This window comes from Apium graveolens, chromosome 2 (genome assembly GCF_009905375.1).
Source record: "Apium graveolens cultivar Ventura chromosome 2, ASM990537v1, whole genome shotgun sequence".
NCBI lineage: Eukaryota > Viridiplantae > Streptophyta > Magnoliopsida > Apiales > Apiaceae > Apium > Apium graveolens.
Window position 1 is genome coordinate 229,007,522 of NC_133648.1, and position 72,089 is coordinate 229,079,610.

Consider the following 72,089-nt stretch of genomic DNA (forward strand, 5'->3'; position numbering starts at 1 on the left):
ATCTAAGTCATTGTGCAATTTGCTTGAGAAGGATGTGCCTTTCAAATTTGATGATGAATGTTTGGCGGCATTCGAGACTCTCAAGAAGAGTTTGATAACTGCACCAGTTATTACGGTACCTGATTGGACAAAGCCTTTTGAGATGATGTGTGATGCGAGTGATTATGCGGTGGGAGTAGTTCTTGGGCAATGCAAGAATAATCTTTTTCATGTGGTCTACTATGCTAGTAAGACTCTAAATGGAGCTCAAATAAACTACACCACTACTGAGAAGGAGCTCTTAGCTATAGTCTTTGGTTTCAAAAAATTTCGATCTTATCTGCTTGGGACAAAGGTGACAGTATTCACTGATCATGCGGCCATTCGCTATTTGGTTTCCAAGAAGGATTCGAAGCCTAGACTTATTCATTGGGTGCTCTTGCTACAGGAATTTGAGTTAGAGATCAAGGATCGAAAGTACTGAGAATCAAGTAGTTGACCATCTCTCTAGATTGGAGAATCCCGATTCTACTTCACATGATAAGACATTGATCAACGAATCTTTTCCGGATGAGCAGTTGTTCGCAGTTCAGGAGGAAAAGCCATGGTTCGCAGATATTGTGAACTATCTTGTCAGCAATATAATGCCTCCTAATATGAATACAGCTCAAAAGAAGAAATTTCTACATGAGGTGAAGTGGTACATGTGGGATGAACCATATTTTTTTAGACAAGGAGCTGACCAGATCATCAGGAGATGTATCCCATTCTGTGAGACGGAGGGGATATTACGAGACTGCCATTCCACAATTTATGGTGGACATTATGGTGGTGAAAAGACAGCAGCTCGTATTCTGCAAGCAGGTTTTTTCTGGCCTACCTTGTTTAAGGATGCACATCAGTTCGTTTTAAGGTGTGATCGTTGCCAAAGAGTGGGGAATCTTACGAGGAAGGACGAGATGCCATTAAATATGATGCTTGAAGTCGAGGTCTTTGATGTTTGGGGAATCAATTTCATGGGACTATTCGTTTCTTCCTGTAATAATTAGTACATCTTGCTGGTAGTCGATTATGTCTCAAAATGGGTAGAAGTCAAGGCTCTACCGACAAATGATGCAAAGGTAGTGTTGAATTTTCTTCATAAGCAGATTTTTACAAGGTTTGGAATGCCACGAGTAATCATAAGTGATGAGGGGTCGCATTTCTGCAACCGTAAGTTCACTTCTATGATGCAGAGCTACAATATGAATCATCGTATGGCTACTGCCTATCATCCGCAAACGAATGGTCAAGCGAAAGTGTCTAATAGAGAGATCAAGCGCATTCTAGAGAAAGTTATTTGTCCGTCAAGGAAGGATTGGTCTTTAAAGCTCGATGAAGTTGTTTGGGCTTATAGAACAGCATACAAGACTCCACTTAGGATGTCCCCGTTTCAACTTGTTTATGGTAAGGGATGTCATTTACCTGCGAAGCTTGAGCATAAGGCTTATTGGGCATTGAAGAAGTTGAACCTTGATCTAGATGCAGCTGGGAAAAAGCGAATGCTTCAGTTAAATAAACTCGATGAATTTCGACTCCAAGCGTACGAGAACAACAAAATTTACAAGGAAAAAGTGAAAAGGTGGTTAGACAGGAAGCTATATCCTAAGTCATTTGTGCCAGGGCAGCAAGTTCTTTTATTCAACTCTCGTCTCTGACTTTTCCTGGAAAGTTGAAATCAAGGTGGTCTGGACCTTTTATTGTCAAAATTGTGTTTCCACATTGAGCGGTGGAGATATTTGAGAATGATCTGGGCCAAGCATTCAAGTTTAATGGTCAGCATTTGAAGCATTATTATGGGGACACGGCAAACCGGGAAGTGGTTAGTGCTGTTTTATTGTCAACTTGAGCATGGTACGCTACGTCAAGCTAATGACGTAAAAGAAGCGCTTTTTGGGAGGCAACCCAAGATTTGTTGTTATAGGAACCCTTAGAAATCATTAACCTATCAAAAACACAAAAAATCAGAAAAAAGGGCAAGAAAAAAAATCCAGTCACCATCTGGGCGCCCGCTCAGCTTTGCTAAGCGGCCGCTCAGCTTTGCTAAGAGGCCGCTCAGGATGCTGGGCGCCCGCTCAACTCCCGAATTCCTGAAAAAAATTTAGCCTTATAAAAATCCAAAAAAAATCAGAAAAACAAAAAAATAAAAACACAACCCACTGCCCGCGAATCCTTTTCCCATAAACCCACATTTTTAACCCTCAACCCCACTCCTAATCAAATTTTAACCCTAATCTTTACCCTATATATACATATAACTATTCCATATACTCCCCCATACACTTTCAACTTTAAAACTCTCTCCCATATTCCAAAACACAAATCTTAAACACTTTTTCTCAGTTTCAATGGCACCCAAGAGATCCAGGACTATTGATAGCAGCAGCACTGTTCCTACTGTTAATTCTTCGAGGGGTACTGCTGCGAGACCTCGTTTGTTTGATAGGGCTGCTGAGGAGGAGTATACTAGGCTTCTGGGTAAGCCGATTTTGAAGGAGAGGGGATTCTTACCATCGGGGAGGGATGGTGAGTTGTTGCCGATGATTGCCGAAAAGGATTAGATTTCTATTTGTGAGTCGCCGGAGGCGGTTCTGATGAGCGTGGTTCGCGAGTTCTATGCGAACGCAAAGGCTGAAAAGAATGGGTTTACTGTTGTTCGTGGGTTAACGATGGATTATCATCCTGATGCGATTCGCCATGTGATTGGGCAGCGACAGAGGAAGCCCACGTAGGAGAATAGGAATGAGAAGCCCTCCAAGGAGTTTTATTTGGATTTGATTTGTGCTACTCTCTGTCAACCGGGCACGGTTTGGAAGTTCAAGACTGGGACTAATGAGTATCGTTCTTTTCCGGCGATTGCGATGAACAGGTATGCCCGTGCATGGAATGCCTTTATTTGTGCTAATATTCTGCCTACTTCACATGCACATGAGGTTACAATTGAGCAAGCAAGGTTGTTATGGGGTATTTTGAATGAAGAGTATTATGTGGACCTTGGTGAGTTCATCTACCAAGGAATTCTGAAGTTTTTGAGTGGAGCGAAGCACATGAACATCCCTTATGCATCTACTGTCACAAAGCTATGCCGAGCAGTGGGAGTTCATTGGCCTTCTCACGAGCAGTTGTAGATGCCATCCGCTCCTATTGATTCATGAACTCTGAATGCGATGTAGGAGTGGACGGGTGGAGAGCCCGAGGAGCATGGGCTGGGTTATCATCTTCCAAGAGGACGTTTAGCAGCTGGTGCTACCATGGTTAGGCCAGATCGTGATGAGGCAGGCTCTTCTAGAGCTCAGGAGGGTGCTGGGATGGCTGATGCCCAGTATAGGAGGCTGTCGAGGAGGATGGATGCTATCTACGAGACGCAGAGTAGGTTTGCTCAGGAGCTCACCCTTGCACTTGGGACTACTTTTAGAGGCCTTGGAGCTGACATCCAGTGGCCCGTTTTTGGTGAGGACTGTGCTTACCTGCCTCCAGATACTCCACCCTCTGAGGGTGATGATGATGATTTCTCCGAGTAGGTATACCCTGTGTTTCTTTCTACTACCTTCATTGGGGACAGTGAAGATTTTATGTTTGGGGGTGGTAGTTAAGGAATATTTTTATGTGTCTCATATAGTTGCATATTCATGATAGTTTAGTTCATATAATTGCATATTTTTGTCATATAGTTTTTTTTTACTTTATTGCTTTATTTATCATGTCATTTAGCTCATGCATTTATCATGATCCCTTTTGCGTTGCTTTACCAATTGATTTGTGATATTGATGCGAGTGTGGTGATAGCGTTAGAGTGATGTTGAGTCTTGTAGGATGACATGCATGCTAGAAACACTTGTAATTTCACTAAGTCTTAAAGAATGCTTAAGGGATAGATTGTTGTCATGGTTTGATGGTTTTTGAGGTTAATCTATTGATTATGCTTAGAATTTATAATGGGTTCTTAATGTTAAAGGCATGAAAAGAAAAAATTGGAGTAAAAATTGGATTTCATTGCTAATTGTGGCTAGGCGTCAAATGGCTAGTAGCCGGCTCGTATTTTTATGCGAGTAGTCTAGGGTTGAGCAAGATAGAGCGAAACGCACTTGCTCAGAAATTTGAAAAAAAGAAAAGAGAAAAAATAAACAAAAAAAAAGAAACAAAAAAAGAAACAAAAAAATGTAATTAGTTTATGCATAATTGATCATGAGTGGGCTCTTTGGGATTCAAGTTATTAAGTTCTTAGGGGACTTTGTGCCAAGTGACCTAAGACTTTTATAGTATGGGATCCGCTAACCTAACGCTCGCTAAACGGATGCCATTGTATAAGTCTTTTGTGGACCTCATTCATTGCACAGTCAAATAAGCATTGTTGTTGTGTTGAATAAAAAGCACGATTCCGCAATAAACTCCAGTAATCTTGAAGTGTTTAAGTCATTTTGTGCCTAAGAATTTATTCTTCGTATAATCATGTGATTGCCTTAAGGATAGTCGAGTTATGATAATTGATCTAGTTTCAAAGCATATCTGTTAAGCATCCGCACACACCACGTTTCTGGTTGCATGTTAGTTTGCATGATTTGATTGATCTTTATTCGCCTAATTGCATTTGTTGAGATGTCATAAGTTGGTTGGTTTGGTCATAGTGAGGGGGATCGCTGCATTTCATATAGATTGCAGTCATGCATGTTTTTGTTTTGTTTTTGAGTCTATGACGCTTGAGGACAAGCATCGATCCAAGTTTGGGGGTGTGATAAGTGGCATTTTATACCACTTTGATCGTCTTATAATGGCTTGAATTGATGTCTTGAAATCAAGTATTTTGTGTATTTGATGCGTTTTTCTAGTGTTCGTGCATTTCAGGGAATTACTTGCATTTGTGGGGAGATTTCATCAAGAATAAGCCTTAGTTTGTGTTTGGCATTGCAAGTGGGAAGATCGGAGCAGAATGCAGCAAAGAACGGGAGCAGAATAGCAATTTTTCCAGAAAGGTGCTGGGCGCCCGCTCAGCCTGGCTGGGCGGCCGCTCAAGAAGCTGGGCGCCCGCTCAGGATTACTAGGCGGCCACTCAGGGACGTAATTTTTAATTCTGATTTTTAGAGTTCTTGTTCTGCTGGACTTCTGACTTCTTAGATGACTGGGTTTTGTGGGGCTTCTATATAAGTAGTTTTCAGAGACGTTTCACGTGTGTTGAATCGTAGTATCAATCGAGGAGCAAGGAGATAAGGAAGAAGACCGTTTTAGCACACCGCAACGAAGAGGAAGCATAGTTTCTTGTGATTCTTTTATTCGTTGTAACAGTGGATGCTAGTTTTCTTTGCTTTGAACATATTTACTCTTGTGACGTACTCTGGTTTAATATAAGTAGTTTTATTAATTATTCTCATGTGTTATTATCATGTTTTCATATGAACCCATTGTGACGATGAGTTCAGTCATGGGCTAATCCTGATCATGGGGTCGTAACGGATTTACTATGGAATTCTTTAGTTAGTTGTTTAATACCTTAGAGTGTGATTATTGTATGATATCTAGTATTGGTTGTGCTTATTTGTCTTATGTGCGTCGCAAACATATAAGATAGGGTGTTAATCTCTTGTGAATCGACGGTGGATCTTGAGATTTAGAACTTGCCATGCTAGCATAGGTTCATGTATGTGTATGCATGATTAGTGGGTATCTCTAACCGTTTTACTTTCCATGTGTAATTAAAAGGAATAACTTGTGCTTAAATCGTTATGTTGTCAAATTCTGTAGACATATAGGGTCTCAACATAATTGATGACTATTCAACTTCTATCTTAATTGTGGATGCTTGGTAGAATGGTATTGGTACAACGAAAGTTGGCTTTTATCAGTTTAGTGTTGTTCGATTAATATCATCACCGTTACAAGCTAAGGGTAATAACAATAACTATTGAAGGAAGTAGTAATGAAGTTATGATCTCATGTGTGTTTAACATTGTTAATTCAAGTGTCTGTTAAGTGTTTAATTCTCGTAGTTAATTATAGTTAATAATTAGTTAATCAAATTTACGTGTTATTGTCTTAACATTGAGAAGTAATTATACATTGGTGGGTGAGTGTTAATTGAGCATAATTAGTCTGAGTCTCTGTGGGAACGAACTAGAAAGTATTCTATATTACTTGCGAATGCGTATACTTGCGTGTATTATTAGCGCGTGTTTTCCGCCCTAACAGGCATCCTGAAGACTTATGAGCTTGAAATAGAGCAAGATGAGAGGATGGAGAGAGGAAAGAAGAAAGGAGGGTCCATTGCACTAGTTGCTGAGTTAGCGAAAGCGAAGGAGATGAAGATGGAAGCTGTTGAATCAACTTCAAAGGTCTGTGAAAATAAGGACAAGGGACTGGTAGCAGAAAATGAAGATTTTTTGAGCCAAGATGACATGGAAGATATTGATGAATATCTAACATTTCTTTCCAGAAGATTTGCCAAGCTCAAGTTCAAGAATAACTTTGGAGCAGCTAAGCCAAATAGAAACATGGTGGATAAATCAAAATTCAAATGTTTCAAATGTGGCTTAGCAGGGCACTTTGCCAGTGAGTGTAGAAAGTTAGATTTCAGCAAAAAGAAGTTTGAGCCTATTGATTATAAACAGAAATACTTTGAGTTTCTCAAACAAAAGGAAAGGCCTTTCATTACACAAGAGAATGACTGCGCAGCTGATGGTCTGGATGAGGATGAAGATGTCAGCTATGTCAATCTAGCCCTAATGGCCAAGTCTGATGAAACAGAGACAAGTTCTTCAAGTAATCGGGGAAATAGAAAGAATCTATGGTACTTGGATAGTGGTTGTTCAAGACACATGACTGGTGATTCTACCCTACTCACAGAGTTCAAGGAGAGAGCTGACCCAAGTATTACTTTTGGAGATGACAACAAGGGTTATACTGTGGGATATGGCTTGATTTCAAAAGACAATATCATCATTGAAGAGGTTGCCTTAGTGGATGGTCTCAAGCGTAATTTGCTGAGTATCAATCAGCTTTGTGATAAAGGCAATTCAGTAACCTTCAATTTAGAAGCCTGTATTGTGACTAACAAGAGGAGCAACAAAGTAGTTCTCACTGGTGTGAGAAAAGGAAATGTGTACCTAGCTGACTTCAACTCATCAAATGCAGAATCTGTTACTTGTCTTCTCAGCAAAGCAAGTCAGGATGAAAGTTGGTTATGGCACAAGAAGCTATCCCATTTAAACTTCAAGACCATGAATGAACTAGTAAAGAAAGAACTGGTTAGAGGCATTCCTCAAGTGGAGTTTTCTAAGGATGGATTTTGTGATGTCTGTCAAAAAGGAAAGCAGATCAAAGCATCATTCAGGAAGAAGCTTGATTCATCAATTGAAGAACCTTTGCAACTGCTACACATGGATTTGTTTGGACCAGTCAATGTATTGTCAATTTCAAGGAAAAGATTTTGCTTAGTTATTGTTGATGATTTCTCATCATTATCAATCACATAAGGCAAGTCAATAATCATCCTGATTTCAAAGTCAGAAGAATCAGGAGTGAAAATGGAACGGAGTTCAAGAATTCTACTATGAGAGCATTCTGTGAAGAAAATGGGATTATGCATGAGTTTTCAGTAGCAAAAACTCCACAACAAAATGGAGTTGTAAAAAGGAAGAACAGATCACTTATTGAAGCTGCAAGGATAATGCTTGAAGAGTCTAAGTTACCAACATATTTCTGGGCTGAAGCTGTAACTACTGCATGCTACACTCAGAATATTTCTCTAATTAATCAAGAAAAATACATGACTCCCTATCAATTGTTCAAGAACCAGAAGCCAACTCTAAATTTTCTTCATGTCTTTGGCTGCAAATGTTATATCTTAAGAAATCAAACTGATCAGAATGGGAAGTTTGATTCTAAAGCAGATGAAGGAATTTTTGTTGGATATGCTGTTGGTAAAGCATACATAATCTACAATCTGAGAACCAACATTGTTGTGGAATCAATACATGTTGTGTTTGATGATAAAAAGATTGAAGGACTACAAGATGGATGTAATAACCCCAATTTTTGGAAATTTTTGAAACCCTTATGAATAGTGTTTTTGCTGAATGAGAAAACTTTTCATGCCACACTATGTAGGGGTTCTATTATTGATCTTCTGGGATATTATTAGTACTCTATGTGGTATATAAGTGTATGTAAAGATCGTCAGAATCCAATTCCGAACACTTTGATTTTTCCCGGAAATCCACTAGATACGGAGAGAATTGAGTATAAGGTAACAGGATAAAAAGGATTTAAATTAAAGGATTATAATAGAGGATCATAAAAAGGAATATTATGTATGGAGAAAGGTTAAGGGAACCTAAGTAATAAGATCCCGGGTATGATCCTTCAAACGATAAATGAAAACGAAAGTTAAGCGAACCGTATAACAGATCAGCGGTCATTAGGCAAACAATTAGGAAGTTAATCAAAGGGATTAGAGAGAGTGATGTCACCCAACCAATGAGAAGAGGACAAGGAGGGAAAGATGACATTACAACATGACATAAACATGACATGGGAAGGAAGGAGATGTGGTGGATTATTAACCACACAAAATCAAGGTTAAATTGGTAATTAACCAAAAACAAAGCAAAACCAATCAACCAAGCCAAATAATTCATTCTTCATCAAAACAAAAAGAAACCAAGGCATTATTCTTCAATTGCTCTCGGCTTTTTACTATTCCAAAGGCAAGAAATTTCAAAAATTCAAGATCCAAGCTTCCTAAATTGGTGAGTTAATTCCCTAATCATCCTTATGCATAGTTAGGGCTACATCATGAGTTTAAGCCATCAATTCTTTCTCAATCTTCTTCATTAAATCAATGAAGAAGACAATGAATAGTGTTTTCAAGTTTTTAACTTGAAATTTTTCTTGTTTTCCTTTAAGATCCAAGCATTCCTAAGACTTCTCAAAGCTTCTTAAGGCTTCCTAGCTCCTCCCACCACTTCAAGGAAGGTATATCATCTCCAAACCCTAGATTCCTATGTTTAATAAGATGATTTTGATTATTATGGTGATATTGTAGATTAATGTTTGTGGTTTAGAGTTTGGGTTGAAGTGGTATTGAAATGGAATGGTAAATCTTGTTGTTTTGATTAAAAGAACTTAAGTATAGTTAAAGTTAAGCTTAGGCATAAGTATAAATGTTGGAATTGAATTGATTGGGGCTGTTATGATGTGATAAGGATGGATATTGGTTGTATGATTGATTTGAGGTTGAATTGGGATGGTTTTTGAATGGTTTAAAATTGGGAAATCGCGTAAACATAGCCGTCGTAACGTCCAATTTTCTTTAGACTGTTTTTGTGCATAACATTAGGACCCAAGAACCCCCTGCTAGATTATGACCATTGCCATGTCTAGATAGCTCGTGTTACGAGCTTCGTTTTGATATGTAGTTCGTTCAATTCCGATGCACGGTTTAGGAGAAACGACCGTTTCAAGTAACGGCGTTTCACGAACGAAACTTTTCCCCTCGCCTTACTTTGAAACATAGGTTAAAGACCAAAAGGGTTAATTAATGTATGAAACATTTATGGTAAGTGTGTTAGGCAGTTGGTAAGACACTCGCGAAGGAATCGCCTTAAAACTCGTAAAGGTTAAATTATTAAAAATGGTGGAGCCGAGGGTACCCGAGTGACTTAAGAAAATCAATAAGCGCAAAACAAGAGTTAGAGTCTAAGTTAGTCAAAGTATAGATTTACAAGTGACTTTGGTTTAATTCCAACTTACTTGTTATTTATAGGTTACCAGACTCGTCCCGAGCCTTTTATCACCCCAAGTCGCTCAAGCAAGTTTTCTACCCGATATACTGTTGTTGTGATGTAAATATATGTATATGCAATATCTTGTGATAGTGCATGATTGTTATTAGCAAATTTTGCGATATATTGGAGCATGCTGATATGGTATATATGCATGCATGTTTCATATTCTTGGATTATCTATCTGTTGATTTCAATGCTTATAGTTGCATAATACCTATGCTAGAAATAAGCAAGTAGTTGCGTATACCCTTAGTATAAGGGATAAAAGGTGAACATATTTCTAAACCGGGAGTCGATGTTCCCGAGTATATTATATATATATATGGATATAGTTTTTAAAACTGTTGATCGAATAAGGTTTATTCGATACCTTTATTTTACTTAATTGAATATTAATTCGAGTATTCATTCGAGGGCTTATGACTCAGTTTATTTTATTATTTGAATATTATTTGAATATTCATTCGAGGGCTTATGACTCAGTTTATATTATTATTGAATATTACTTGGATATTCATTTGAGGATGTATGACTCCTTTATTTTATGAATATTATTTATAGTATTCATTCGAGGTATTATGACTCCGCTTATTACTTAATAATATTCTTTATTGTATTAAAGAATAAGGTGTCGATAATCAAACTTATTTTTGATTATTCAAATAAAGATATTACTTTCGTATAAGTATATCTTTGATTATTTGCTATTCATTCGAGTATAAGTTTTTCAACTTCTACCTCCATTATTCTTTATGGGAATATTATTTAAATAATAATATTCAGATATTTCTTTCATATGGGGACTGATTTATTTCATAAATCAGCATTACTCCAAACATTCTTAAAAATGTTTTCGAGTCTTCAAAATGAATTTAAAAGGGGTAGAGCGGATCCCAAAACTTGTTTTCAAATTCAAGATCTTCCATTTTAAGGGGACTTGAATACTCGCTCAAAAATCTAAGGGATCCGGCTCTATGGTGTATTTTATATTCGCAACAAGGTTGCAGTTTTGGTAAATGAATTGATTACTTACCCAACACTCGGGAAGTAAGTCCATCTGTCGAGTCGGCATAAGCAACATGGGCTCAGTGGGCGTCCATGATAGTGTAAGTGGCTCAGTGGGAGTCCATCAAATGCATAAGTGGCTGAGTGGCAGTCCAACATAAGGTCCTATTACGACCAGGGTGATGACCAGTGGGGAATTCGTCCATCTACTAGTAGAAAAGGTTACTTATTGGTATCTTTGCCTGATCAGCAAGATATCAGGTTTATGCCAAGGTTTTCTCCTTTCCAAATTCATTGGATATTGCAACTCTGTTTATAATTTTCATAACAGAGGTTTTCAAGGAGTGTATGAAATGTATATATATATAGGTGTATATATATGTCGGGACTTAATGAAGTATCTCGTAACTTCATTATTTATATTGATATTCAAAGATTGAGTCTATTCAAATCTTGTCTTGTAGTCTCATCTATGTGATGAACTTTTGAAACTGATTATAACTTGAACGGGGGGTAGTTCAAGTAGTATTTGGGAAAGATTTAAGTATTTTGGGGTATCTTGTAACTTCATCTTTTAAACTTATATCTAATTAATAATTGTCTTATGAATGACAAAGATTTTCAGAAAAACGTTGAGACAAGGTTAGATATATGAGATCACCTTGCAACGATATTTTTTTATACAGTTATACACTGGAACTTCGTGTATATTATGCATGAAAGAGGACTTCCAATATTTTTAAAAGTATATATAAGTATATATATATATACTAAATATTTTGCGACTTCATCGCATTAAAATATCAAACTTGGTTCATTTCTTTTGACCAAGACTTTCATGAGTACTATGAGAAGGCTCATATATTGTTAATCATTATATATATTATTTTGGTGGGCTTGCTGCTCACCCTTGCTTTCTTCTTTCATCACACAACATCAGATAGACAAGATGAACCGGACCAAGCTCCCGATTCGCAAGAGGTTAGAAAACGTTCGGCAGTCTTCTGGAAGCGTTGATGCTGCTGTAGGTGAGGTAGGGACTACCAATAGGCTAGGCTTTCAACTTTTGATGTACCAGATTTATGTATATTTATGAATTGTAATAATGGCAAAGAAAATGTAAATTTATTCAGAAAACATTTTAAGGTGTATTGGCAGATAATTGTGGAATAAAATGACTTGTGGTTATTTTTTTTTGATGTTCATCTCTGAGACTATAACGTGTGGTGTGTGTGTTTATTGTGGGGTCACAGTAGTTGATTATTTATTAAGATTGGGTGTTATTAAGGGAAATGGAACTCGTGACAACCCGGATCCCCGACCCCGGATTTGGGGGTGTTACAGAAGTGGTATCAGAGCTAAGCGTTATAAACCTCATAGATGATGTGACGTTAAGATAATAAGTTCACTAAGATAATAAGAACTCTTGCCAAGTTCCTAGTCGGGCTACCTAACGTAGTACTGACAGTTAAAACCCTTATGGGAACCCTTATAAATATCGTGATAGAAGCGTAGTTCGTTATCGTATATGGTAGCGGGACTCCGAACCCTAAGGTTGAGAAGCAACAACGCGATGATGTTTTATTACTTATTGGAGATCAGATTATGGATCCGATAGAGCGTCCTAATGCGGGATCGGATGATGTTCATGTTGAGGATGTTGTCCTAGAAGGGATAGTTGCTGAGGAGGATCCCATGGAGGATCCTGACAAGAATGAATAAAGGACCACTGAGGAATTGATGACCATGGTTAGGTCGACTACCAGAGGTAGAATTGGTCGGTCACTATCGGAGGTTCGTTCAAGTTTGTAAAGATAGTAGCCCCTTTAACGCGGCTTACTCGTAAGACTGAGAAGTTCGAATAGACAGAGAAATGCGAGAACAGCTTTTAAGAACTAAAGCAAAGGTTGGTGACGGCCCCTATGTTGGCGTTGCCGGATGGAAAAAGGAGATTTTGTGATTTGTAAGTGACGCTTCGCATAAGGAATTAGGGTGCTTCTTATATAGCACAGCAAGATAATCGCGTCTGCGTCAAGACAATTAAGGGAATATAAAATTCGATATCCCCACCCATGAGCTTGGGCTCGTGGCAATAGTTTTGCCCTAAAGATTGGAGGCACTACTTGTATGGAGAGAAGTGCGAGATTTACCTAAGCCATAAGTACTCTAGTACATTTTCCCGTAGAGAGAGCTCAACATGCGCCAAATGAGGTGGTTAGAGCTAATCAAGAATTATGATTGGGAGATTCTTTATCATTCAGGGAAAGCCAATGTGGTGGCTGATGCCCTTAGTAAAAAAGGAGAGACTCAAGATGATCATGTCTTTGAGAGAGTTATAAGAGATTTTGAGAAAATGGAAATAGAAGTGAAGGTAACCGGAGCCGGTACCGAAAAGATGTTTGAGATTGCAATACAGTCCGAATTATCGGAAAAGATCATATTGTGCCAGAAAAAGTGATGAATGAAGGCAGAGAGCCAACAATTAGATAAAAGATTAATACCGAGAAAGATGATAAGGGAATAATGAGGTATTCCTACAGAATTTGGGTTCCAAAAGTTCAAGAGCTTAAGGATGAGAACTTAGATGAGAGCCATAGTTTGAGGAATAAGATTTAGGGCAAACCCAGAATGTGATAGTCAGGGAGGTTGCCATCAAGAAAGAAGGAGCCCATAACATAATGAAGTGAAAAACAAGGATTTTAATGTATAAGATAACCCCAAGTATGGGAGAAGGATGAAACATTTCATACTAAGGAAACAGAAAGTCGAGTAAGGAAAGGAGACCCGAGACGGCACTCCTATACGGCAATTCATGGACCTGTCTAAAAAGAACTTAGACTATTATCCCCAACCACCACCCTGAGGAGACAGTGCGGTGAGAAATTCTTTCAGGACCTTTAAGTCGCTAAGCTCTCAGAGTTCCATGGAACAAGCTGACCCAGCCGAGGCAAGAGCCTGGTTAAAGGAAATAGAGGAATCATTTGAGGTTCTAAATGATTGACGAACCACAAAGGACTGTTTTTGTCACTTACCCTCCTAAGAGAGAGGCCACCCGCTGGTGAAAGGCCAAGGAAGGCACGGAGCAAGAGATTATAATAAACTGATTTGAGTTCAGTAAATTGTTTTCGGGAAAGTAATTCCCAAGGTTATGGAGATAGTGTAAAAGCTTTAGAGTCAGAACAAAGGCAGACAAGTATGATAAATTATAAATCTAAGTTGTAAAAGTTGTCAAGATTCGTTCTGAGGACACGAATCCAGAATGACGGGATGTTTGAAATCAATGCTTATGTTGTGTTGGTTCATGAAATAACGATAAGAGAAAGGAAAATAAAAAGAAACTGAAGTGGAAAGGAATATAAAGGCAATAGAGTTTGAGGAATGATAAAGGAATTGGGTATGAGGAAACCCTAAAGACTCGTAGCAATAGAAATAGAAAAGTATGTAATCGTCAGGATGAGGGTGATTCACCATGAGTTAAAATTGATGGTTGAAGGCATAAGAGATACATATATTTTATCCCCTTTAAGTTGGGAGGATTCGAGGAAAACCTTGAGATAGTTCGAAGGATAAATAATGAGACACGGATAGACTGAGGAGACATGAAAGTAAGAAATTAGGAAAATTGAATGAAGGAAGTGACCTTCAAGAATGTGAAGTGTAAGACCGGTGGCTTGTTACCCAGAAAGGGAGACGCCAGGTATGAAAGATATCCCAACATTGAGATGACTGTTGAGATAAACAACAAAAGTAAATAAGGAATTATTAAGAAGAAGTTCACGTTGAACATGACCAATATCTTCCAGGTCATCCTTGTTATCGTTACCAAATTAGGCAAGAAAAGCGGATGACCATTGTTATCTTTTGGAGGCCATATGGATTGACCTCAATTTGAATAAGGATGCTATTATGAAATTAGGTATAGACTATCGAGGTGGGAATGATGAATAAGATAATCTGTCAAGGATATATGACTTGATTTATCCATCGATGGATGCAGGTACCTTTTAAAGGTGGAATTAAGGATAGAACATCGGTAACTTAAAATGAATCCTAGGGGAATGCATAAAGGTTGGCATTCCACCCTTAATAGGGACAGTATAAGTTTTGACAGTATGATTTGGAAAGGGTTAAGGTAACAACAACCTTTAAGAATCAGTGGAGAAATTTTTCAGAAGTCTATAGACAATGGTTTTAGTATTAGTAAATGGTATTTTGATATGCCCTGTATTTAGGGAATACAGGAGGAACGATTCAAGGATAACCTTAGAGGTTTTACAAGGAAAAAGGTAAAATTCAAAATTTTCAAGAATAGAAATGTTGATAAAGGAAATATGACGTAATTATATTGATGCCAAGTGAGGCACGTGTTAAACCATGAGAAAGTATGGATCGAACCAGTAATGGTCGAAATTGTTCAGGGCAATTAGGACTTAAGATAAAAGATGTCCTAATTATGATTGAGAGTCAGTCATGACAGTGATTAACCTCTAACGACTGAGGCAATAACTTATGGAAAAATGGTAATTTTTTTACTCATCAGATTTTAAGGAAAACATCTTCACATAAGCTGTGATTGAAATAAGGTAGAAAATTTATTTGGAGGTGGTTAAAATGACATTGACTGTAAGGAAATTTTACTATCAGGAAAGGCCAAAGAGGTGGCCGACACTTTAAAGGTAAGAGGATAATTATAGGCGCTTGTACCAAAGGAATACAATGATGATGGTTAAAGCTATGAAGGTTGTATTATGGTTTGGAAGATTGACATTCCTTCTGATGACTGTGCAATACCCAACCGTAATAGTAGTTCGGTAAAGGTTTAATTTGTGTAATCGCCAGGAGCGGGCTATCTATCTCATAAGGTACTATCTTGAGAATAATCCAGGACCATGTTTCAAAAAGGACTAAACGAACCTTTGAGTTAAGTCTTCTATTGAAGGCATATGATTAAGAATGGTATTAACCTGCTATCGTTGCCTTGATTGAAACTCTTCTGCAATTTTATCTGCTTCATGTCATGTATGTATGTCAGGATCAGGAGTGTTCTTCATGAATCATGAATGGTGATTATGTTACCTCCTTAGAAGGATTTGATACGAGATGTATGGACTCTGTATGGTTAGTTATTAAGACTTCAGGGAAAATGAATGACTACAGTGGGTCAGGGGTGGACCATAGGAAGGCAGCAATGATTCTGCGAGTGGTGAGCTGATTACAACCGTGAGAGTTATATTTGAATGGTTGTTGAGATTGAGGATTGAGTACCACTAATCGGGTCGTGGTAGTGTATAAGTTATCATTGATAGACTAATTAAGTAGAATATCTACCTAGTGAATATTTATTCTTTCATATCAATAGAGAGTCGTATTATTATACGAGGAAGGTTGCGGTACAAGCATAGAATTCTAGTAACGATGATGTCTAGAATGAGATCCCAGGTTCGATTTTCGATATCGAGGGAGTTTCAAAGGTGATTGTGTTTAAGCTCAAGGAAGAGCCTGGGTCCATAGAATGATGGACGGAATGGCGAAAATATTTAGGCATGTGAAATACGATGCGATAATACTTGATGTTGATATAAATACATATATATTTTGTTCTCCTATGACAAACCTCTATAGTTCAGAGGTAGGTTCCAAGCCAGATATTTTGTGGCAGTATATTTTTTTCATATATACAATTCTCTTCAATTCATTCTTTTCTCTTCTTTTCATTTCATGTAAGCTGAGAAGAACAACCCTTCCAGAAAGGGGAGGTATTGCCGAATGACTATCTATCTGTGTGATAGAAGCCTAGTAGGATACCATCTATTGTTTAATTGCTTGTCAAGTACTAAAGGCTGGCCACCTTTTGTACTAACTATGCAATGTAACAAGTGTTCATGATCATAGTGATCTCTCAACAAATTCCTTTACTTCTATATGATTGATCAAATTTTGGAAAATAGAAACAACTGAAAAAGGAGTAATAAAGTGGTGGTAGTATGCGGAATGGAAACACATTCGTGATACTAAGGTTGACGTGGTTATTAAAAGGTTATAGAACGCTAACGAGCAGAATTATAACCAGTATAATATTAGAAACGGAAGGTAGTAGCGACTACGAACTGGAAAATAATGGGTAGTGAGAAGCAAAAGCTATAATGCTAGAAGCTATAATGAGAGTATGTGCAATAGACTTGAAAGAATTTGGAATGATCACTTAACGCGGATTAAGTTATCTTACGACAATAGATCATATATCATTATCGAGATGTCGCCTTATGAGATCCTTGAGGGAAGACAATGTCGATCTCCCTTGTGTTAGGATGAAGATGTAGAGCGCAACATGCTCGGACCAGCAGTGGTCCAAAGGACCAAGGATTTAATAGATTTAATCAGAGGACGGCTGGTAGTAGCCCAAGACGGACATAAGAAGTATGTTGATTTGACACAAAAAGGACAAGGGATAGGAAGGAGGGGACCTAGTGTTGATATAGGTATTCCCTTGGAAAGGAAGGATGAGGTTCGGAAAGAAATGAAAGCTAAGTCCACGAATTGTTGGACCCTTGGATATATTAAGACGTATTGGGAGGATAGCATATGAGCTAGCCCTAACCCCGAACATGTAGCAGGTCGTAACGTGTTTCACGTATCAATATTAAGGAAGTGTAATTCAGATGCCAGATAAATAGGGGCATATGAGCGCATAGACATGTAACCCGACGTAACCTATATGGAGCAACCAGGAAGGGTTATAGAGTGAAAAGGAACAAGTGCTTAGGAGAAAGATTATCAAACTAGGCAGAGTTTGGTGGTAGGACCACAATGTGGGAAAATTTACTCGAGAGTTAGAAAGTGCAATGCTAAGAGAGTATCCCTATTCATTTTCTATCTGATTCTGGGACGGAATCCTTTTAAGGAGGGGAGACTGTAATAACCCCAATTTTTGGAAATTTTTGAAACCCTTATGAATAGTGTTTTTGCTGAATGAGAAAACTTTTCATGCCACACTATGTAGGGGTTCTGTTATTGATATTTTGGGATATTATTAGTACTCTATGTGGTATATAAGTGTATGTAAAGATCGTCAGAATCCAATTCCGAACACTTTGATTTTTCCCGGAAATCCACTAGATACAGAGAGAATTGAGTATAAGGTAACAGGATAAAAAGGATTTAAATTAAAGGATTATAATAGAGGATCATAAAAAGGAATATAATGTATTGAGAAAGGTTAAGGGAACCTAAGTAATAAGATCCCGGGTATGATCCTTCAAACGATAAATGAAAACGAAAGTTAAGCGAACCGTATAACAGATCAGCGGTCATTAGGCAAACAATTAGGAAGTTAATCAAAGGGATTAGAGAGAGTGATGTCACCCAACCAATGAGAAGAGGACAAGGAGGGAAAGATGACATCACAACATGACATAAGCATGACATGGGAAGGAAGGAGATGTGGTGGATTATTAACCACACAAAATCAAGGTTAAATTGGTAATTAACCAAAAACAAAGCAAAACCAATCAACCAAGCCAAATAATTCATTCTTCATCAAAACAAAAAGAAACCAAGGCATTATTCTTCAATTGCTCTCAGCTTTTTACTATTCCAAAGGCAAGAAATTTCAAAAATTCAAGATCCAAGCTTTCTAAATTGGAGAGTTAATTCCCTAATCATCCTTATGCATAGTTAGGGCTATATCATGAGTTTAAGCCATCAATTCTTTCTCAATCTTCTTCATTAAATCAATGAAGAAAACAATGAATAGTGTTTTCAAGTTTTTAACTTGAAATTTTTCTTGTTTTCCTTTAAGATCCAAGCATTCCTAAGACTTCTCAAAGCTTCTTAAGGCTTCCTAGATCCTCCCACCACTTCAAGGAAGGTATATCATCTCCAAACCCTAGATTCCTATGTTTAATAAGATGATTTTGATTATTATGGTGATATTGTAGCTTAATGTTTGTGGTTTAGAGTTTGGGTGGAAGTGGTATTGAAATGGAATGGTAAATCTTGCTGTTTTGATTAAAAGAACTTAAGTATAGTTAAAGTTAAGCTTAGGCATAAGTATAAATTTTGGAATTGAATTGATTGGGGCTTTTATGATGTGATAAGGATGGATGTTGGTTGTATGATTGATTTGAGGTTGAATTGGGATGGTTTTTGAATGGTTTAAAATTGGGAAATCGCGTAAACATAGCCGTCGTAACGTCTGATTTTCTTTAGACTGTTTTGTGCATAACATTAGGACCCGAGAACCCCCTGCTAGATTATGATCATTGCCATTTCTAGATAGCTCGTGTTACGAGCTTCGTTTTGATATGTAGTTCGTTCGATTCCGATGCACGGTTTAGGAGAAACGACCGTTTCAAGTAACGGCGTTTCGCGAACGAAACTTTTCCCCTCGCCTTACTTTGAAACATAGGTTAAAGATCAAAAAGGGTTAATTAATGTATGAAACATTTATGGTAAGTGTGTTAGGCAGTTGGTAAGACACTCGCGAAGGAATCTCCTTAAAACTCGTAAAGGTTAAATTATTAAAAATGGTGGAGCCGAGGGTACCCGAGTGACTTAAGAAAATCAATAAGCGCAAAACAAGCGTTAGAGTCTAAGTTAGTTAAAGTATAGATTTACAAGTGACTTTGGTTTAATTCCAACTTACTTGTTGTTTATAGGTTACCAGACTCGTCCCGAGCCTTTTATCACCTCAAGTCGCTCAGGCAAGTTTTCTACCCGATATACTGTTGTTGTGATGTAAATATATGTATATGCATTATCTTGTGATAGTGCATGATTGTTATTAGCAAATTTTGCGATATATTGGAGCATGCTGATATGGTATATATGCATGCATGTTTCATATTCTTGGATTATCTATCTGTTGATTTCAATGCTTATAGTTGCATAATACCTATGCTAGAAATAAGCAAGTAGTTGCGTATACCCTTAGTATAGGGGATAAAAGGTGAACATATTTCTAAACCGGGAGTCGATGTTCCCGAGTATATTATATATATATATATGGATATAGTTTTTAAAACTATTGATCGAATAAGGTTTATTCGATACCTTTATTTTACTTAATTGAATATTAATTCGAGTATTCATTCGAGGGCTTATGACTCAGTTTATTTTATTATTTGAATATTATTTGAATATTCATTCGAGGGCTTATGACTCAGTTTATATTATTATTGAATATTACTTGGATATTCATTTGAGGATGTATGACTCCTTTATTTTATGAATATTATTTATAGTATTCATTCGAGGTATTATGACTCCGCTTATTACTTAATAATATTCTTTATTGTATTAAAGAATAAGGTGTCGATAATCAAACTTATTTTTGATTATTCAAATAAAGATATTACTTTCGTATAAGTATATCTTTGATTATTTGCTATTCATTCGAGTATAATTTTTCCAACTTCTACCTCCATTATTCTTTATGGGAATATTATTTAAATAATAATATTCAGATATTTCTTTCATATGGGGACTGATTTATTTCATAAATCAGCATTACTCCAAACATTCTTAAAAATGTTTTCGAGTCTTCATAATGAATTTAAAAAGGGTAGAGCGGATCCCAAAACTTGTTTTCAAATTCAAGATCTTCCATTTTAAGGGGACTTGAATACTCGCTCAAAAATCTAAGGGATCCGGCTCTATGGTGTATTTTATATTCGCAACAAGGTTGCAGTTTTGGTAAATGAATTGATTACTTACCCAACACTCGGGAAGTAAGTCCATCTGTCGAGTCGGCATAAGCAACATGGGCTCAATGGGCGTCCATGATAGTGTAAGTGGCTCAGTGGGAGTCCATCAAATGCATAAGTGGCTGAGTGGCAGTCCAGCATAAGGTCCTATTACGACCAGGGTGATGACCAATGGGGAATTCGTCCATCTACTAGTAGAAAAGGTTACTTATTGGTATCTTTGCCTGATCAGAAAGATATCAGGTTTATGCCAAGGTTTTCTCCTTTCCAAATTCATTGGATATTGCAACTCTGTTTATAATTTTCATAACAGAGGTTTTCAAGGAGTGTATGAAATGTATATATATATATAGGTGTATATATATGTCGGGACTTAATGAAGTATCTCGTAACTTCATTATTTATATTGATATTCAAAGATTGAGTCTATTCAAATCTTGTCTTGTAGTCTCATCTATGTGATGAACTTTTGAAACTGATTATAACTTGAACGGGGGGTAGTTCAAGTAGTATTTGGGAAAGATATAAGTATTTTGGGGTATCTTGTAACTTCATCTTTTAAACTTATATCTAATTAATAATTGTCTTATGAATGACAAAGATTTTCAGAAAAACGTTTAGACAAGGTTAGATATATGAGATCACCTTGCAACGATATTTTTTTTATACAGTTATACACTGGAACTTTGTGTATATTATGCATGGAAGAGGACTTCCAATATTTTGAAAAGTATATATAAGTATATATGTATATATACTAAATATTTTGCGACTTCATCGCATTAAAATATCAATCTTGGTTCATTTCTTTTGACCAAGACTTTCATGAGTACTATGAGAAGGCTCATATATTGTTAATCATTATATATATTATTTTGGTGGGCTTGCTGCTCACCCTTGCTTTCTTCTTTCATCACACAACATCAGATAGACAAGATGAACCGGACCAAGCTCCCGATTCGCAAGAGGTTAGAAAACGTTCGGCAGTCTTCTGGAAGCGTTGATGCTGCTGTAGGTGAGGTAGGGACTACCAATAGGCTAGGCTTTCAACTTTTGATGTACCAGATTTATGTATATTTATGAATTGTAATAATGGCAAAGAAAATGTAAATTTATTCAGAAAACCTTTTAAGGTGTATTGGCAGATAATTGTGGAATAAAATGACTTGTGGTTATTTTTTTTTGATGTTCATCTCTGAGACTATAACGTGTGGTGTGTGTGTTTATTGTGGGGTCACAGTACAGAGTAGTTGATTATTTATTAAGATTGGGTGTTATTAAGGGAAATGGAACTCGTGACAACCCGGATCCCCGACCCCGGATTTGGGGGTGTTACAATGGAGATTACCATGAGAGCCTCAAATTTGACAATGTGGAGATGTTCAGTGATGACAGTGATGATGAAAGTCATCAAGAACCTACTACTAAGGATAGTGCAGGAAAATCTACCTTAAATGAAGCTGTTAACTCAACATCCATCGAGTTACAAAATGCATCATCCGTCGGTAGACAACCTGCATCATCCGTAGAGAGACAACCAGCCACATCCGTCGGTACTCAAAATTCACCATCCGTCGGGTTATCACAAAGAGCTGAAAATCAGAATAGATCACTTTCAGAAAATTCCCCTCTCTCAAATCAAAGATCCATAAACTCAAGGGGAGTTTCAAACAATCAAAACTCAATCACACATCAAGACAACAATGAGGCCTCTTCATCTAGAGCTAATCTACCTCAACAAAGGAAATGGACAAAGGATCATCATTTTAAGCTTATCATACGTGATGTATCTTCTAGAGTTCAAACAAGGAGAGCAACTCAAGAAGAATGCCTATACAGCAGCTTTCTTTATACGGAAGAACCAAAGAAGGTAGAAGAAGCTTTGTTGGATCCTGATTGGATTTTAGCTATGCAGGAAGAGCTAAACCAATTTGAGAGGAATAAGGTATAGAAGCTGGTGCCCAAGCCTAAAGGAAAGAATCCAATAGACACCAAATGGGTATTCAGAAACAAGATGGATGAAAATGGTATAGTGGTCAGGAATAAAGCTAGATTGGTTGCTAAGGGCTATTGTCAATAAGAAGGAATAGATTTTGATGAAACATTTGCTCCTGTTGCAAGACTTGAAGCCATCAGAATTTTCTTAGCCTATGCAGCCCGTGCCAATTTCAAGGTCTATCAATTGGATGTCAAGAGTGCCTTTCTAAATGGAGATTTGGAGGAGGAAGTCTATGTCAGTCGGCCTCCTGGTTTTGAAGACTCAAATTTCCCAGATTATTTTTACTATCTATTGAAAGCACTCTATGGATCGAAGCAAGCACCTAGATCCTGGTATGAAACTTTATCAAAGTTCCTTTTGGAAAATTACTTCACAAGAGGTACTGTTGATAAAACTTTATTCTTTAGAAATGTTAATGACTCTAATATACTTGTTCAAATTTATGTAGATGATATTATTTTTGGCTCTACAGATGAAAAACTTTGCAGAAAGTTTTCCAAATTGATGCAAAGTAAGTATGAAATGAGTATGATGGGAGAACTAACTTACTTTCTTGGTCTGCAAGTTAAGCAAGTTAGTGATGGAATATTCATTAATCAAACTAAATACATTTATGATCTTTTAAAGAAGTCTGATCTAATGGTGTTAGGAATATGTGTATTAGTTTGATGATCAGTTAAGCAAAACACTTAAGTAGAAATCTAGTGTTTGTAGCCTCAACGGATAAGACCATCTTGGTTATCCGTTGAAGGAGTAGCCGTACTTAGCAATAAGTTTGGTATTGTAGCACATTTCACTCTCTGGTTTCAAGCTGTAATTCTTAGATGTTGTTAAGAAATAATCAGTCATGTTGACTACTAATGGATGTACAAATAGGAGGGCTAATTGTAAATATTTCATGCCTTGTAATTTTGTATAAGTGAAGAAGTGTCAACGGATATTGAAGACCTTCAAAGGATAAGAAATAAAGCTTCAACGGATGTCTCTAATGCTTCAACGGATAATATCCATCAACGGATAAGTGCTTCAACGGATAAAGCTTCAACTGCTAGAGCATCAATGGATAAAGCCATCAACGGATGAAAGCTTCAACGGATGCTCAGTCTCATAGCAGTTGATAGTGGCAGTTAACAAAGCTGACAAAGGCACATGGATTGACAGAGATGTGGTAGCCTATTTCAGGAACAGCAGAAAAAGCAGCCATTTTTAGTCTGGTTCAAAATGGAAAGTCAACAGATAATTCCATATTACACTGGATAAAAATGGAATAGAAACAAGTGGAGAACTATTTTCTTATTGTACTCTATCTTTGTCTTCACTTGTAAACTTGGTGATATATAAACCAAGTAGTAGCTAGTAATTAGATGTGAATTTTCCCTGAGCTGTTTAGAAATATCAAGAGAGAAAATCATCTAGTTTGTACTAGGAAGCAGCTGTGATTTAATTTTGAATCACAGCTTTTCTGAAATAACACATCTCTGGTGGAACAACAAATCCACCAGAAAAGTTTTTAAGTTCTTTGTGTTCATTACATTTGTGTTTGAATATATATCTGTCTGCATCAGCTCCAAGCAATTCACACACATTTGATCACTCAAACGCTTAGCCTTACAAACTGCTCAAAACTTGAAAAAGTTTTGAGATTTACATTCAACCCCCCTTCTGTAAATCTCATTGTTAGTCCACTGGGAATAACAATTGGTATCAGAGCAAGCTCTTAACATATAAAGAGTTTAAAGATCTATTCTGCTAACATCATGAGTGCACAGAAGAACTCTCCTGTTACCATCATGAATAGGAAGGATATTGGTGTAAAGATTCCAGTCCTGGAAAAGGATAATTATCATCACTGGAAAGTGAAGATGCATTTACATCTTCTTTCTCAAGATGAAAGCTACATCAACTGTATTGAAAATGGTCCTCACATCCCTCACAAGGTAGCCACAGCTGCTACTGCAACAGTTGCTGTTGGACAGTCTATTCCCAAGCCAAGAGCAGAATGGACTATTGAAGACATGGAAGAAATCCGCAAGGATAAGAGAGCCATGAACATTTTGTTTAATGGCTTAGATCAAGATATGTTTGACAATGTCATCAATTGCCAAATTGCAAAGGAAGTTTGGGACACTGTACAAATCATCTGTGAAGGTACTGAGCAGGTCAGAGAGAACAAAATGCAGCTTCTTATTCAACAGTATGAATATTTTCACTTTGAAGAAGGTGAATCATTAAATGATACCTTTAACAGGTTTCAGAAACTGTTGAATGGATTGAAGCTGTATGGTAGAGTGTACCAAGTCAAGGATTCTAACTTAAAATTTCTTAGGTCTCTGCCAAAGGAATGGAAGCCCATGACTGTCTCTTTGAGAAACTCTCAAGATTATAAGAACTTCACACTTGAAAGATTATATGGAATTTTGAAGACTTATGAACTTGAAATGGAGCAGGATGAGCTGTTGGAAAAGGGAAAGAGAAAAGGAGGAACAGTTGCTCTTGTAGCTGACTGTGAGAAGATGGAAGCCAGGAACGAGGAGAAAATAATGCCAAGTCTCAAAGTTGGCATAAGCAAATCAGAATCAAGCAAGGGTAAAGAGCAAGTTGCTGAGGATGAAGACAATTCCAGTCAGGATGAATCTGATGATATTGAAGAACATTTGGCCTTTCTGTCCAGGAGGTTTGCAAAGATGAAGTTCAGGAAATACACAAAGTTCACTAAGCCAAACAAAAACATGGTGGACAAATCAAAGTTCAAATGTTACAACTGTGGCATTAGTGGACACTTTGCAAGTGAGTGTAGGAAGCCAAATTCTGAGAAAAAGAAATTTGAGCAAGTTGATTACAAAAAGAAGTATTTTGATTTGCTCAAACAATAGGAAAGAGCATTTCTCACTCAAGATGATTGGGCAGAAGATGGGGCAAACGAAGATGATGATGTGGAATATGTCAACCTAGCCCTGATGGCTAATTCTGATGAAAATGAAACTAGCTCATCAAGCAACCAGGTAATTACTACTGATCTCTCTCAGCTCTCTAAACATGAATGCAATGAAGCCATAAATGATATGACCAATAAATTATATCATTTGCGTGTTTCCCTTAAATCTCTAGCAAAAGAAAACACTAGGATCAAGGAAAATAATGTGTTTTTAAGTGATAGGAATGCTGTGTTAGAGGATCAGGTAATTGAGCTTGAAAAGATAAAACTTAAATGCCTGACTGTTGAGAGTGAACTAGCAGAAGCTGTTAAGAAAGTGGAAATTCTTTCTAAACAGTTAGAAAGTGAGCAAGAGGTAATCAAGGCCTGGAAAACATCTAGGGATGTCAGTGTTCAGATTGCAAAGGTCCAGGGAATTGAATCTTTCTGTGAGGATGCCTGGAAGAAAAACAAAAAGAAGTTAGAATTAATTGATGGATTGTCAACGGATGTGGAATCAACGGATGATGAAAGTTATCCGTTGAAGGAAGAAAAGGAGCATCCGTTGAAGGCTCATCAATTAAAACAGGCAAGTTCTTTTAAAAATAAAAGTCTAAATAAAAAGAATGATTCAACTCTCAAGAACTTTGTCAAAGAAGGAGCTAGCACATCCAGAGATGTTAGTAAGGTGAATATAGGACATATGACTTTAGATCAGCTAAAAGATCGACTTAAGTTGGTTGAGGATAAGAAGGAAACTAAAAGAAAATCTAAAAGAAATGGGAAGGTAGGGATTAATAAACATAACAATTACACACCTGATAGGTATGCTCCTAGAAAAAGCTGTGTGCATTGTAAAAGTGTTAATCACCTATCTGATAATTGCAAATCTGTTAAAAATGCTCCCATGCCTTCAAATCCCTCCATACCTAACATGTCTATGTCATCTCTGCATGTTATGCCTGTTATGTCTCACCAGAATCCCCATGCACATTTTGCAAACATGTCATACATTAATAATCCTTATTTTACTGCATTTAGTATGCCTCAAATGCCATACAGTATGCCTATGTGGAATAACATGCTTGCACAACATATGCCCTATCAAATTCAATCAAATGTGTTAAATGATTCTGTGACTAACCCTACACTTCAACCAACCACATCTGAGACCAAGGTTGACCCAAAGTTACCTAAGTCAAAAGATGCAGGAGGAATGAAGTCTAGGAAAAAGACTAACAAGGGTGGACCCAAGGAAACTTGGGTACCAAAATCAACTTGATTGATTTTGTTGTGTGCAGGGACAAAGAAGGAATCTATGGTACTTGGACAGTGGTTGTTCAAGACACATGACAGGAGATTTCACCCTGCTCACAGAGTTTAAGGAGAGAGCTGGCCCTAGCATAACCTTTGGAGATGACAGCAAAGGATTCACTATGGGATATGGCTTGATTTCAAGAGAAAATGTCATCATTGATGAAGTTGCATTGGTTGATGGTCTCAAACACAATTTATTGAGCATCAGTCAACTATGTAACAGAGGGAATACTGTTTCCTTCAATTCTGAAGCCTGTATTGTCACAGGTAAAAAGGACAATAAAGTGGTTCTAACTGGAGTTAGAAAAGGGAATGTGTACTTAGCTGATTTCAACTCTACAGATGCAGAATCCATTACTTGTCTTCTCAGCAAAGCAAGTCCAGTTGAAAGTTGGCTATGGCACAAGAAGCTGTCCCATTTGAATTTCAAGATAATGAATGATCTAGTCAAAAAGGACTTAGTTAGAGGAATGCCTCTAGTGGAATTCACAAGGGATGGACTGTGTGATGCTTGTCAGAAAGGAAAGCAAAAGAAAGTATCATTCAGTAAGAAGCTCGAATCTGCAATTGATGAACCACTGCAACTTCTACACATGGATCTTTTTGGACCAGTCAATGTATTGTCAATTTCAAGGAAAAGATACTGCCTACTGATTGTAGATGATTTCTCAAAGTTTTCATGGGTTTATTTTCTTGGATCAAAGGATGAAGCTAGTGAAATCATCATCAATCATATCAAGCAAGTCAACAATCATCCTGATTTCAAAGTAAGGAATATTAGGAGTGATAATTGAACTGAGTTCAAGAATTCAACCATGAAGATGTTCTGTGAAGAAAATGGGATCATGCATGAGTTCTCAGCTCCAAGAACTCCACAACAAAATGGTGTGGTGGAAAGGAAGAACAGATCACTAATTGAAGCTGCAAGGACAATGCTTGAGGAGTCAAAACTCCCAACTTATTTTTGGGCTGAGGCTGTTAACTGTGCATGTTACACTCAAAATATTTTTCTAATCAATCAAGCAAAATGCATGACTCCCTATCAATTATTCAAGAGAAGAAAACCAACTTTAAACTTTCTACATGTCTTTGGTTGCAAATGCTACATCTTAAGGAATCAATCTGATCACAAAGGAAAGTTTGATGCAAAGGCTGATGAAGGAATATTTGTTGGTTATTCTGCTGGAAAATCATATAGGGTCTACAATCTAAGAACCAACATTGTCATGGAATCTGTACATGTTGTGTTTGATGATAAAAAGATTGATGGACTAACAGATGAGGGACATCATGAAGGACTCAAATTTGACAATATTGAGATATATTGTGATGATAGTGAAGATGAGAATGATGAAGAAGGCATCTCAAGAAGAAACCAGAGTCTGCCTTTGGATAATGCACAGAATGCTGCATCAGTTGAAAGTCATAATTCAGCTTCCGTTGAAAGAAGCAATGCAGCATCCGTTGAAAGACAAAGTGCATCATCCGTTGAAGTTCATAACGAAGCATCTGTTGATCACAGTCTGTCAACGGATAATCAATTCACCTCATCAGTTGATAGAACTCCCAATTCCTTTCAAAGGATCAGCAACTCAGGGGGAGTTTCAACAAATCAACATTCTATCTCACATCATGACAATACTGAGGCAACCTCATCAAGGGCTAATCTACCACCTCAAAGGAAATGGACCAAGAATCATCCTTTTGAACTGATCATTGGTGATGCTACATCAAAAGTACAAACTAGAAGGGCTACTCAAGATGAATGTCTGTATAGTAGCTTTCTATCACAGGAGGAACCTAAGCGAGTGGAAGAAGCTCTTTTGGATCCAGATTGGATTTTAGCAATGCAAGAGGAGCTAAACCAATTTGAGAGGAACAAAGTATGGAAGCTGGTACCCAAGCCAAAGAACAAGAGTTCTATTGACACAAAATGGGTATTCAGAAACAAGATGGATGAAAATGGCATTGTCATAAGGAATAAAGCCAGATTGGTTGCTAAAGGCTACTCTCAACAAGAGGGAATAGATTTTGATGAAACATTTGCTCCAGTTGCCAGACTTGAAGCCATCAGAATCTTTCTAGCCTATGCAGCTAATGCTAATTTCAAAGTCTATCAGATGGATGTCAAGAGTGCATTTCTAAATGGAGAATTGGAAGAAGAAGTTTTTGTAAGCCAACCTCCAGGTTTTGAAGATCCAAATTTTCCAGACCATGTGTATTATCTGTTGAAAGCACTCTATAGACTAAAACAAGCACCTAGAGCCTAGTATGAGACTTTTCAAAGTTCCTTCTAGATAACCAGTTCACAAGAGGTACTGTTGACAAAACTCTCTTCTTTAGAAATGTTAATGGCTCTAAGATACTTGTACAAATTTATGTAGATGATATTATATTTGGATCTACAGATGATAAACTTTGTAAAAAGTTTGCTAAATTAATGCAAAGTAAATATGAAATGAGCATGATGGGAGAGCTAACTTACTTTCTTGGTTTACAAGTTAAACAAGTTAGTGGTGGAATTTTCATTAGTCAAACTAAATATATTTATGATCTTTTAAAGAAGTTTGACTTAATGGATTGTTCACCTGCAAAAACTCCCATGGCCACTGCCACTAAGCTTGAATTAAACAAGGCTGAAAAGTCTATGGATATTACAAGTTATAGAGGCATGATTGGCTCACTTTTATATTTAACTGCTAGTAGACCTGATATTATGTTTTCTACTTATCTCTGTGCTAGATTTCAAACTGACCCTAAAGAATCTCACTTAGTGGCTATTAAAAGAATTTTCAGATATCTCAAGAGGACTCCAAATCTAGGAATTTGGTACCCTAGAGAGTCTGGTTTTGATCTAATTGGCTACTCAGATGCAGATTATGCAGGTTGCAAAATAGACAGGAAAAGCACAACAGGCACCTGTCAATTTCTAGGGAACAAGCTTGTATCATGGTTCAGCAAGAAGCAGAATTCTGTTTCCACATCAACAGCTGAAGCTGAGTACATTGCAGCTGGTAGTTGCTGTGCACAAATACTATGGATGAGGAACCAGTTATTTGACTATAGTATAACTGTTGACAAAATTCCAATATTTTGTGACAACATAAGTGCCATTGGCATTACTGAAAATCCAGTGCAGCACTCAAGAACCAAGCACATTGATATCAAGTACCACTTCATTAGGGAACATGTGATGAAAGGTACAGTGGAACTTCATTTTGTTCCAAGTGAAAAGCAGATTGCAGACATATTTACCAAGCCACTTGATGAATCAACATTCACAAGATTAGTAAGTGAGTTAGGTATGCTTAACTATTCATAATCTATGTCATCTATGTAATCTGTCTTGTAGCCTGAAATGAATTTGCTGCAAGAACAAAGTTGGCTTTAATCAAGACTTATCCTGTCAACGGATATTCCCTATCCGTTGAAAGCCAAAATGGTTCTATCAACGGATATTCGTCATCCGTTGAAAGACAAATACATTTCTGGTAATTTTATCCTTCAACGGATAAAATGGTCTTGTTCATCAACGGATAACTATTTACCTTATCCGTTGATGTGTCACGTCAGTGAGTCACAGCCGTTGATTCTTTTACTCAACCGTTGATATAGATATACAGTGTTGTATGTATTTGAATTTACGGTAGTTTTCAGAATTTTTACAGTTTTATTTATTCTTGAACGGCTGTCACTTACTTAAAAGTTTCATTTAATTATTTTATTTATGTTTTAATTCAAGAAAGTATAAAAGCCCAATTGAATTCTTATTTTCACTTTACGCTTTCTTGCAATTATCATTCTCTTTCTCTCTCAATTCTCAAGTTTTTCTCTGCAATCTCTACTCACAACAATGGCACCAGTAGTCAAAATTATGTCTCAAACAGGATTTGTTTATGAAAAGAATAATTTCATAGTCTTGGTTGAAAAGAATGAAGCCCATTCTGATTATCACAAGATGATGGACTTCATCAACAACTGCAAACTGAGCTATGCAATGCTGGAAGCCCCAACCATCTACTGTGAAGTGATTGAGGAAATTTGGACAACTGCAGAGTTCAACTCCACAAATATGACTATTGCCTTCTCTCTCAAAGGTAAGGACTATTGCATTAATTGTGATGATATACAATCTTGCTTTAAGTTGCCTGAGAATAATGCCATGACACCACATACTGATAAAGATGTCTCTGCAATGCTAGATTCCATAGGCTATGCTTTTGATTCTGCTAGTTTAGGTAGTATTAGAAGGAAAGGCCTTAGGAAAGAATGGAGTTTTCTTGGAGATGCCTTTATTAAGGTTTTCTCTGGGAAGATTAGCAATTTTGATGCTATCACTTCATCTCTTGTTAATATGCTCTATATGCTAGTTTCTGATAGGTACTTTAATTTTAGCAACTGTGTTATGCTAGAATTAGGTTCCAGATTAGGTAACAAAGCTAATAGACCACATAACATCTACTATGCTAGATTCTTTATGTTATTGGCTAACCATGTTGCTGAAGGTTTGGTTATATCCAATGAGAATAATAAACTCAAATGCTGGGCACAAGAGAAAAGGGTCCTTGCAGACCTTTTGAGAATGAACCTCAACAGCCAGGTGCCATTGGTATACTTGCCAATCATGAATGCACCACAGGTAAGTGAGGTAAATACTTCTATAACTCCTACTATTTCCAACCCCAATGTTTCTTTGCCTTCTAGTGTGGCTATGGAACCTGTGTCTTTGTCCAAACAGGCTCCTACCAAAGCCACCAAATCTAAAGTTTCCAAAGTCAAGTCAAAGAAACCTACCTCTGTTATTTCTCAAAAGACAACAGTTGTAACAACTACCATAAACCCTGAAGGGAGTGAACAGGGTGTGAGTGGTGAGGGGAGAGGTGAACATCAAAAAGCCCCCCAGGATAAGGTGGGAGAGGTGAGTGGTACCCAAACCAGCCAAGCCACAGTCTCTCAAAAGACTGTGGTGGTTCAAAAGGAGTCCAACACATCCCTAGTTGCATCCTCCCAAAAGGTTGTGACTATTGAAAATAGTCCCCAACCAGGGACACAGAACAAAAGAGGGAGGGACACTGAAGCCACACATTCACCATTTAAAGCTTTTTCAAGGAAGAAGAAGGCCAAGACCCTAGTTTCCACACAAGGGACACACACAGCACAGATACATCCACCTGTATCTGTGCCTTCTCAAATTCAGCTTGATGTGATTCCAGCAAATGTGGAATCACAGCCCCATTCTCTCAATATAGAAACACATCATTCATCAAACTCTCCAACACCCTCTCTGGATATGGATATGATATTCACATCAATTCCTGATTCTCCCTCATTAAAACTCAGGGAGGAGCCCCACTCAAAACCTGGTGATCATCATCTTTTAGATGATTTGTTGGATCATCAGCCAATTCTTTCAGATGTAGTTGCAGAATCTGTGTCACCACACTTAAAATCAATCCACACAGATTCAACAATTATGTCACTTTCTATATCTACACCTTTTCCTTCTTCAACGGATATCTCTCATCCGTTGACAAGTGGTTGTTCTTCAACGGATAAGCTTAACAGCAATTATCCGTTGATACCATCAGTTTCCACTTCAACGGATATTCCCTATCCGTTGATGGTCTCTACACACTTAACAGAAACAATTCCAACTGTAGAGGACATGGCTACTGTACAATCACTTTTAGGTTTGAGGGAAGGGAGTGATCTTTTGAGTGAGAGGCTGGGTTGCTCCCAGGCAAAAGGAGAGGTTGAGAGTCACCATATGCATGCTATTTCTTCCAGCATGGCAAAAGTGAGTGAGAGGAGTGCCACCTTAGAAGGTGAGGGTGAGGGTGTGAGGGTGTGTGTGAGCCAGGGGAGCCCCTGATGCAAGAACAGAGAGAAATTGAGAGAAAGGCAGGTACAGAAGCTATAAGGGTGGATCCAGCCATTGCTAGTGAGTTAATGAAAGTGGATGATGCAGATAAGGAAAGACAATTTCAGCAACATTACAAAGCTGTCATTGATAACATTTCCTTGGATGCTGACACTTTTACTCACCCTGTTTCAGCCTTTCAATTTTTGGCTGCTCAGGGCAATGTGGAGGCAGAACAGACACTACACATTGTACACACTTCAGAATCTCTTCTCAGAGACAAAGCTGCTGTCAACAGGCTGCCTTCTCAAGCTGGTGAGCCATCTGAAGAATTTGGAGTAAATTCTAATGATGATGACTCTAATTCTTTGAATGAGAGCATGAACTTAGGGGGAGTAGAAGGCCCAAGTTCTGCTCCTGCTCTTCCTGAATGGGCACTGGCCAAATCACCAACACCAGGAGAATTTGGTGTCACTTTGGTCAGACAAGTCATGACAATTCAGAAGGCCTTTCAGGAGACTCAAGATGCTGGTACCAAGGCAATTCTTCAAGCTCATCTGGAATCTCTGCATCTCTTGCAGTTGCAGCATTACCAGCAAAATCTAAGTGTGGATGAGCTCAAGCAGGACATTGCTGATCTGAAATCCTACAATGCTGAGAAATTGGATTCAGTTATACCCTATGGTACTATGCAAGATTTGTTGGGGAGACTGAGGAAAGCATCTGATGCAGACAAGAGGCTGGCCAGATTGGAAGATAGGGTTCAAATCATTGAAGACTCTATGGTCACCATTCTTCAGAATCAACAAACTCAAACAAATCTACTCATGCAGCTGGCAAAAGCACAAGGCTTGACCCCTACCCTTGATGATAACAAAAAGGGGGAGAATAAAGGGGAAGGGGAAGGAGAGCCATCTACAACAGTCCAGATTTCTCAAGTGCTAGTTCCTGTCATCACAACTTCTCCACCAATTCAAGTCAAAGGAAAGCTAGATCGAATTGATCTAATCCAGATAGCAGCAGCTGAATTGCAAGTCAAAGAGCAAAGAAAGAAGATTGATGAAAAGATGCAACTAATATTTGGTTCTACAACTTCTCAATCACAATCTGTGAAGCATAGCACAAAAGTGGAATCAATTATTATGGAGCTCAAGCCAGTAGGGAGGCATAAGGATGGAGAAACTTCTTCCAAAGATCTGCAGCCTATGGTTCTCAAGCCCAACAACAGCTTCAACAAGGACTCTACAAAGAACCCTCTAAGCCTTGCTCAAATGAAAGGAGTGGATTTTCCTCTTCCAAAGCCTGATGAAGACAAGCTTTTGGGTAGAAGTATCATAAAGCTCAAAGAGAACATGGATGAGGCTGTAAGGAGGAACATGGTTGTTATCTTTAGAGAGGGAAAGAGCATCTATGTGATGCAAGGACATCTCAAATTCTCAATAGCCAAGAGGGAAGAAACCAAGAGGTTGAAGGAAGAAGCCAAACAGCTAAAGGCTAACAAAAGAGCACAAGCAAAGCTTGAAAAATAGCTAAAGTTAAGTCAGGCTGAAGAACAGAAAGAAATTGAAGACAAAGGTGAAGATAGAGCTATGGGGGACATGGTTGGTACTGAGATAGAGGAAAGAAGTAAGGAAGAATGGGAGAAAGGGAATAGAAAGAAGGTCAATGCAAAGAGAAAGATGGTAGATGAGACTGAAGAAAACCAATCAATATCCAAACCACTACCCTCTATTCCTGAACCCATTATGCCTGACCCCTTCATAAACATTCATGGTGAACCAATCATTCCTAAGGAGGAACCAATTGATTGGGACACCATCAAATTGCCCACCTTCCTAACCTCTTTTACACCATCAAAGAAGCAGAAAAGAAGAATCAAATCAACACCCCCTAAAGCCTCAATCAAATTCACACAGAAGCCTAAGCCTAAACCTCAAACCTCTAAAGATGATTATATTCACATCTGTGACATAAAAGAATTTTCAGACATTGAACTCTATCTGGATGAGCTGGAGGATGTAAGGGGAATAGCTACCTACAGACAGCTACCAGAAAGACTAGTGTTCAAATACAAAGGAGCTGGGGAAAGAACATGGCCTCTTCACAGAATTCTGAATGAAGGCTACTCTACCTTGATTAGAGTCTACTCAGCCATACAAAAGGATTCTGGCTTTACCAGGACTGCCAGGACTGAGATTCTCAACAAGATTGCCAACATAAGGAAAACTTAGAGGGAGCCCAATGCCTTGCCTAGAACTTTACTCATTCAAGAGAGAGGTATTATAATTCACAAATCACCTCATTGGTTGATGGAGTTCAGAGACAACAAAGGAGTCAGAAGATTTTTCAGAATTGAAGATCAGCTAAAGATTGCCAGTAATGAAACTCTCAAGGATATGTAGTCTAAGTTAGATATCAATGAAGAAGATGAAGCTGAATTCTACAGACAACTTCAACTTCAAATAGAGGAGAATGACAGGAGGCTAGGAAAGAAAACCAGGGATCAAAGGAAAAGAAAGTAATTTGCTCAGGCTAAAGGAGCACCCTTGGAAACAATGTATTTCTTCAATTTCATCTCAGCATATACACTTTTGTAGCACTTTTGAATTTCTGCTTTGTTACAGTTTATATATTTGTTAAGTGTTTTCTTATCATCAAGCTAAACCCAAATTTATGCCTACAGTTCTAGTAGACATAAATAGGGGAGATTGTTAGGAATATGTGTATTAGTTTGATGATCAGTTAAGCAAAACACTTAAGTAGAAATCTAGTATTTGTAGCCTCAACGGATAAGACCATCTTGGCTATCCGTTGAAGGAGTAGCCTTACTTAGCAATAAGTTTGGTATTGTAGCACATTTCACTCTCTGGTTTCAAGATGTAATTCTTAGATGTTGTTAGGAAATAATCAGTCATGTTGACTACTAATGGATGTACAAATAGGAGGGCTAATTGTAAATATTTCATGCCTTGTAATTTTGTATAAGTGAAGAAGTGTCAACGAATATTGAAGACCTTCAACGGATAAGAAACAAAGCTTCAACGGATGTCTCTAATGCTTCAACGGATAATATCCATCAACGGATAAGTGCTTCAACGGATAAAGCTTCAACTGCTAGAGCATCAACGGATAAAGCCATCAACGGATGAAAGCTTTAACTGATGCTCAGTCTCATAGCAGTTGATAGTGACAGTTAACAAAGCTGACAGAGGCACATGGATTGACAGAGATGTGGTAGCCTATTTCAGGAACAGCAAAAAAAGCAGCCGTTTTTAGTCTGGTTCAAAATGGAAAGTCAACAGATAATTCCATATTACACTGGATAAAAATGGAATAGAAACAAGTGGAGAACTATTTTCTTATTGTACTTTATCTTTGTCTTCACTTGTAAACTTGGTGATATATAAACCAAGTAGTAGCCAGTAATTAGATGTGAATTTTCCCTGAGCTGTTTAAAAATATCAAGAGAGAAAATCATCTAGTTTGTACTAGGAAGCAGCTGTGATTTAATTTTGAATCACAGATTTTCTGAAATAACACATCTCTGGTGGAACAACAAATCCACCAGAAAAGTTTTTAAGTTTTTTGTGTTCATTACATTTGTGTTTGAATATATATCTGTATGCATCAGCTCCAAGCAATTCACACACATTTGATCACTCAAACACATAGCCTTACAAACTGCTCAAAACTTGAAAAAGTTTTGAGATTTACATTCAACCCCCCTTCTGTAAATCTCATTGTTAGTCCACTGGGAATAACAAATGGATTGCACATCTACAAAAACTCTCATGGCCACTGCAACTAAGCTTGAATTAAACACTACTGAAAAGTATGTGGATATTTCAAGTTATAGGGGCATGGTTGGCTCACTTATGTACTTAACAGCTAGTAGGCCAGATATAATGTTTGCTACATGTTTATGTGCTAGATTTCAGGCTGATCCTAGAGAATCTCACTTAGTAGCTATTAAGAGAATTTTCAGATATCTCAAGGGAACACCAAAACTTGGCATTTGGTACCCTAGAGATTCTGGTTTTGATCTAACTGGTTATTGAGATGCAAATTATGCAGGTTATAGAATTGATAGAAAAAGTACAATAGGAACCTGTCAATTTCTAGGAAATAAGCTTGTGTCCTGGTTCAGTAAAAAGCAGAATTCAGTTTCTACTTCTACAGCTGAAGCTGAATATATTGTTGCTGGCAGTTGTTGTGCACAGATTTTGTGGATGAAAAATCAATTGCTAGACTATGGTTTCCAAGTTGAAAGGATTCCTATTTTCTGTGATAACACAAGTGCAATTGCCATCACTGAAAATCCAGTAAAACATTCAAGGACAAAGCACATAGACATCAAGTACCACTTCATAAGGGAACATGTAATGAATGGTACTGTGGAACTACATTTTGTTCCAAGTGAAAAGCAGCTTGCAGATATTTTTACCATGCCACCGGATGAATCCACCTTCTCAAGGTTGGTAAGTGAGTTAGGTATGCTTAATTATTCTTAAATCTTTTCAGATAATTTGCAGGTTGTTATGAAGCCAGAAATTTAATTGATTTTTCAGTCTAAGATGGATTTTGGCTAAGTCAAAATTTACATCTCGACGGATGATCTTTATCCATCGAGTTTGATCATCCGTCGGAATATTGCTTGTAAATAAAAATAAATTATTTTTCTGGAATATTTTATAACTCGACGGATAACAGTTTATCCTCATCCGTCGAATTGTCTTAATCTTAGCCGTCAATTTCCTGAACATTATCCACCGAGTATACTTACAGTTTGTAAGCATAACACGACGGATAATTGATGGAATTTTTACAGTATATTTTTAAACGGCTATTTTAGGCAATTTTCATTGGTTACTTTATTTTACTTTATTATTTTTTACAGTTATTTTTGAGATAGTATAAAAGCTTATTTCATTTCCATTACTTTTCTTTTATCATTCTCAAATTATCTGACCTAAATTCTCTCTTTCTCAAAAGCAATTAACATCTCTATCTCTGTAATTTCCACTCTCTAACAATGGCACCAGTAGTCAAGATCATGTCACAAACTGGATACATCTATGAGAAAAACAACTTCACAGCTCTAGTAAACAAGGGGATTCAACATTCAAGTGACTACCACAAAATGATGGATTTTGTGAAGAACTACAAACTCATCTATGCAATGCTAGAATCACCCACCATCTTCTGTGAGGTTGTTGAAGAGATGTGGACTACTGCTTCATACAACTCAACAGATAAGACCATTACACTCACCATTAAAGGAAAGGAATTATGTATTAATAGTGATGTTATCAAAGCTTGTTTCAAGATTCCTGAAAATACTGTGACCTCACCACACATAGACACTGATATAGTTAATATGCTTAATTCCATAAACTCTGCACTCTCTACTTCTAAGTTAAGTGATATTAGGAGGTTGGGTCTTAGGAAAGAATGGAGTTTCATGTGTGATGTAGTTACCAAGGTCTTTTCTGGTAAAGTCAGTAATTTTGATTCTATCAATATTTCTATGCTCAACATGCTATACATGCTAGTTACAGATAAGTTCTTTAATTTTAGTGATCTTGTTTTGTTTGAGTTGGGATTTAAATTAGGAGAGTTAAATAAGAGGGGTAAAAATGTTTATTATGCTAGATTTTTCATGATGTTAGCTAACCACCTCTCTGAGGAAATTGTACTTGAGAACCCAAACAACAAATTAGATTGTTGGGTTCAAGAGAGAAGAACTATTGCAGATTTGAACAGGGCAAATCATCATAGAGAAGTGCCACTCTTCTATTTCCCTGTAATAGAAGCACCTCAGGTAAGTGAGGTAAGTTCATCTGTTACTATTATTCCAACCTCACAAATTTCTTTGAATTCTAGTGTAGCTATGGAAACTGTGTCAATGACCCAACAGTTGCCTACCTAAGCTACTAAATCATCAAAAATTTCAAAATCCAAATCAAAGAAAGCTCCCTCTGGTATCTCTCAAAAGATGCCAGTTGCAAAATCTACCTAAACCAAAGAGGGGAGTGTGAAGGTGGGAAAGGTAGGTGAGGGACAGGGTGAATATAAACGAAACCCTCAGGATAAGGATGGAGAGTTGAGTGGTTCCCAGCCTAGCCACACTGCAGTTTCCCAACAAACTGCAGTGATTAATAAGGATAAAAGCTCATCTCTAGTTGCAACCTCCCAAAAGGATGTGGCTATTGAACAAAGCTCTCAGCCAAGAGCACAGGCCAAAAGGGTAAGGGAAACTAGCTCACCCCAAACTTATGCCAGAAAGAAAAAGCAAAAACCCTTGGGGATGCACAGGATTCACATATTGTGCAAACTGGTGCTAAAGACACAGTCACTGCACCTTCACAAATTCAGCTTGATGTGGCTCTAATAAATGTGGAGTCACAGCCAAAATCATTAGTTATAGAAGCACCTCAAACACCAAATTCTCCCACAGACTCTCTGGATGTGGATATGATCAACATATCAATTCCTGATTCCCCTTCTTTAACTTTATTGGGGAAGCCAAAATCTAGTGCAAGTGAGCATCATCTTTTGGATGAGTTGTTGGCTCACTTGCCAATTCTTTCAGGAACTGTTGAAACATCTGTACCCAAAATCTCATCAATCAGCACAGAGTCCACAATAGTTTCAATTCCAAGTTCATTCATTTCTACTCTCTCGATGGATATTGCTCATCCGTCGAGTAGCGATTGTATCCCAACGGATAAGCTTAACAGCATTTATCCGTCGGATAGTCAAACTGCTAACCCGATGGATATTCCTTATCCATCAGGTGTCTCTGCACAACCTCAAATTTCATCTATTATCTCTAGTGCAGAAGACTTAGTGGTTGTACAGTCACTCTTAGGGTTGAGGGAAGAGAGTGTTATGAGTGAGAGTCTGGGTTGCTCCCAGGAAAAAGGAGAGAAAAAGAGTGAAAACATGCAATCCATTTCTTCAGGACTGGCAAAAGAGAGTGAGAGGAGTCCCACCTTAGATGGTGAAGGTGAGGTTGTGAGGGTGGGGAGCCAGGGTGAGACCCTAATGCAACAAAAGAGTGAACAAGAGAGAAATACAAGTACAGGAGCTATAAGGATGGATGTCATTGCTAGTGAGTCAATGAATGTCCAGGATGCAGACAGGGAGGGACTATCTCAGCAACCTCAAGCTGTTATAGATTCCACCTCCCTTGATGTTGAGGCATTTACTCACCCTGTTCCATCTTATCAACTTCTAGCTGAACAGGGCAATGACAATGCAGAAAGGATGCTCAATTTAGTGCATACCACTCAGTCAATGCTAAGAGCTAAGGATGCCATCACAACATTGCCCTCTACAGCTGGTGATGTTGATTATGAGACTGGTGGTTCAGCAGATTTCTTTGGAGATGAAGGTGGAGATAGTGAAGAAGAGTCATTGGACATAGGGGAGAAATAGGTTCGAGATCAGGCATGCCATCATGGGCATTTTCAAAGCATTATGATGAACACTACTTCAAGACAACCCTGATCCAACTCATAAATCAGACAAATTCTGCTCTTCAAACCACTACAAATGCCAACACCAAGAAGCTCCTTCAAGCACATCTTGCTTCTCTGCAACTACAACAGATTCAAGGCTTCCAATATGTTAGAGATGTCAACACCATCAAGGGTGATATTGATGAGATGAAAAAGGCTATTTCTGACAAGATGGACTCTAAGCTTCCAGAAGCTACAATGCTTGATATCAAGAGACAATTCAGGAAAAATTCTGATCTTGCCACAAAGATAGATGTCTTAGATACAAGAATGTCAGCTATGGAAGCATCTCTAACAGCCATTCATCTTTATCAAGCTCAACAGACAGACTTGCTTTAGAAACTGGTGGTTGCATAAACCTCCTCCTCTACTCAACTTGATGATAACAAAAAGGGGGAGAAAGGACCAAGTGAGGGGGAGAAGCTTCAAATTCAAATCAGTAAAGTAATTGTGCCTACAATTGTTTTCACCAAGCCACCAGTAACAGACAGTATTGATCTGATCAATGAAGCAGCAGCCAATTTAAGAGAAACTGAAAAGGAGCAGTTGAAGCCAATCAACTGGGAGAAAATTGATGAGGACATACAAAAAAAGTATGGGCTAGTAAAGAAGCCTGAAAAGTCAGCCATTCATCACTCTCAAGTCAAGCAGATTTCTGTGAATGAAATGAGCATGAACTATCTGGAAAGAGGACAGCCATCCTGCATCAAATCTCCAAAGGCTGAAATAATTCTGAAGCCAAGGGTGAACTATCCTAAATCATCATTAAAGAACCCTTTGGATACAGTGTATGAGACACCTAAGCCTGATAAGAAGAAGATTATGTCAAGATCAATTACCTTCTACAAGGATCCAGCTGATTCAGCTTTAAAAAAGGAGAATTGCTAAAGTTTTCAGAAATGGGAAAGAAATTTGTGTGGTAGCTGGACATCCTCAATTTTATCAAGCAAAGAGAGAAGAAAAGGCAAGATTGAAGTAAGAAAATAAGTAAGCTATTCTAGATGCCAAAAAGGCTAAACAAAAGAAAGAGCAAGCTGCTATCTTGGCCAAGCTACAAGCTGTGAAACCAACACAACAAATTCCTGCTCAGTCATCTGAAATCACTGAATCTCAAGATCCAAAGAAGCAAGTTGAAACAACAGAAGAAAGCTCCAAGATATAAGGAATTGGCCAAAAGAACCAAAAGGAAATTGGACTTTGTTGATAAGGAATTGGAGTATCATTTTTCCAAGGAATCCACTCCAACTACAACTCAAGCATCAAAACCCTCTGTGGTATTTGAAGACATTAAGGTGGTGGATCCTTACAGGAACATTCATGGTGAACCTATTGTCCCTCAGGATGAGCCAATAGACTGAGAGAGCCTACCAATTCCTGACTTCAATTTACCAATCCTTAGCAAGCCAAAAAGAACAAAGTCAAGAGCAGTCAAGAAAGTGAAGTTATCACCTCTCAAATCCAAATCTCTAACTAAAGCTCAATCCAAAGTCAACAAGCGAGATTACATGTACTTATGTGACATCAAGGAATTCTCTTATCTAAATCTCTATCTAGATGAACTAGAAGAAGTGAGAGGGATTGATGCCTACAAGAATCTACCTGAAAGGTTAGTTTTCAAGTACAAGGGAGGAAAGGAGATTCAATGGCCACTTCACAGGATCCTTCAAGAAAGCCAAGCTGTGTTGATAAAGGTTTATTCATCCTTCAAGAAGAACTTTGGAATTAATGTAACTGCAAGAAGACTGGTTCTAAAGAAGATTGAAGAACTGAGGAGTATTAGAGTTAAAGATGCACTCCCAAAGACTCTAATCATTCCCTACACAGGGAAAAGAGTGCATCTAAGGCCCTACTGGCTGATGGAGTTTATGGATGACAAAGAAGTGAGAAGATTTTTCAGATTAGAAGACCAATTGAGCATCTCTAGCAATGAGACTCTTTTGGAAATGCAAGAAAAGTTAAATCTCTCAGAATCTGATGAACTGGAATTCCACAGACAGCTCTAAAATCAGATAGAAGAAAATAACAGAAAGCTTGGAAAGAGATCCAGATTTTCAAGGAAATAAATTAATCTTCTCAGGCTAGATGAGCATCTTGAAAATGACTGTGAGCAAATCTTTGTACATTTTGTTAATTGAAGCACTTTACAGTATTTTCTACTTTCTTTTGAAGCTGTATTTTTAGGGTGTTTTGTTATCATCAAGTTTCTCTTAATTTATGGCTATAATTCCAGTAGACATAAATAGGGGGAGATTGTTGTGAATATGTTGTGAACTTGATGATTTCATTAACAAAACATCTTAGTAGATTTTACCAGGTGAAAAATGTAGCACTCGACGGATAAGGATTATAGTCCCGACGGATGATGATTTATTATCCATCGAGTGAGTAGCTTATGTAACAATAAGTCTGTAGCACATTTCTACATACACATTGTTTAGATTCTGTAGTAGTACTCAAGTCATGTTGACTTTAACTAGATATGCAGAATAGGTTGATTAATTGTATATAGATGATGTCTTGTAATTCTACATAAATGAAACGATGTCAAGTGCCAGATTGCTACCCGACGGATAAACAACAATGCCATTCGACGGATAATCAACAAGATAACCCGACGGATGATCATGAACTCGACGGATGATCGTGAACCCGACAGATAAAGAATTTAAATATCTGTTGACAGTGACAACACAGTCACATGCGTCGAGTGTATGCAAATGGAATGTGGAAGCCTATTCAACTGGGTTTTAGAGAACAAAGAAGCATTGCCATTTCCATGCTATTATGAAGATATTCAAAGATGCTGGAAAAGAGTAACAAAGTAGCATAGTATTAGACTTGATAGTTTTTGTTTTATTATCTTGTCTTATTACTTTGTAATCTTGGTGTTATATAAACCAAGAAGTAGCAAATAGAACAATTAACTAAGCAACCAAGAGAGAAACATAAGTAAGTTGTATTCTTAGCATTTCTCTGCAATCTTAGTTGTTAAAATTTGTAAGCAGCTGTGAGCTAATTGCTACACAGAGTTCTCTTGATATGTTATATATCTCTGGTGGATGCATTCAAATCCACCCGAAAGTTTTTAAAGACTTGTGTTTTTAATTACTTGTGTTTTGATTCATTTCAAGTTATTATTCCGCACTCTGCAAATCAATTCACACTGATATATATTCAAGTTAGAACAATTTTATTTTTGAAAAAGTTTCAAGAATTTTATTCAACGCCCCTTCTGTAATTCTTGTTGCATTGTTAAGGGACTAACACAAATTCCACTAGTGAACTCAGAGATATTGATAATCCAAAATTCACTAGAGAACTCTGAGTTATCGCAACTCAAATTTGACTAGAGAACTCTGAGTTATCGACAAGTCAATAAACCACTAGAGAACTCAGAGATATCGATAAATCAAAGTGAATATATGAAGACTAGAGATCTCGACAAGCCAAATTCTCTTATAGAGAACTCAGAGACCTCTACAAGTCAAATTAACTATAGAGTATTAGATATCTCGATAAGCCAATATATTTATCGAGATGTCAAGTTCTCTATAGACCAAATGGAGATCTCGAGGTAAAATCTCAAAGTACAATTTGCAGACCAGTTCAATATTCAAGATTTACAATCAACAAACAATCCAAACAGCTGGATTGATAAGTCTACAAAAAGCAGCTTGAAGGATGTGCAAGATCAATGGTGAAGATTAACTAACAAATGAAGATCAAAGTAAACACAGGATGCTAAGATATGCTAAGCCAGAAATAGAAGATACATTTTTCCTAAAATGGAAATGATAAGTGACAACTTACTAAAGATAATAGCATATCTTATTGTACACTTTATAAACCAGCAGTTAACTAAATTATAAAGTTAATACTGGTCCTTTAGTCAGTCGTAACAATTTAGATAAAAAATCTTGTAACACTCTCAAGGAGAATCTAAGCTCTTTATCAACAAAGAGCCTAGAAATTTTGTAGCAAAACATTCTTAATTTTTAAAATAAAATTAAGTGAGTTTTGAAAAGATCTGTGTTCTTAATTATTGCATGTTTAATTCACTTTGAGATTTTCTTTAGAGATGTTTGGCTTGAGGTTACTGGTATTTTCAATAAGGTGTTAGCAGTTTGTTTGTACAATAATTTGGGATTTGAAGTTTGAGGTGGTTTGGTATTTGAGTTTGCTGGCTTAGAATGTTGAGCTTGATTGATTTGGATTTTTTGGGTTTGTTGTTGTAGTTCTGAGTCATCTTCATTCTTCTTTTTTCTTCTTTCATCCCATTTCTTCTTCTCATCACCCTTCCTCTTCTCATCTCCTTTCTTCTCATCTTGCTTCTTCTCTTTGCTACCAGTTGTTTTAGAGGATTGACTTAGATTTGAACCATTAGGTGGTTTATCATCTTGTTTTTGCTCATCATCATCCTTGTCATCCTTTAAGTTGTATTGTAGATTTGGCAACATGGTATCAGCATTTACAAGGTACCTTTCCATGATTCTGATCATCTCTTCATCTTCAGTTTTCTTGTGCTTTTTGTATTTCAGATCATATTGAAGAGTCATATCAGCCTCATGTTAAAGATTTTGCATTTCTTAGACTGAGGATAGATGTTAGACACACCTTTGCTTGGATAAAGATAGGCTTCAGGAAAAAAATGTATCTGAGCCTTTTTGAGTTTATGTAGCAATTGTGTGTCCTCTGGAATGACTGTATGAACTTTGTCAATCACAACATCCAGCTCAGATGCTCTCAATTTTTGAATATTGGAGAGAGACACCTGTAGTGTAACACCCCCAGATCCGGGGTCGGGGATCCGGGTCGTCACGGTCTTTCTTTCCACAATATCACTTCACTTAATTAATAATAATAACCTTATGCTGTGACCCCACACTAACACACACCACAACCCGTTATAGTCTCAGAGATGAAATTTAAATAAGTACAAGTCTTTGAATCCACAATTTAAAAGTTATTACAACCCAAAATGATTACTTGATAAATTTACAGTTAATTGCCATTATCTGCTACAAGTTATAATTATACATAATTTGATTCTCAAAAATAGAATGCCTGATCTACCAATAGATCTACCTCTGCAGCTATAGCAGCCACAACATCATCGGGAAGACGCGGGACGCTTCCCACGCGCTTGCGCTGGGTCTGCTGGAGTCTGGCCATCTTTCCTAACTGTTGTTGTGTGATGAAGAAATAAAGCAAGAGTGAGCCTTACAGCTCGCAAGATAATATATAGTGATAACAATAATATAAGTATCTAAATGGATACTTACTAGAATCTTTATCATGAGTAAGATAATTACTTTCTAGATATAAGTAAAAACAAGGGATGAAGTTACCAAATACTTCACTATACTTATATCATTTATAAAGCTACTTGAACTACCACTGTTCAAAGTATAATGAGCTTTCAACAGTTCATCACATAGATGAGACTACAAAACAAGATTTGAATAGATTAAATCTTTAAAATATCATCAAAATAAAATGAAGTTACGAGATACTTCATTTGATGCAAACATCATTTTGAAAACTTGACCCTGCCAACACTCAACAATCGCCCAACCGTAGCCTTTCTATCGAAATGCTCTGGGTAGTGTTGCAGAAATATCCAATAGGATGATGAACTCATTACGGGAGTTTGCCGCGCCAGGAAGACCACTTACGATGATCAGTCGTAGTAGTGCAACCCCACCATTTTCTACATGTAGAGGAGAACCTGTCAGATTTACTTGTCAACCGAACACTGAACTCCTGAGGAATGGACCGCCTTAGCGGAACTTCCAGGCCATTTGGGCCAATATAATAAGGCTGGGCCGGCGCTACTCGGCCACTTACGCCACTCCTAGTTCAGATGAAATCCATGACTCTGAAACGTAAAGCTTGTCCCCACTTTCCCCAAGTAGAAACTTGTTGATACGGCTCCACCAAGAAGTCGTATCTATTTAGAAAGGAGAACTCACCGATATTTCCCAGGCGATGCCTGTTAATGGATTAACTTGTTCCAAGAAATTTACTTCCCGAGTGTTGGGTAAGTAATCAATTCATTTATCAAAACAGCAACCTTGTTGCGAATATAAAACACACCACAGAGCCGGATCCCTCAGGTTTTGAGCGAGTATTTAAATCCCCTTCGAAAGGAGGATCTTAAAAAAAATGAGTTTTGGGATCCGCTCTAACTTTTAAAAAAATCATTTTGAAGACTCGCAAAACATTTTTAAGAATGTTTGGAGTGAAGCTGATTTAATGAAGTAAATCAGTCCCTAGAATATTTAGAAAATGTCTGAATATTATTATTTAAATAATATTCCCATAAAGAATAATCTTTATAAAATAATTGAAGTAGAAGTATTAAAACTTATACTTGAAATGAATAGCAAATAATCAAAGATATACTTATACGAAAGTAATATCTTTATTTGAATAATCAAAAGTAAGTTTGATTATCGACACCTTATTCTTTAATACAATAAAGAATATTATTAAGTAATAAGCGGAGTCATAATACCTCGAATGAATACTATAAATAATATTCATAAAATAAAGGAGTCATACATCCTCAAATGAATATCCAAGTAATATTCAATAATAATATAAACTGAGTCATAAGCCCTCGAATGAATATTCAAATAATATTCAAATAATAAAATAAACTGAGTCATAAGCCCTCGAATGAATACTCAAATTAATATTCAATTAAGTAAAATAAAGGTATCGAATAAACCTTATTCGATCCATAGTTTTAAAAACTATATCCATATATATATAAATATATATATATATATATATATAATATACTCGGGAACATCGACTCCCGGTTTAGAAATATGTTCACCTTTTATCCCCTATACTAAGGGTATACGCAACTACTTGCTTATTTCTAGCATAGGTATTATGCAACTATAAGCATTGAAATCAACAGATAGATAACCAGATTACGAAACAGACATGCATATATACCATATCAGCATGCTCCAATATATTGCATCATTTGCTAATTAACCAACATGCATCTATCGCAAGATAATGCAAATACATATATTCATCACAACAACAGTTATAACGGGTAGAAAACTTGCCTGAGCGACTGGGGGTTACGAATGGCTCGGGACGAGTCTGGTAACCTATAAACAACAAGTAAGTTGGAATTAAACCAAAGTCACTTGTAAATCTATACTCTAACCAACTCAGACTCTAACGCTCATTTTGCGCTTACTGATTCTCTTAAGTCACTCGAGTACCCTCGGCTCCACCATTTTTAATAATTTAACCTTTACGAGTTTTAAGGCGATTCCTTCGCGAGTGTCTTACCAACTGCCTAACACACTTACCATAAATGTTTCATGCATTAATTAACCCTTTTTGGTCTTTAACCTATGTTTCAAAGTAAGGCGAGGGGAAAAGTTTCGTTCGCGAAACGCCGTTACTTGAAACGGTCGTTTCTCCTAAACCGTGCATCGGAATCGAACGAACTACATATCAAAACGAAGCTCGTAACATGAGCTATCTAAACATGGCAGTGGTCATAATCTAGCAGGGGGTTCTCGGGTCCTAATGTTATGCACAAAAACAGTCCAAAGAAAATCGGACGTTACGACGGCTATGTTTACGCGATTACCAATGTTTAAACTACTCCAATTAACCACCAACCAACTCATAACCATCAATACAACAAAACTTCACCTAAACCATACCACATCAGTCCATAATCTCCAAGGTTTTCAACTCAAACAACCTATGAACTATAATCAAGCTTCAATTACCAAAAACACTTCCAAATCAAACCAAACTACTAATAATCACAATCCATGCTTCTCATTTCACAACACCAACCATTAAACTTACTAACAAATAAAGTAAAGGCTAGGGTTTGAAGTTTATACCTTCCTTGGGAGGTGTTAAGTTGCTAGGAAGCCTTAGGGAGCCTCCTACAAGCTTGATCTTTCCAAAGAAATCAAGAACACAAAGTTAGGCTTTGAAGTTTCTAAAAGTCCGATTTAAAGAACTGTAAAAATGAGGGTCTTACCTTGATTATTTGGACGAGACTTGTGAACAAGAGTTGTAGGCCATCTCAATACCTTTCCAATGAGCTATAGAACACAATATTTGAGTGAGAAATGAAGGAGATACAGCAGTTTTAGTGTTCTGGTTCTGTTTTGGCCGAGAGCATGAAGAACAATGCCTTGGTTTCTTTTTGATTTTGATGAAAAATGATTTGCTTGGCTTGGTTGGTTTGATTTTTGTGTTTGTTTTAGTAAATTACCTAGTTGCCCTTGATTTTGTGTGGTTAAAAAGCCACCACATCTCCTTCCTTCCCATGTCATGCTTGTGTCATCCTCATGATGTCATCCTCCCCTCCTTGTCCTCTTCTCATTGGTTGGATGACATCATCCTCTCTAATCCCTTTGATTAACTTCCTAATTGTTTGCCTAATGACCGCTGATCTGTTATACGGTTCGCTTAACTTTCGTTTTCGTTTATCGTTTGAAGGATCATACCCGGGATCTTTTTACTTAGGTTCCCTTAACCTTTCTCAATATATTATATTCCTTTTATGATCCTCTCTTCTAATCCTTTAATTTAAATCATTTTTATCCTGTTACCTTTTTCTCAAATCTTTCAGTATCTAGTGTATTTCCGGGAAAAATCAAAGTGTTCGGATTTGGATTCTGACGATCTTTACATACACTTATATCCCATATAAAGTACTAATAAAATCTCAGAATATCCATATCAGAACCCCTACATAGTGTGGCATGAAAAGTTTTCTCATTCAGCAAAAACACTATTCATAAGGGTTTCAAAAATTTCCCAAAAATTGGGGTTATTACAGTCTCCCCTCCTTAAAAGGATTCCGTCCGGAATCAGATAGAAAATGAATAGGGATACTCTCTTAGCATTGCACTTTCTAACTCTCGAGTAAATTTTCCCACATTGTGGTTCTACCATCAAACTCTTACTAGTTTGATAACCCTTCTCCTAAGCACTTGTTCCCTTTTCACTCTATAACCCTTCCTGGTTGCTCCATATAGGTTACGTCGGGTTGCATATCTATGCGCTCATATGCCCCTATTTATCTGGCATCTGAATTACACTTCCTTAACACTGATACGCGAGACACGTTACGACCTGCTACATGTTCGGGGTTAGGGCTAGCTCCTATGCTATCCTCCCAATACGTCTTAATATATCCAAGGGTCCAACAATTCGTGGACTTAGCTTTCATTTCTTTCCGAACCTCATCCTTCCTTTCCAGGGAAATACCTATAACAACACTAGGTCCCCTATTTCATACTCTTTTTCCTTTCGTGTCAAATTAACATACTTATCATGTCCATCTTGGGCTACTACCAGCCGTCATCTGATTAGATCTATCATATCCTTGGTCCTTTGGACTACTGCGGGTCCGAGCATCTTACGCTCTACAACTTCATCCTAACATAAGGGAGATCGACATTGTCTTCCCTCAAGGATCTCATAAGGCGATACCTCAATACTGACATATGATCTAATGTCGTAAGAAAACTCAACCCGTGTTAAGTGATCATTCCAATTTCTTTCAAGTCTATTGCACAGACTCTCATTATAGCTTTTAGCATTAGAGCTTTTGCTTCTCACTACCCATCCTTTTTCCCAGTTCGTAGTCGCTACTATCTTCCGTTCCTAATATTATACTAGTTATACTTTTGCTCGTTAGCGTTCTATAACCTTTTAATAACCACGTCAACCTTAGTATCACGAATGTGTTTCCATTCCAAATACTACCACAACTTTATTACTCCTTTTTCAGCTGTTTCTATTTCCCAAAGTTTGATCAATCATATAGAAGTAAAGGAATTTGTTGAGAGATCACTATGATCATGAACAGTTGTTATCTCGCATAGTTAGTACAGAAGGTGGCCAGCCTTTAGTACTTGACAAGCAATTAAACAATAGTTGGTATCCTACTAGGCTTCTATCACACAGATAGACAGTCATTCGTCAATACCTCCCCTTCTGGAAGGGTTGTCCTTCTCAACTTACATGAAATGAAAAGAGGAGAAAAGAACGAACTGAAGAGAATTGTATATATATAAAAAAAATATACTGCCACAAAATATCTGGCTTGGAACCTACCTCTGAACTATAGAGGTTTGTCATAGGAGAACAAAACATATATGTATTTATATCAACATCAAGTATTATAGCATCCTATTTCACATGCCTAAATATTTTTGCTATTCCGTCCATCATTCTATGGACCCATGCTCTTCCTCGAGCTTATACACAATCACCTTTGAAACTCCCTCGACATCGAAAATCGAATCTGGGATCTCATTCTATACATCATCGTTACTAGAATTCTATGCTTGCACCGCAACCTTCCTCGTATAATAATACGACTCTCTATTGATAAGAAAGAATAATAATTCACTAGGTAGATACTCTACTTAATTAGTCTATCAATGATAACTTATACACTATCACGACCCGATTAGTGGTACTCAATCTCAACACCCATTCCAATACAACTCTCACGGTCGTAATCAGCTCATTACTCGCAGAATCATTGATGCCTTACTATGGTCCACCACTGACCTACTGTAGTCATTCATTTTCCATGAAGTCTTAATAGCTAACCATACGGAGTCCATACATCTCGTATCTAATTCTCCTAAGGAGTTAACATAACCACTAATCACAATTCATGAAGAACACTCCAAACTCTGACGTACTTTTATGACATGAAGTAGATAAAATTGCAGAAGAGTTTCAATCAAAGCAACGATAGCAGGTTAATACCATTCTTAATCATATGCCTTAAATAGAAGACTTAACTCAAAGGTTCGTCTAGTCCTTTTTGAAACATGGTCCTGGCTTATCTCAAGATAGGACCTCCTAAGATAGATAGCCCGCTCATGGCGATTACACGAATTAAACCTTTACCAACTACTATTACGGTTGGGTATTGCACAGTCATCAGAAGGAATGTCAATCTTCCAAACCATAATACAACCTTCACAGTTTTAACCATCCTCACTGTATTATTTTGGCACAAGCGCCTATAATTATCCTCTTGCCTTTAAAGTGTCGGCCACCTCTTTGGCCTTTCCTGATAGTAAAATTTCCTTACAGTCAATTTCAATTTAACCAATTTCACAAATTTTCTACCCTATTTCCGATCACTGCTTGAGTGAAGATGTTTTCCTTAAAATCTGATAAGTAAAAAAAAATCACCATTTTTCCATAAGTTATTGCCTCAGTCTTTAGAGGTTAATCACTGTCATGACTGACTCTCAATCATAATTAGAACATCTTTTATCTTAAGTCCTAATTACCCTGAATAATTTTGACCATTACTGGTTTGATCCATACTTTCTCGTGGTTTAACATGTGCCCCACTTGGCAACACTATAATTACGTCATATTTCCTTTATCCACATTTCTATTCTTGAGAATTTTGAATATTACCTTTCTCCTTGTAAAACCTCTAAGGTTATCCTTGAATCGTTCCTCCTGTATTCCCTAGATACAGAGCATATCAAAATACCATATACTAATACTAGAATCATTGTCTATATACTTTTGAAAAAAAAAAAAATCTCCACTGATTCTTTAAAGGTTGTTATTACCTTAATCCTTTCCAATTCATACTGTCAAATTTCATACTATCCCTATTAAGGGTGAAATGCCAACCTTTATGCATTCCCCTAGGATTCATTTTAAGTTACCGATGTTCTATCCTTAATTCCACCTTTGAAAAGGTACATGCATCCATCCATGGATAAACCAAGTCATATATCCTTGATAGATTATCTTCTTCATCATTCCCACCTCGATAGTCTATACCTAACTTCATAATAGCATCCTTATTCAAATTGAGGTCAATCCATATGGCCTCCAAAAGATAACAATGGTCATCCGCTTTTCTTTCCTGATGTGGTAATGATAACATGGATGTTCTGGAAGATATTGGTCATGTTCAACGTGAACTTCTTCTTAATAATTCCTTATTTACTTTTGTTGTTTATCTCAACAGTCACTTCAATATTGGGATACCTCTCATACCCGGCGTCTCCCTTTCTGAGTATCGAGCCACCGGTCTTACATTTCACATTATTGAAGGTCACTTCCTTCATCCAATTTTCCTACTTTCTTACTTTCTTGTCTCCTTAGTCTATCCGCGTCTTATTATTTATCCTTCGAACTATCTAAAGGTTTCCTTGAATCCTCCCAACTTAAAGGGGATAAAATGTACATAACTCGTATGCCTTCAACCATCAACTTTAACTCATGGTGAATCACCCTCATCCTGACGATTACATACTTTTCTATGTCTATTGCTACGAGTCTTTAGGGTTTCCTCATACCCAACTCCCTTATCATACCTCAAACTCTATTGCCTTTATATTCCTTTCCACTTCAGTTTCTTTTTATTTTCCTTTCTCTTATCATTATTTCATGAACTAACACAACATAAGTATTGATTCCAAACATCCCGTCATTCTGGATTCGTGTCCTCAGAACGAATCTTGATAACTTTTACAACTTAGATTCATAATTCATCATACTCATCCACTTTTGTTCTAGCTCCAAAGCTTTTACACTATCTCCTTATCTTTGGGAATTACTTTCCCGAAAACAATTGACTGAACTTAAATCAGTTTATTCTAACCTCTGGCTCCGTGCCTTTCTTGGTCTTTCACCAGCAGGTGGTCTCTCTCTTAGGAGGGTAAGTGACAAAAACAGTCTTTTGTGGTTTGTCAATCATTCAGAATCTCAAATGATTCCTCTATTTCCTTTAGCCAGGCTCTTGCCTCGACTAGGTCAACCTGTTCCTTGGAACTCTGAGAGCTTAGAGACTTAAAGGTCCTGAAAGAATTTCCTATCGCACTGTCTCCTCAGGGTGGTGGTTGGGGATAATAGTCTAAGTTCTCTTTAGACAGGTCCATGAATTGCCGTATAGGGGTACCATCTCGGGTCTCCTGTCCTTACTCGACTTTTGTTTCCTCAGTCTAAATATTTCTTCCTACTCCCCATAATTGGGGTCATCTTACATAATTTAAATCCTCATTTTCCACTTCATCATGTTATGGGTTCCTTTTGTCTTGGTGGCAACCTCCCTGACTATCACGTTCAGGGTTTGCTCTAACTCTTATTCCTCAAACTAGCTTTCATCTAAGATTTCATCTTTAAGCTCTTAAACCTTTGGAACCCAAATTCTATAGGAATACCTCATTATTCCCTTATCATCACTCTCGGTATTAATCTCATACCTATTTGTTGGCTCTCTGCCTTCATTCATCACTTTTACTGGCACAATATGTTCTTTTCCAATACTTCGGGCTGTATTGCTATCTCAAACAGCTTTTCGGTACCGGCTCCGGTTACCTTCACTACTATTTCCATTTTCTCAAAATCTCTTATAAACTCTCCAAAAGACATTATCATCTTGAGTCTCTCCTTTTTACTAAGGGCATCAGCCACCATATTGGCTTTCCCCGAATGATAAAGAAACTCCCAATCATAATTCTTGATTAGCTCTAACCGCCTCCTCTGGCGTATGTTGAGCTCTTTCTACGTAAGAATGTACTAGAGCTCCTATGGTTTGTGAATCTCACACTTCTCTCCATACAAGTAGTGCCTCAAATCTTTAGGGCAAAACTATTGCCACGAGCCCAAGCTCATGGGTGGGGATATCGAATTTTAAATTCCCTTAATTGTCTTGACGCAGACGCGATTATCTTGCTGTGCTATATAAGAAGCACCCTAATTCCTTATGCGAAGCGTCACTTACAAATCACAAAATCTCATTTTCCATCCGGCAACGCCAACATAGGGAACGTCACCAACCTTTGCTTCGGTTCTTAAAAGTTGTTCTCGCATTTCTCTGTCCATTCGAACTTCTCAGTCTTACGAGTAAGCCGCGTTAAAGGGGCTACTATCTTTACAAACTTGAACGAACCTCTGGTAGTGACCGGCCAATCCTACCTCTGGTAGTCGACCCAACTAGGGTCATCAATTCATCAGTGGTCCTTTATCCAATCTCGTCAGGATCCTCCATGGGATCCTCCTCAGCAACTATCCCTTCTAGGACAACATCCTCAACCGCTACATCCTCAATATCAACATCATCCGTTCCTGCGTTAGGACGCTCTATTGGATCCACAATCTGATCTCCAATTAGTAATAAAACATCATCGCGCTGTTGCTCCTCAACCTCAGGGTTCGGAGTCCCGCTACCATATACGATAACGAACTACGCTCCTATCACGATATTTATAAGGGTTCCCATAAGGGTTTTAACTGTCAGTACTACGTTAGGTAGCCCGACTATGAACTTGGCAAAAGTTCTTATTATCTTTGTGAACTTATTATCTTAACGTCACATCATCTCTGAGGTTTATAACGCTTAGCTCTGATACCACTTCTGTAACACCCCCAGATCCGGGGTCGGGGATCCGGGTCGTCACGATCTTTCTTTCCACAATATCACTTCACTTAATTAATAATAATAACCTTATGCTGTGACCCCACACTAACACACACCACAACCCGTTATAGTCTCAGAGATGAAATTTAAATAAGTACAAGTCTTTGAATCCACAATTTAAAAGTTATTACAACCCAAAATGATTACTTGATAAATTTACAGTTAATTGCCATTATCTGCTACAAGTTATAATTATACATAATTTGATTCTCAAAAATAGAATGCCTGATCTACCAATAGATCTACCTCTGCAGCTATAGCAGCCACAACATCATCGGGAAGACGCGGGACGCTTCCCACGCGCTTGCGCTGGGTCTGCTGGAGTCTGGCCATCTTTCCTAACTGTTGTTGTGTGATGAAGAAATAAAGCAAGAGTGAGCCTTACAGCTCGCAAGATAATATATAGTGATAACAATAATATAAGTATCTAAATGGATACTTACTAGAATCTTTATCATGAGTAAGATAATTACTTACTAGATATAAGTAAAAACAAGGGATGAAGTTACCAAATACTTCACTATACTTATATCATTTATAAAGCTACTTGAACTACCACTGTTCAAAGTATAATGAGCTTTCAACAGTTCATCACATAGATGAGACTACAAAACAAGATTTGAATAGATTAAATCTTTAAAATATCATCAAAATAAAATGAAGTTACGAGATACTTCATTTGATGCAAACATCATTTTGAAAACTTGACCCTGCCAACACTCAACAATCGCCCAACCGTAGCCTTTCTATCGAAATGCTCTGGGTAGTGTTGCAGAAATATCCAATAGGATGATGAACTCATTACGGGAGTTTGTCGCGCCAGGAAGACCACTTACGATGATCAGTCGTAGTAGTGCAACCCCACCATTTTCTACATGTAGAGGAGAACCTGTCAGATTTACTTGTCAACCGAACACTGAACTCCTAAGGAATGGACCGCCTTAGCGGAACTTCCAGGCCATTTGGGCCAATATAATAAGGCTGGGCCGGCGCTACTCGGCCACTTACGCCACTCCTAGTTCAGATGAAATCCATGACTCTGAAACGTAAAGCTTGTCCCCACTTTCCCCAAGTAGAAACTTGTTGATACGGCTCCACCAAGAAGTCGTATCTATTTGGAAAGGAGAACTCACCGATATTTCCCAGGCGATGCCTGTTAATGGATTAACTTGTTCCAAGAATTTTACTTCCCGAGTGTTGGGTAAGTAATCAATTCATTTATCAAAACAGCAACCTTGTTGCGAATATAAAACACACCACAGAGCCGGATCCCTCAGATTTTGAGCGAGTATTTAAATCCCCTTCGAAAGGAGGATCTTAAAAAAAATGAGTTTTGGGATCCGCTCTAACTTTTAAAAAAATCATTTTGAAGACTCGCAAAACATTTTTAAGAATATTTGGAGTGAAGCTGATTTAATGAAGTAAATCAGTCCCCAGAATATTTAGAAAATGTCTGAATATTATTATTTAAATAATATTCCCATAAAGAATAATCTTTATAAAATAATTGAAGTAGAAGTATTAAAACTTATACTTGAAATGAATAGCAAATAATCAAAGATATACTTATACGAAAGTAATATCTTTATTTGAATAATCAAAAGTAAGTTTGATTATCGACACCTTATTCTTTAATACAATAAAGAATATTATTAAGTAATAAGCGGAGTCATAATACCTCGAATGAATACTATAAATAATATTCATAAAATAAAGGAGTCATACATCCTCAAATGAATATCCAAGTAATATTCAATAATAATATAAACTGAGTCATAAGCCCTCGAATGAATATTCAAATAATATTCAAATAATAAAATAAACTGAGTCATAAGCCCTCGAATGAATACTCAAATTAATATTCAATTAAGTAAAATAAAGGTATCGAATAAACCTTATTCGATCCATAGTTTTAAAAACTATATCCATATATATATAAATATATATATATATAATATACTCGGGAACATCGACTCCCGGTTTAGAAATATGTTCACCTTTTATCCCCTATACTAAGGGTATACGCAACTACTTGCTTATTTCTAGCATAGGTATTATGCAACTATAAGCATTGAAATCAACAGATAGATAACCAGATTACGAAACAGACATGCATATATACCATATCAGCATGCTCCAATATATTGCATCATTTGCTAATTAACCAACATGCATCTATCGCAAGATAATGCAAATACATATATTCATCACAACAACAGTTATAACGGGTAGAAAACTTGCCTGAGCGACTGGGGGTTACGAATGGCTCGGGACGAGTCTGGTAACCTATAAACAACAAGTAAGTTGGAATTAAACCAAAGTCACTTGTAAATCTATACTCTAACCAACTCAGACTCTAACGCTCGTTTTGCGCTTACTGATTCTCTTAAGTCACTCGAGTACCCTCGGCTCCACCATTTTTAATTTAACCTTTACGAGTTTTAAGGCGATTCCTTCGCGAGTGTCTTACCAACTGCCTAACACACTTACCATAAATGTTTCATGCATTAATTAACCCTTTTTGGTCTTTAACCTATGTTTCAAAGTAAGGCGAGGGGAAAAGTTTTGTTCGCGAAACGCCGTTACTTGAAACGGTCGTTTCTCCTAAACCGTGCATCGGAATCGAACGAACTACATATCAAAACGAAGCTCGTAACATGAGCTATCTAAACATGGCAGTGGTCATAATCTAGCAGGGGGTTCTCGGGTCCTAATGTTATGCACAAAAACAGTCCAAAGAAAATCGGACGTTACGACGGCTATGTTTACGCGATTACCAATGTTTAAACTACTCCAATTAACCACCAACCAACTCATAACCATCAATACAACAAAACTTCACCTAAACCATACCACATCAGTCCATAATCTCCAAGGTTTTCAACTCAAACAACCTATGAACTATAATCAAGCTTCAATTACCAAAAACACTTCCAAATCAAACCAAACTACTAATAATCACAATCCATGCTTCTCATTTCACAACACCAACCATTAAACTTACTAACAAATAAAGTAAAGGCTAGGGTTTGAAGTTTATACCTTCCTTGGGAGGTGTTAAGTTGCTAGGAAGCCTTAGGGAGCCTCCTACAAGCTTGATCTTTCCAAAGAAATCAAGAACACAAAGTTAGGCTTTGAAGTTTCTAAAAGTCCGATTTAAAGAACTGTAAAACTGAGGGTCTTACCATGATTATTTGGACGAGACTTGTGAACAATAGTTGTAGGCCATCTCAATACCTTTCCAATGAGCTATAGAACACAATATTTGAGTGAGAAATGAAGGAGATACAGCAGTTTTAGTGTTCTGGTTCTGTTTTGGCCGAGAGCATGAAGAACAATGCCTTGGTTTCTTTTTGATTTTGATGAAAAATGATTTGCTTGGCTTGGTTGGTTTGATTTTTGTGTTTGTTTTAGTAAATTACCTAGTTGCCCTTGATTTTGTGTGGTTAAAAAGCCACCACATCTCCTTCCTTCCCATGTCATGCTTGTGTCATCCTCATGATGTCATCCTCCCCTCCTTGTCCTCTTCTCATTGGTTGGATGACATCATCCTCTCTAATCCCTTTGATTAACTTCCTAATTGTTTGCCTAATGACCGCTGATCTGTTATACGGTTCGCTTAACTTTCGTTTTCGTTTATCGTTTGAAGGATCATACCCGGGATCTTTTTACTTAGGTTCCCTTAACCTTTCTCAATATATTATATTCCTTTTATGATCCTCTCTTCTAATCCTTTAATTTAAATCATTTTTATCCTGTTACCTTTTTCTCAAATCTTTCAGTATCTAGTGTATTTCCGGGAAAAATCAAAGTGTTCGGATTTGGATTCTGACGATCTTTACATACACTTATATCCCATATAAAGTACTAATAAAATCTCAGAATATCCATATCAGAACCCCTACATAGTGTGGCATGAAAAGTTTTCTCATTCAGCAAAAACACTATTCATAAGGGTTTCAAAAATTTCCCAAAAATTGGGGTTATTACATGTAGACATCTGTCCAGTCCATAATCATTCACATTTGCTATGATCCTTTTCTCCAAAAAGTTATCAACTTTGACAATCACCACTCTACAAAGTTGATATTGTTGGTCAGTGCTCTTTTGTAAGTGATGTAGTTGTTCTGGAGAGACACCCTTAAAACTGACAAAAGTTCATTGAATTCTTTATCTTGACAGGGTCCTTCTACATACTTTAGAAGTTTTTTTTTCCCAACATCTTTTGATAACTAAGCTTTAGAAGAGCCTTAACCTGTCTCTGTAGCTGTTTTCAATTTGCTAGGATCCTTTGATTTACCAGCATCCCTGGATTGTTGAATCCTAGCTTCTATCTCCCCATTAGTCTTGGAAATAGGCATGAGTAGGGGAGTTGGTATTTCTGGCCTCACAGTCTCAGGAAGTGCAGGCAATGGAATGTTAAACAGGCATGACTTCTCTATATGACTTGATTTGTGACTAGTAGATTTCTTGACTTAGAATGTTTATCTCAAAACAGATTTATTCAACTCCAAGTTTCAAGCTGCTACCTTAAACTCAATTTCTTTATGGATTACACTAAGAAAATAACTTAGATCCAAACAAAAAAGTTTAAGTCCTAATTATAAGGAACAACCTCCAATAATTAGTTTTAGGAAATTACATCAAGAATATCTCTAAAACATGCCTCAAACTTTCCATTTTCTAACAATCCCCCACAAGTCCATATAGAAATGCATATCAGATTTTATCATGACTTGCTTTTCAGAGTCGGTACCCTCCCGGGTTTGAACCCTCCTAAGTCCCCTACTTCGATGGCTACCGGATATAGATGGAATGTTTCACTTTGAATCTTTATCCGTTTGGTGTAACCACACTCCATAGATGGCGACAAGTCAAAAAGCTATGGTGTAGATCTACGGCTTTGAGACGTTATGGTCTTGTCTCGATCATATTCATTAAATGCTTCGAGGAATAATCTTTCCCTCTAATTGCGATCTCACAATTGCATTCGCTTAGATGGGCGCCTCCAAAGATGTACTGCCTGAAAGAGATATGTCCTAAGTCCAATCATATATGAGGATTTAGGAATAACTTTTATGTAATCTGTTTTGATTTCATTGATATTAATAAAAGACTTGTTTTGTTTTTATTGCGGGCTCTATCTATTTTAAGTGTTTAAATAAGATATACCACAGTTTAGAGTAAAGCTTTTTTATGGATTGTGATGAGATCATAATAATGAGACCTAAAAGATGATAACTCTAAACTTAAATAGTTCCTGGTCGTAGGATTACTAACTGGTAATCAATAATCCGCAAAGATCAGTACATACTATGCTTGCTTCATTACGAAGGATGTCTGTTCTCATAGACATTTGTGTGGTGACACTATAGCTAGTATGTAGGTGCTTATTATAGAATAAGTTCACTGAACATGACTCAGACAGCTGAACAACTGATGGAGTTCACTCACGTGTCAGCAGTTGTTCAAATAGTGATAGTTGTACAAGTATCCTTAGACTTGAGGTCATCATAGTCATCTTGTGTACACTGAACTATGCTTTGGTTTAGTTCTTAGTCTCCAGGGACAATTATAGGGGCTCTACTGGGTAGAGGAATTTGTACACGAAGATAGTGTATGATCAATAAAGGATCTACCCCTTCCAGTGAAGGAAGAGAATGTTCAATGCTGATCCACTTATGCTAGTTCAGGAATCTCTGGCCAGATTGAATGAAATTAGAAAGGAGTTTCTAATTTACATTAAATAGAACTAAGCATAGTGAATGGGAAAGCAAGTGATTAAATAAGATAGGCTTGCCACAAGTTCCATGCCTTGTATTTAATCGTGACATTGCAGAGTAGAAGGAAATGATTGTACGGTAACTACTCACTGAATAGATTCTTGGTATTCTAAGCAGTGAATTCATATTATCCAGATAGTCGCGATATGCTGAGAAGTATCCCTCACGATGTAGAATAAATATGATTAATTAATTAATCATATTTAATGAATTAGAGAATTTATATAAATAATGATAAAATAGTTTTATTATTATTTATTTCTACTACCGGCTTAATATTGAACCTACAGGGTCACACCATAAAAGAGAATGATTTAATGGTGGAGGAATTAATTAATAATGGCTGATAATTATTTATTTATGAAATAAATAATTAATTTAAAAATTTAATAATTGATTAAATGAGATTTAATTGATTATAAATTAATTAAGAAAAGTTCTTAACATTATTAATTAAGAATTTAATTTTTGGAAATTAAATCAAGAGAGAGAATTATTTCTAAATTGTTTAGAAATATGATTAATAATTAAAAGGTGTTTTAATTATTAGTGAGAATAATAAAGGGTTAATAATAATAATATTTTATGGGAAAAAATTTTAGCTGAAAATTTTACCTATAAATATACTATTGTAAACCCTATTTTTGCCTCAACCTAAAAATTTACAAAACCCTAATTCTCTCCACCTCCTCCTCCTCCATTACATCGATTTCTTGGTGGATACCGGTGAAGTGCTTCACACTTGAGGAGCAGCTGCTAAGGATCTCCGTTCGTGGTTCTTGGATCGCTTTTAAAGGTTAGAAACGATCCCTCGATTTAAATCATGACATGTATGCATATTATATGGATTTTATATTAATAAAAATATTTTACCATGCTTCCGTGATAGATAAAATCCTGCAATGGTATCAGAGCATAGGTTGTATGCATATAGATCTGTGATAAAATTTTCAAAATTTTATGTGCTTGTATGAATTAATTATGATTTTTACAAGTTATATCATGGATTAATTATGACTGATTAGAAATTGTTTCTCAGAATTATTTTGACTGTAGATCTGGGTTCTACAAGTGTTGTAGATCGTCTGGGTATTTTTATCATAATTTTATGATGAATGGATTATTTAATATGAATTTTTGAAGTTGTTTTAATTAAATTCATAATTAAATAAACATATATATATATATTTGTTAGTATATATATGTTAAAGCATCTGCTGTATATATTTGTGCTGATGTGATTGGTGAGGCACGGAAAAAGGAACGGCAGCAGTAATAGTGCGGCGGCGGCGACTGTCAGATCGGCGAAGGGACCGCGTGTCTGACGTGCGCGCGTGGGGCACACGCGCTCGTGTGTCACGCGCGGCGCGTGTCAGACACGCGCGGGTCAAAGGTCAGCGTAGTGCTGACGTCATGTTGACATCATCAGCTGACATCAGCTTAGGGTTTTAGGTGCGTGTGCGCGTGGGGGCGCGTGGACGACAGTCTGACACGCGCCTGACAGCGCGTGTGCGCGTGGTGGCGCGTGGGTTTTCTCCTCGGGGCGCGTGTGGGCGCGTGCTTGGTCAGAATGGGGCGTGCTTGGTGCCGTTGGATTCGTCTTTTCGAGACGCATCTAATGGTATATTATATTGTATTTTCTAAAATTGTTTCGGACTGTTTATAGCTAATAGAAGTGTTTTAAAGCATGTTTTTAACTGTTTTAATTACTTTTAAATGCCTCATGTGATACATTGAGATGTATAATGCTTAGACCAATATGCTACATGATTTAACATGCCTAACTTTATGTTATGCTTATATATGTGATATATGCTTAGTTTATCATGCGATGATAGATTTAGATGAACTTAATTAACATAAGGCGTTTGTTAGACAATCTAGTATACTGAAATTGTTTCATGACCTTAATATAAATATTATGAATACGATCATGAGATTCTTGTGTTTATGAAACACGTAATTGAATATGAATTTTCAATATTGAGAGAAAGGATGATTCTGTCAATAACAGATTTCTATCTGTAAGAAAGGGTTATTAAGTGACGTCTCTCGACAATGCTCCACCCGATCTGGGAATCATCTGATTATCGATTATTGATTTGAAATATTTAATTTAAAAGCAAGAATCTCTTTATAATATGATTATGATTGTAACATAATATAATCCCTCTAAAATTAAATAATATCAAGTAGTAATTGGCCAATGACACAACGGGCTTGTGTCGGTCATAGCCTTCCAACATGGTAGAAAGTGGTTATTATTTTTAAATCATTGTCGTTTCGTGCTACAGCCGAGGGCTTTGATTTCGAAATAAGAAATACTTGTCTATTACATAGACATGTGTACATTGAATTAGAATCTAAAGGTCGTTACGTGCTACAGCCGTGGGTCGTTGGAGACTGATTCAATTGTACGAAATGTTGGGTTAGACTTGACTTAGAATATTGAGTTTGTCGTGCTACAGCCGTGACTCAATTATTCAAGAGGCTAAAGTTATATTAGGGAATAACATAAGATGTAATTGACAAGAGTTGTCTGCCTATTGAACATCACATCACGTTTTGTGCTACAGCCGAGGTTGTGTGATGGAATGTAGGATCCCTATTCCCACTAGCATTATGAATGCTTAATTTTCACTTAGGGGTTGAATAAATTAGATAAACTAGTGGGAGACACTTATGAATAAAAACCCGATTCATATAGTGTTTTGAAATGAAATTGAATATTTGCTAAGTGTGGTTATGTGTTTATCATTTACAGATTTACTATATTCGTCATGTCTTCTGCACTATCACTCCGGAGTATACTAGATGCTCACAAGTTGACTGGTTCTAATTTTGCTGACTGGCTTCGAAACTTGAGAATTGTTCTCAGGGTGGAGAAGCTGGAATATGTGTTTGACTCACCTAAGCCTACTGAACCTGCTAACGATGCACATAATGATGAATAAGTTGACTGGTCCTAATTTAGCTGTTTGTTTTCACTGTAACAAGTTGGGGCACTGGAAGAGGAACTGTAAGGTTTACCTTGCAGAATTGAAGAAGAAGAAGGGTAGTAAGACTACCGCTTCTGATTCAGGCATGTTCATGATCGAAGTTAATATGTCACTAGGTTAAATTTCTACTTGGGTATTAGATACCGCCTGTGGTTCTCATATTTGCAATTCGTTGCAAGGACTAAAGGGAAGTAGGACTCTTGAAAAAGATGAGGTGATTCTAGTATGGGCAATGGAGCAAGGGTTGCGGCCATATCTGTAGGATCATTTAGTTTACATATGCCTACGGGCAATACTATTATTTTGAATAATTGTTATTACGTTCCCTCTATTGTGAGGAATATTATTTCTATTCCTATGTTGGATTTGGATGGTTTCATTTATTATTAAGAATAATGAATGTTCTATTCTTAGAGATAATGTTCTTTATGGACGTGGTATTTTAAATAATGGTCTGTATGTATGTGACGTAGAGCATGATTTACTTCAGATTGAACAAACTAACAAAAGAAAACGAGATGATGAAAATCTGACCTATTTATGGCACTGTAGGCTAGGTCATATTAGTGAAAATAGACTGCGGACATTGCATAAGGAAGGGTTACTTGACCCCTTTGATTTTGAATCATATCCTACATGCGAGTCTTGTCTATTGGGTAAAATGACCAAATCTCCATTTAGTGGACATGGAGAGAGGGCTGCAGATTTGCTAGGATTGGTACACACAGATGTATGTGGACCAATGTCTACGCAAGCCATGGGTGGATTTTCATACTTCATTACTTTCATAAATGATAGATCTAGATTCGGATATGTGTATTTGATGAAACACAAGTCTGAAGCCTTTGAAAAGTTCAAAGAATATAAACATGAAGTGGAGAAACAAACCAAACACAGTATTATAACTCTTCGATCAGATCGAGGTGGTGAATACTTGAATGGAGAGTTTCTAGATTATCTCAAAGAAAATGGTATAGTCTCCCAGTGGACTCCTCCATATACTCCACAGTTAAATGTTGTATCTGAAAGGAGAAATCGAACTTTATTAGACATGGTTCGGTCCATGATGAGCTATGCGAATCTTCCAGTATTCCTATGAGGTTATGTATTGGAAACCTCAGCATATTTACTGAATAAGGTGCCTTCCAAATCTGTTCCTCAAACTCCATATGAGATATGGAAAGAAAGGAAACTGAGTCTTAAACACGTTAAGATTTGGGGATGTCCAGCTTATGTCAAGAAAGTTGACCCAGATAAGCTGGAATCTCGATCCGTAAAATGTAATTTTGTGGGATATCCTAAAGAGACTTTGGGGTATTACTTTTACACCGATCATCGGGTGTTTGTCTCCAGACATGCTACCTTCTTGGAAAAGCAGTTTATCCTTGAAGGAAACAGTGGGAGCAAAATTGAACTTGATGAAGTTCAAGAAGCACAAACTACTACGGATCAAATGGAAACACCTGTCCAGACTGAACAACCTTCTGTGGAACAGCCCATTCGTAGGACAGGGAGAGTGTCTCGCCAACCTGAGAGGTATTATGGCCTTGTCATTGAGAATGGAAATGAGTTGTCAATCATTGATGATGACGACCCTGTGACCTATAATGAGGCTATGAGTAGTGTTGACTCAGAGAAATGGCATAATGCCATGAAATCCGAAATGGAATCTATGTATACCAACCAAGTATGGACTCTAGTTGAGGCGCCTGAAGGTGTTAAGCATATTGGGTGCAAGTGGGTATACAAAAGAAAGATTGGAGCAGATGGCCAGGTGGAGACCTATAAGGCCAGGCTCGTGGTAAAAAGATTCAAACAAAGGCAAGGGATTGACTTTGATGAAACTTTTTCGCCTGTAGCCCTGTTAAAATCAATTCGGATTTTGCTTGCGATTGCTGCTTACTACGACTATGAGATCTGGCAAATGGACGTGAAAACAGCCTTCCTCAATGGGGAACTTGAGGAGGAAGTGTATATGACACAGTCAGAGGGTTTTCTTTCCAAGGGAAATGAACACCTAGTGTGTACGCTGCTGCGAACTATATATGGTTTAAGGCAAGCTTCTCGTAGATGGAACATCCGTTTTGATGAGACAATTAATGAGTTTGGTTTTATCAAAAACATATATGAACCATGTGTCTACAAGAAGGTTAGTGGGAGCGCGGTAACATTTCTTGTATTGTATGTAGATGACATACTTCTTATAGGAAATGATATACCGATGCTGCAATCAGTCAAAGTATGGCTATCAAAGAACATCACCATGAAGGACTTGGGAGAAGCATCCTACATTCTCGGTATGAAGATCTATAGAGATAGATATAGAAGAATGATAGGTCTTACCCAGGGTACATACATCCAGAAAGTGCTTAAAAGGTTTAGCATGTAAAACTCCAAAAGAGGTCTCATACCGATGAGCCATGGAGGGTCCCTTTCCAAGAAAATGTCTCCTAAGACACCTGAGGAAAGAGAGCGTATGAGTATGATTCCTTATGCTTCAGCAATACGATCTATCATGTACGCGATGTTGTGTACTAGGCCTGATGTTGCTTATTCAATTAGTGTGACGAGCAGATATCAGTCCAATCCAGGTGAAGACCACTGGAAAGCAGTGAAAAACATCCTTAAGTACTTACGAAGGACTCAGGACATTTTTCTTGTTTTTGGTGGTGAATCTGAGTTGAAAATAGAGGGTTATACTGACTCTAGTTTTCAATCAGAAAGTGATAGCAAATCCATGTCAGGGTACGTGTTTACTCTGAATGGTGGTGTGATTAGTTGGAAGAGTTCCAAACATTCTACAACGGTTGACTCCACAGCGGAAGCAGAATATATAGTTGCAAGTGAGGCTGCAAAAGAAGCCGTTTGGATGAGGAAATTTGTTTCTGAGTAGGGAGTTATTCCTAGCATTGAAAAGCTTATTGTGTTGTATTGTGATAACAACGCAGCAATAGCACAAGCCAAGGAACCTAGGTCTCATAAAAATTCCAAACATGTCCTGTGGTGCTTTCATCTGATTAGGGAGATTGTTGAAAGTGGAGATATCAACATTGAGAGAGTTGACACACATAACAACATAGCAGACCCTTTAATAAAGCCACTTTCTCAAAGTCACTTTGATCGTCATAAAGACAAGATGGGTATTAGATACCAGAGTGATTGGCTTTAGTACAAGTGGGAGATTGAAAGAGATATGTCCTAAGTCCAATCATGTATGAGGATTTAGGAATAACTTTTATGTAATCTGTTTTGATTTCATTGATATTAATAAAAGACTTGTTTTGTTTTTATTGCGGGCTCTATCTATTTTAAGTGTTTAAATAAGATATACCACAGTTTAGAGTAAAGTTTTTTTAAGGATTATGATGAGATCATAATAATAAGACCTAAAAGATGATAACTCTAAAATTAAATAGTTCCTGGTCATAGGATTACTAACTAGTAATTAATAATCCGCAAAGATCGGTACATACTATGCTTGCTTCATTATGAAGGATGTCTGTTCTCATAGACATTTGTGTGGTGACACTATAGCTAGTATGTAGGTGCTTATTATAGAATAAGTTCACTGAACATGACTCACACGGCTGAACAACTGATGGAGTTCACTCACGTGTCAGCAGTTGTTCACATAGTGATAGTTGTACAAGTATCCTTAGACTTGAGGTCATCATAGTCATCTTGTGTACACTGAACTATGCTTTGGTTTAGTTATTAGTCTTCAGGGTCAATTATAAGGGTTCTACTGGGTATAGGAATTTGTACACGAAGATAGTGTATGATCAATAAAGGATCTACCCCTTCCAGTGAAGGAAGAGAATGTTCAATGCTGATCCACTTATGCTAGTTCAGGAATCTCTGGCCAGAGTGAATGAAATTAGAAAGAAGTTTCTAATTTACATTAAATAGAACTAAGCATAGTGAGTAGGAAAGCAAGTGATTAAATAAGATAGGCTTGACACAAGTTCCATGCCTTGTATTTAATCGTGACATTGCAGGGTAGAAGGAATTGATTGTACGGTAACTACTCACTGAATAGGTTCTTGGTATTCTGAGCAGTGAATTCGTATTATCCAGATAGTCGCGATATGCTGAGAAGTATCCATCACGATGTAGAATAAATATGATTAATTAATTAATCATATTTAATGAATTAGAGAATTTATATAAATAATGATAAAATAGTTTTATTATTATTTATTTCTACTACCGGCTTAATATTGAACCTACAGGGTCACACCATAAAAGAGAATGATTTAATGGTAGAGGAATTAATTAATAATGGCTGATAATTATTTATTTATGAAATAAATAATTAATTGGCAGATTAAAAAATTGATTAAATGAGATTTAATTGATTATAAATTAATTAAGAAAAGTTCTTAATATTATTAATTAAGAATTTAATTTTTGAAAATTAAATCAAGAGAGAGAATTATTTCTAAAGTGTTTAGAAATAGGATTAATAATTAAAAGGTGTTTTAATTATTAGTGAGAATAATAAAGGGTTAATAATAATAATATTTTATGGGAAAATTTTCAGCTGAAAATTTTGCCTATAAATATACTATTATAAACCCTATTTTTGCCTCAACCTAAAAATTTACAAAACCCTAATTCTCTCCACCTCCTCCTCCTCCATTACATCGATTTCTTGGTGGATACCGGTGGAGTGCTTCACACTTGAGGAGCAGCTGCTAAGGATCTCCGCTCGTGGTTCTTGGATCGCTTTTAAAGGTTGGAAACGATCCCTCGATTTAAATCATGATCTGTATGCGTATTATATGGATTTTATATCAATAAAAATGTTTTACCATGCTTCCGTGATAGATAAAATCCTACACTGCCAACATCTCGTCTTACGACTTAACCCCATTCAAAGTTTATAAATCATGACACAGTATTTGGTCCATCAGGATTTACCAAATCCCGATCCAAAACTATTTCCATCGGAGATTATTAAATCTCTTGTTGACTAGCAGTTCAAGTACCACTTAAGGTTTACAGGGAATAGACTCGGATATATTAGTATTTAAAAGTATATGGTAGATGTACTACCAAGTCATCCTTACAACTTGTTATTACCACATTGAATACACTTCGAGGGATCTCCTCTCAGGTGTTTCGGGTTCTCGCTGTTGATGAATTATGATGGGTTATCAGTCTCATCCCCAACCTTGACTTAAGGACTACAACATGCTCAAGCCCCTTAGTCAGCGGATCAGCTATATTATCTTGAGTTCCTATGAACTATATAGTAATAATCCTAACAGACACAAGACCCCTTATAGACTTCAGTCTAACTTGGATGTGTCTCTTTGTTTTAGCATTATACTTAACAATTTTGATCTTGTCAATAGTTGTACGGCTATCACAATAAACATAAATGGCAGGAAGTGGCTTGCTTACTATAGGTAACATACTCATGAGTCCATGTAACCATTCAGCCTCCGTCCCCGTGGCATCAAGTGCACACAACTCAGCCTCAAAAGTAGAAAAAGTAATCAAAGTCTGTCTAGAAGACTTCCAGGACGCTGCTCCACCCGTAAGGGTAAACATATATCCAGTCACTCCATTGAAACCGGATTTCTTAGCTATCCAACTTGCATCACTATACCCCTCGAGTACCCCCAGAAATCTCCGGTAATACAAGCCAAGGGAAATAGTTCCCTTGGGATATCTAAAAACTTTATCTAGTGCCTCCCAATAAGTCTTGTTTGGATAGCTTGTATATCTAGTTAACTTAGACATGGAATAAGAAATATCAGGTCTAGTCACATTAGCAAGATATTGCAAACTCCCAATAATCTGAGAATACCTTAATTGAGACACATGAACTCCTAAACTATTCTTGACTATGGAAACTTTTGAATCATATGGTGTACTAGCGATTCTACAATTTGAATATCCGTACTTCTCAAGTATAGATTTCTATATGTAATGAGACTGCGATAATGTTATTCCATCAGTTGACTGAGTCAACTTATCCCAAGAATCACACTAGCCTCACCCATATCCTTCATTTCAAAGTGCCTCTTCAAGAAACTTTTTGTCTCGTAAATAATCTCAGTATTTATTCCAAACAACAGAATATCATCTACATACAGGCACACAATCACACAATCATTACCTCTAACATTATAGTAGACACACTTGTCACTTTCATTAACTAAAAACTCGAAGTCTAAAACAGTTTCATCAAACTTTTTATGCCAGTCTATTGGTGCTTGTTTATGGCCATAGATGGACTTGACTAGTCTACATATTTTACTCTCATTACCAGAAGCAACAAATCCCTCAGGCTGATCCATATAAATCTCTTCTTCAAGGTCACCATGAAGAAAAGCTGTCTTTACATCCATTTGATGGATGATAAGACCATGTACGGAAGCCAATGTAATAAGCATTTTGATTATTGTCATTCAGACAACAGAATAGTATGTATCAAAATAGTCAATTGCTTCCGTTTGCCTAAAGCTCTTAGCAACTAGCCTAGCCTTGTACTTATCTATTGAGCCATCAGGGTTTAGCTTCCTCTTGAAGATCCATTTACATCCAATAGTAGAAAAACCAGGAGGGAGATCAACTAACTCCCATGTTCCATTAGAAACAATTGAGTTAATTTCACTCTTTACAGCGCCTTTCCAATGCCTTGACTCCGAAGAATCCATGGCTTGACGGAAAGTTAAAGGCTCATCCTTGACATTGTAAGTGATGAAATCACTTCCAAAGTCCTTGACTACCTTTGCATTCTTACTCCTTTTAGGTTCCTCTACTCCATTAGGAGTAGAGCTACTACCAGGATCCACCCCCACATTTGTCATCTTTTCCACATGATCAAAAATTGAACTCGATGTGAGAGTGGGATCATCCTTAGAATTACCCACAGGTATACCAGTCTTCATAGGGTATACTTCCTTAAAGAAAGTTGCATCACAAAACTAAACTATCGTATTCACCATAATACCATCTATGTTAGATTTTAATACTAAAAATCTTATAGTAGTAGTGGTTTCAAGATAGCCCGGAAAGATACAATCAACAGTTTTCGGACCTAGTTTCTTTCTCTTGTGTTCAGGGACAAGCACCTTTACAAGGTACCCCCACACACGAAGATAACTCAAACTTGTTTTACGCAATCTCCATAATTTATAAGATGTCTTGTCCATATGTTTTAGAGGGACTCTATTTAAAATATGGCAAACCGTATTCAGTGCCTCTCCCCACATGTACTTAGGCAACCCTGAATTAATTAGCATACTGTTAATCATGTCTTTTAAATTCTGTTCTTTCGCTCTGCCACCCCATTAGACTCAGGTGTGTAAGGTGGAGTAACCTCATGAACTATACCATTGCTTACATAAAATTCATTAAACAGGGTACTTGTATACTCACCACATCTATCAAACCTCAAACGTTTAAGTACTTTGCCAGTTTGTGTTTCAGCTTCATTTTTATACATAATGAATTTATCTAGTGCTCCATCCTTATGTTTAAGCAAATAAAAATAACAGTATCTACTACAATCATCTATAGAATAAAATATCTATAGTGATCCTTAGTCAACATACCACTGAATTCACATATGTCCGTGTGAACTAAATCTAACTAGTCTGAATCCCTAACAACATTATGAAAAGGTTTCCTTGTTTGTTTAGCAGTTACACACACTTGACACTTAGATTTGTTATCAATGGCATGCTTTGGAATCAACTCTAAATTTATCATATTCTTTATAGCACCAAATTTAAATGACCAAGTTGTAAGTGCCACAAGTCAGATGATTCTACATAATTAAGAGAAGGTGCAACACTATCATTAATAAAATCACCCAAAACGGGTTCAATATTTATTAAAAATAAACCATCAGACAAATAACCCTTGCCAAAAAATGTACCAGAATGTGTAATAACTACTTTATTACATTTCAAAGAAAGTTCAAAGTCGTTCTTAACTAAACAACTTCCACTTATTATATTTCTACAAATAGAGGGAACATGATGCACTCTAGTGAGAGATAGAATCCGCCCAGAAGCAAACTTCAGGTCCACGTTTCCTATTCCAAGCACATGTGCAGCACTAGCATGTCCCATCGTCACTGTCACTCCATGACTCTGTTGATAAGATACAAATAAACTAATATCAGCACAAATATGCATATTAGCTCCAGTATCAATCAACCATTCATGTGACAGATAAGTGGAAAGTAGTACAGGGTTGTAGGAAACATACATGTCATCGGTTCCAGAGGCAACAACCTCACCAATGACCATGTTAGTTACAGGCTTACTCATGGTTCCAAGTCCAAGAAGAGTGTTTGCTTGAGCTACCACTCCAACTTTCTTAGCTTTCTTACTTGGACAGTCCTTACTCCAATGACCAACATGTCCACAAGACCAACATGGCTTGTTCGCCTTTGGTTGCTTAGCCTTGTTCTTGTCAGGTTTAGTGTTAGCCTTCTTAGTGACTACCTTTCTTTTCTGTCCTACAGTCACTACATTCACCTTCGAGCTCCCATGTTTTGCAGGCATCACATGTCCTTGTTTGGACTTGTGTTGCTCCTGCACGGAGATGTCCAACATCAAGTTAATCCAAGTGATATCTCCTTTCTATATTTTCAGGGAAAGAACAAACTCTTCCCAAGATTTAGGGAGCTTTTCAATCACAGACATCACTCGAAACTTCCCAGGCAAGACCATACCGGACTCA